This window comes from Phalacrocorax carbo, chromosome 2 (genome assembly GCF_963921805.1).
Source record: "Phalacrocorax carbo chromosome 2, bPhaCar2.1, whole genome shotgun sequence".
NCBI lineage: Eukaryota > Metazoa > Chordata > Aves > Suliformes > Phalacrocoracidae > Phalacrocorax > Phalacrocorax carbo.
The window spans coordinates 151,323,462-151,395,550 of NC_087514.1; the positions used below are offsets into that span (position 1 = coordinate 151,323,462).

The 72,089-nt window shown below is 38.2% G+C and overlaps 1 protein-coding gene across 12 annotated transcripts; it reads right to left on the reverse strand.

The window, feature by feature from the left end:
• Positions 1-660: 660 nt before the first annotated feature.
• Positions 661-56,682, reverse strand: ZNF438 (zinc finger protein 438). 12 transcript variants are annotated; one of them, XM_064444907.1, is made up of 9 exons: positions 56,553-56,682; positions 54,412-54,494; positions 53,908-53,961; positions 31,969-32,160; positions 29,134-29,260; positions 21,158-21,214; positions 11,216-11,320; positions 4,589-6,440; positions 661-2,954 (listed from the first exon to the last, which is right to left on the reverse strand). In XM_064444907.1, exons 6-9 carry the CDS (start codon positions 21,183-21,185, stop codon positions 2,342-2,344), a joined length of 2,598 nt encoding a protein of 865 aa, XP_064300977.1. In that variant the 5' UTR covers positions 21,186-21,214; positions 29,134-29,260; positions 31,969-32,160; positions 53,908-53,961; positions 54,412-54,494; positions 56,553-56,682; the 3' UTR covers positions 661-2,341. The 12 variants fall into 12 exon arrangements, with proteins under 12 accessions (XP_064300977.1, XP_064300978.1, XP_064300983.1 ...); XM_064444908.1 differs by lacking the exon at positions 29,134-29,260; XM_064444913.1 differs by lacking the exon at positions 11,216-11,320.
• Positions 56,683-72,089: the final 15,407 nt, after the last annotated feature.

Below are 72,089 nucleotides of genomic sequence, written 5' to 3' on the forward strand. Positions count from 1 at the left end.
ATGGTGATTTAATGTCTGTTCTGAATAATGTACATGAACAGATCTTTCTAATGTTGTGGTCCTCCCCCCAACTCTTAAAATGAGTGCTTTATGCTGGGAATTAACTTCCCTTTGATATATTATAACAATGTGAAGGAGGGATTGTTCTCACATTCCTGTTTCAGAGAAAACACCAAGCCGTTTGATTTTGAAAGTTAAAGGATTAAGATGGGGGAAAAAAACCGCTTCTAAATGCAAACACACTCTACTAAGTTAAATGTATGCTCAGTTTGATATGAAACGCTGACTTTAAAATTAACTATTCCTTTCCAAATACGCCATACATTCTCCTCCATCTACCCAGTGAAAATAAATCTGAATATATTGTACGCATTACAAGATGGGTGTGCCATAGCCAAAAGTACGAACAAGTAGTATTTTTGAAGTAGTTCAGCATACAAAAGTAATATATGAAAGCAAAGAAACAACCACAAATATGTATTTAAAGCAACAGAGAGTAGGAAGGAATTTTTGAAAATCCACAAATGATTATTCCTCCTTACCAGACACCTGTATGGTTCTATGAGCATTTTCCTTTTGTCTTTTATTTTTCTTGGCTCCAGTCTTATAGTTCAACTCCAGGACAAAGCACCATACGACAAGAAATTACATTCAAAACTATTTGCTCATCGAATCTGCCTTTATTGTTTAAAAACGAAAGAAATACATAAAATATTGCAACATCTTCTGGAAAATTACTCAGAAAACCCAACATTTTTACATCTCTCCTCATGTTCTCATCACCACAATTTTTTGCAAAACAAAGTGAGAAGCCACCCAGGACATTTTAGGAATGACTCCTTCATCACTGCAATCCCTCAATTACAGTTTGACCATGAGAAGAAATGGATACAGTGGTATTGTAAAGACAGTGTTGGTGTATTTTTCAGTTTGCCCTCTGAAGTGCTCTGACTTCTGTTGAACAGTGATACAGTGGTTTCTTATGCTGCCGCCATTATTGCTCCCAAAATAATTCAGAGGTCCGTAAGGCTTTAACAGCAGTTTAAGCACCAATTTCAAACTAAATTCAATGGTTCAATGACCTTTCCATCAAAACTGAGCTCCCAAACTGCATCTCCTTACAGCCTGAACTGACCTGCCCCCTTGCAGATGCGCTGAAACGGTCACTTACCATGCCGGCTCTGTAGCAGGGAACACAGCATGCACTATTCCTGCATGACAGGCTGCTACAGCTTTGCATCCTGGTAAGGCAACTGTTACTGGCTCCTGACATTAGAAGGTTAAGGTGCTGCATGCAATTTCTCTAGTACAGTAAATCTGGCAACACAAGTGAAAAAAACTTATTACCTGTACCTGTACTATAGACCTAGAAAAATTTCCCTTTAAAGCCACAGACTAGGTCAACTGCAGAGGTACAAAACCTATATACCAAGAGTGTTAAAGGCAGGGTGCTAATGGTGTTGGCAGCAGTAGTGCTGCTGCCACAGGAGGTGCAAGGAACATGCTAAAAGTTCACTGTGAAACATTCAGTCTGTTGCAGAATGTCAAATTTCCCAGGAGTAACCAACTCAGATTACTATTTTTAAAACAAACTAGTTTTATTTTTTCATAAAGCAGTCAGGCTTTGAGGGTTCCATCTTCCTGGGTGGCAACTAACTCATCTTCAACCCAAAGAGCTACAGGCAAAAAACCACATGTAGATTTTTCACTTTAAAAATCCAAAGATCCTTGCTATTACCAGGACAGAATATAGCACCTAAAAGACCTGCCAATAACAAACCTGCAAGCAGTGAACATGGTTGAAAACATTGAAATGAAGAAAACAGAAATTAAATGCTCTTAATTTATAGATTATAAAGCTCCTGAATGCCGGCTGCATGTATGCACATTCAAATGATTCAGAGAATTGCATGGAAATATATATTTATCATAAAATCTGGAAGCACAGTTGGGACTGAAATTACACTTTCAGTCTGGTTTGTTATTTAATTCAATAATTCGTATCAACTGATTTACTTCTGTGTCCAGTATAATTTGAGACTCTTTTTCCTTTATATTAACCATTAGCACTGAGTATTTGCTGCTGCTAAGTTCCTTAAGTGTGAATTTTAAGAACAGTGTTTCATAATTGGCTTGTGTGTTCCCATCTGGAATGATACTGGATAAATACATATTCTATTTAACAAAATAAACATTAGCATAACTTAAAAAAACGCCAACCAACCCACCAAACCAACCTCTTAAGTCATACATCTCTTGTGTTAGTTTAGCAACACAGCAAAAGACCATAAACAATTTGGTAAGGTAGCTGACGTTTTCCATAGCATTGTAGACTTGAGCTTCAATATTCACCATTATTAGAAAGTTCAGTAATTCCTTGTTTTGATAACAAACTAAAAATTGTCCATAAAGTAGAAGGGTCTTCACAGTTATGATGACTCTGCCAATGATTACAAAGATCCTCTTTTCTTCCAAATAACTGTTTGCATAAAATGCAGTTATAGCCCGCTTTAGACCAAATTTCTATTTTTTTGCTTGGTGTACCAAGACCTACATTTTGCGTCTGCTTGGCTGCTTCTCCGCTTCCTGACTGAGTCAGTTCACTTTTAGATAACGTATCAGTGTTATTTTGATGGTGAAAGTATATCTGTCTTTTCAGTTTTGGAAAAGTATAAAACTCCTCCTCACGGGCACTGCATTTCACTAAATGTCTTCTCTCATTACGCTGTTTCCAGAAGTGGCTTGCCTGTTTGATCAGTTCCCCCTTAGCTCCTCTATTTCCTTGCAGAACCCCTTCCTTTACTCTTCCCTGGATCTCTTCTCCATGAGAGCACAATAAGTGAAACTTCATTTCACCAAAAGACTGTGCAATAAACTGGCATCGACCACATTTGATCTGTAATTTCACTTCTCCTGGGTTATGGAATAGCTCCTCAAAATTGCACTTATTTTCCCTGTTAAAAAAAGGAAATACAAACTCTTTCAGTATCAGCCATGCACAGAACAGAGATGGCAATTTCTGTCCTTCTAAGTTCCAAGAAGAGATGACATTCATGAAACGTTCTTTTAATTAAAAACAGGCACTGTTGCTACAGTATCTAATTTATTTGGAACAGGAAAAAAAAAGAGAAAGAAAATAATAATAAGGCTGATTAGAAAACAACTGAAACCAAATGTTATTCAACACTGCTGTTTAAGAATTGCCTCCAAAATTAGCCTTCATAGAAATAATCTTTTAACAACACTAACCTTTTATTAAAAGGTTAAACATGGTTTTTTAAGGTCCTGATTTAGTGAGGTCAATCCAAATACTTTTGGCTCTGTGCTAGAAAACTGAAAATGAATACTAGGTGTAGCATACTACTAAGAGAAACTAACTTATTTACTCCGAGTGATCTAAGGTCAATTTAGGGCAAAACTACATGTCCCACCTCCCACTCAAAGGTGAAAACAATGAAACCTGAAAGTTTATCTTTTTTCTAGAAGTTTGTAACACAGTTTAAAAAGTTTAAATACCTAATTTACAATTGGACAGCCCCTTTCATTGATTTAGGACAGCTCTGCAGTATAAAGGAAGCAGATATACACAGAGCTAGCAAATCCCTGGTTTAAGTTACACCAATCAGAAGACGACCTCCACAGAAACCTTCTCACAATGGCTACGAAAAAGACCATGTAATACTCTGTATTTATACATGTTAGACACACCAACCAACAAAACAGTTAAACTAAATGATTAATTGTATGAAGGCTAGTAAGGCTGAAAGAAAAGTGCTGGTGTTTCTTAGGTTCAATACCTTAAAAATTTCTAACTGACACCCCAGAGAGTGGAGCTATGCAAAGCGTAAAATGCGTAAAACTGAACAATAGTGTCGTCGTGAGGCATCAGGTTAAAGCCCTGAGTTTACTGAAGTGTACTTCAACGGAAATCAATGCACACTGGAACAAACAGAAATGCCAACATTTATACTGTGTCAAGAAATTTCACATCACAAAATCATAATGCAGAGATAAAAGAACGTTCTATCCATCTTAATACAGTAAATGTTAACTTTTCTACTTGGCTAAGTGATCACAAGAGCAGCAATAATCAACACACAAGATGGATTAGCTCACAGCACTCCAGGGAAGGAAATGGGATAATGATATTTAATAGGGTAAACAATCTACAAGCTAATACTGAAATATGAATTGCTTTGCACTTATTGCAGTTGGTTCACTTATCTTCTGAGGAAAACCCAAAACGGGTAGAACTCAGAAGACTGCAGATTAACAGAAAAAGCATTAGCCATGACAAATCAGCTGATAAAAATGGTTCCCCTGGCAGTATACTGGGTATACTAGAGTATATGCAAAATTACTACAGATATTTAAGTGTCAGTAATAATTTATATTCAATAGATCAACTGAAATATATTGGATAGTCTAATGGATTGACTAGATTCCTTAGCAAAATATTTAAACCACTAGGAATCTCACCTTGGGGGAAAAAAAGATGAGGAAAAAGCAACAATTTTCATAATGGTGAGTTTATGAACTTTGACTGACAACCTGAAATCCCAAGTATTTAATTAGTGAAAACACTCACCTCTCCGTTACTTCTTCTGCTTCTTTTATATTTGTGTCTCTCTTCTTTAAAGCATCTTGCAGCTGTTGCTCACTAGTAGAGGACTCTGTGCTGATAACAACCCTGTGCACTTCTCTTAGGTGACCGAAATACACTTTTGCATGGCCAAAAACTTTAGCACAGAATTCACAACACACAAGTTTTTTAGGTTTGCCTTCGTTGTGATGAAGTTTCATATGTGTGCTCAGGCTTCCCGAGTGAATATATGCTTTCCGGCAAATTCGACAGCTGTAAGGCCGTTTGTTTGTATGTGTGTTCATGTGGTCCTGAAGATGGTGTTTAAACTGGAAGATATGGTTACAAACGTGACATTTATGTGACGGCTTAGGTACAGTTGAACATGCATTTCTACTTAAGTCACTTGATTTAGCTGATGCAGCATCACTATGCTTGTAACTTAAATATTTGTTGGGAAGTGAGCTATTTAAAAAAATATCTTCATCTGAACGGTCAGGAGATGGTGTCCCTACTATTGCTGCAGACGTCAGTGGTGCAAAAGCCTGCACAACTACCACTGGTTTTGGTCTAATGCTACGGTATTTTTTCACTGCCTCTGCTTTTTTGTCTTCAGGTGGCTGAAGATCAACTTTCATCCTCTCTCTTCCTTCTCTAAACTTATTAAGGATGCATTTCCTTCGCTTGGTCTGAAAAGCCAATAAATCATCTGGGGCTCTTCTTTTCCTGCCTTTTCTTTTAGAGACTGCACTGTTCAATTTTTTAAGATTGTCGATATCTACCTTATTGGATGGAGAGAAGGTATTTTCTTGAATGGTTTGTCTGGGGACATGTGTAAACGATATGGCTAATCGCTTATCAGATGATTTAGTAGGAGCATGAAAGGTTTTCGCCAAAGCTGGTATCTTTTCACATTCAGATCTTAGTGAAGGACCAGATACAGCTGTAACGTTAGTATTGTGCTTAGATTTACAGAATGCTGAATTTTTCATCCTTGAGTAAGGCAAAATAGGAAGTTTTCCTTTTGGTGCTGATGGAGTCATCTGTATTGTACTGGCAAAAACTGCTGGTGACAGGACAGCAACAGAATTTGCGGGTTTTTCCTTTAGTTTCTCAGATGTTATGAATGACTCTCTTGTGGTTTCAGATGCTCTCTTCACAGAGGGCAGACTTAGTTTCATGGGACTAATTGTACTTGCTGGCTTGGATAAAGAGTCTTTAACTAGAGATGGTCCAGACACATTACTGTTAGTGATTTCAGTTTTGTTCACTAAAGGTGAACAATCCACACAATTGCTTTTATTTACTAATGTGGCAACTGTAATTTTAGCTGAGTCACGGTCTGTTAGCATCACTCGCTCAGCTGAATCTGAACTGGAGTGAGTTTCAGGACAATCTTCAGCTAAGGTAGTCAAGGGGGAAGTCTGCGATGAGATCGATGCTTTGGTAGGAATCTTGTTATGTGCACCCAAAACAGAGATTTGTGCCGTTTTTTTGTCACTCAGCAGTTTATTTCTTACAGATTGGTACCTAGGGATAGGCAGCTTTAGGTTTTCAGAAGGGGCCATGCTTGACTGCTGGACTTGCTGTGCTAGGGCAGGAGCAACATACGGCAAGGCCAACAGAGAAAAAGTTCCCTCATGACCAGCCACCTGCATGACAGCATAGTTTTGAGTTGGTACCACCAGCGGTTTAGAACCTGCAGCTGAAATCGGTGTATTTTGATCAGGCAAAGATGACTGAAGACAAGAAACAACTCCAGATGTTAAAATTTTTGGTACCATTTTTGGAGCAATGGTTCTAAACTGACTTTTCTTCTGAAAACTTCGTATTATATCCGAAGGGGATTTGTGTTTATCTGTAATAACATAACAAAGATGTAATATAATAAATAGTATTTTTTAAAAAATTACTGTATCGAAAATAAAATTGCTTACAAAGGATATTATTACACACAAACTTATTAAAAATATTTAGGTATTTAAATGATGACTAAATTAAGTTTAGAATTGCAAAAGTTTCATGGACAGAACAAAAATACTCCCTGAAGCAAGGTGCTTGAATATAGATTGATTAGAGGAAAAAAAAAAAAAAAGAAAAACAAACACACACTCAAAAAACCCCCTCTTAATCTAATCTTAAATGGATGTTTCATTCTGTGTTAGAAACTACACAGTATTTCAGAACAAATATACTTTTAAGCCTCTTCTGTCCTAGAAAAGCTGCGCTAGCATGCTGGCAATAGTCAGCTGGAACCTTCAGCAGAAAAGTTCAGCTTAAACTCCATGATGCAGAACTTTTCTGAGTACCTGCTCTGATCACATCTCTCAACCAGAGTCATGCCATCTTTCAGAGGTTATGTAACATTTAGAATTTGTGGGTTTTACCAGATACAGACCAAAGCTTACTTGACGAAGTCTTTAAAAAATTACTGCTACAAAACATGCAAATAATGTGTAATAAAATCAAAGAGGACTTGAGAGATGTACTGCTGTCAAATACCCAATCACATACATCGCTTATGTGCCTTTAATGAACAATACAAAAACTGTAGCAAGATATTAAAATATCTTCTTGAAAGATGCAATTTATCAAGGTTGTATCACAGCTCCTTCCTGTTTCTACTTAGTTAATGTTGCAAACATTTTTAGTAAAGAAGAATGTGAAGATAATTAAAACACATAAAAGGAGAAAGGTAAAACGTGTAAGATATAATCTGCATTGAGCAGCAGAGATATATGATGAACTTTCAGACACTCCATAAAAAAGGACTTGTATACAGTTAATTACATCACTACCATTTCATATAACAGCCTCATTACCCACTCCCAAATTCAACTACTGATGCTTCCAGTTCTCAAAAACTGGGACAGGTTTCCTGAAAAAAAAAAATTCCCAACAACCTCAACCACTGGGAATTCAACTACAAAGATCCCAAGCAGAAAGGCAATTTGGGAAGGCAACAATTTAAGAAAAATTCATTTTGAGAGAGGAATCACATCTGAATTGAATATGTAAAAGTAAATGCTAGGACCTTGAAATACTGCAGTTAGAGTAATTCCATGGGAGAGTTTCCACTCCTTAACATTTTAAAGCCTTGTATTGCAAATGCATTTATACACTTAAAGAGGTAACTGTGAACTACCACCACACTGGAAACTCCAGTAAGTTTATCTTGATCCTGGATGTTCTCAGACATCACACATTTTGCAACATGCACTGTAAGTTACAGAGCTGTTGCATTTCATGACCAGCACTCCTGGACAGATGAACGTGCACACCCATGGTATGCACATGTGCAGTAAATCCACTGCCTTCAGGACATGTTAGATTCACTGAGCAATCGCATATAAAGTGTACAGTTTATACACAGTAGGTCTGATGCTTCTGAAAACTCTTTGACCTACAGCAGATTCATAAAGTAATAACTACACAGGGCATAAACCTTTGATCCTTTTATTGCCATCTACAGCATCAAACCCCAAGTCTATTATGCACCTTCTTGATCCTCCAACTAAGTGGAACTACTGGGCACCATCATAACTGTCTTTCTGCTCAATGTCTGTGGAGATGTCCAGAATTTCTAGATATTCTATGCAGGCTGGACTTATGTACATATGGAAATCCTGCACAAATATAGAGATCCCTATGCACAGGGATAAGTCCAGGCTGACAAGAGTTTGTGCAACCTGGAAAAAGAAGGAACGTGATAAGTTTAAAATTCTGTTTCTCTACAGCCCTTTTTATTCTCCAAAAGCTAGGAGCATGCACTATTTCTCACTAAGAACTTCAATTTTTGCCAATCTACAATCATTAAATACTTAGAAATCTTTATCTTTTCAACTGCTAAGATTAGTAATAATACTTAGATTATTTGTTTCCTGCAGGGTATCTTCCTGTTGCTGCTTTTGAGGAAACACTTTTAAGAGCTTCTGAGAAGTACAATAAAATGATGTGAAGTATTGTAATCATTAACCAATCTAGCCCTGAACTTCAATGCTAGTTGCAGGTCAAATCGTACAGCTTAAATACAGTAGATGACAGAACAAGTGTATTTTTCTTTCAGGGAACAGAGTCTGCGCTTATTTTTCCAGATTGTGCTTCCCATATACTCATATTAAAGACTTTTTCCAAATCAGCAGTTACTCAGCTTGCCACAATATTCAACACAAAGTAGTTTCCATTCCCTCTCATGTTTGGCTTGTACGTCTCCTTCCCCCCTCCCCCCCCCCCAAATCTCATTCACTGATTTGCATCAGCTTTTTATGAAGGCCAGGACTTCAGCAGACCACTACCTGTCCTGCTTTACACTCCAAGTTATAAGGCACCCGCTCTCCAACCAACGGTAGCAAACAATGAGAGTTCATGAAAAGATGAGAGTTCATGAAAAGGCAGAAGTTTTGCTGTGGACATGGCACATCTACAAAAGCGTGGAAATGGCAGCCAAAGCACCATAAAAGAAAGGTTAATTTCAGATTAGGAGGAAGTATTTGTAGAAATAATGCATGACACTAGCTTTAAAAATAAGCATATACTTCTCAAATACATTGGCTTGCCTACTGCAAAATTAGACAGTAAAATCACTTTTCTTTAAAGAAAGTATCTCCACATATTCTCGCAGCATTCCACAGGAAAGTACCATTCCAGAAGCCAAGACCTTCATGAATATCAACACATAATGCTCTCTGAAACAAGCTCCATTTAGATCAATATTCTTCTTATGTAGTTAACACAATACTAAGCACTGATATAACTGAGGGGGATTTTTATACAAATGCTTTTTTCCAACTAGCATAATTTTGTCACAAATATGTCTTTCAGGCAAGCTGTGTTTGGTATCAGCCTTCAGTACAATGTTGGTTTTGGTCCCCCCGTCCCCCCCCAGGTTTACATTAGAGTTTAGTGCAGAAACATTCACTGCAGTGCCTCTGGTAAGCAAAGGATACTCAACTCTCTATTTCCCTCTCATCCAACACAGCTGCTATAGTTAAGCAGCTTAGCCAGTGCCTAAATATAGAGATGGGCTAGATGCAGACTAGCTGTCTGATGATTCCTCAGACTCAGTTAAGATTTTGCTTGTGGTGGGAAAGCTAATTGGAAGAACTGTTGGAAGACTATTTAGCATCACAGATCAGGGAGAAGTAGCCAGTCAATTCACAGACTGGAGGTCCTACTGACCCCACCCTGAGTATGCAAATAGCATCAGTGACCAAAACTATTTTCTCCATTTATACTTGGTGAAAAGTTTCAACAATTTCCTTTGCACACAGTGATCAGTATAGTAATTCATGTCTTCGCCACCCTGGTACTGAAGGACTTGAATATGCTCTGGCTGTCTGTCTACCAGAAGGCCCCTTGGAAACTCACTATGCATCTTTCAGGGGCATTCCAATTCTATTCCACACCTTCTTCCAAATAATTTCTGTCTCTGATTCAAAGGACTCATTTTGACTGTCAGTTATGACCTGAGGAAAAGCCTTCATGCCTATACAAATCCATGAAGTCTTGCATGTAAGAAGGGCAACTTTCAGTTAAGGAAGGGAGGCTCTGAAATGGCATTTTTGAGGATGGCCCTTGGTTGTAGACAACATTCTACAAGTCACTCTACAGGTCCTTCACTGTAAGGCAATAATTTTTATACTTTCTCCAGAATTGTCATTAAGAATAAAGGAAATTAATGAAAATGTTAGATTTAATATCCAAATGACATGAAGCTCATTTTAAACTGCTGTGTTCTCAGTCTTTCAAACAGGCATGGAGTTGAGGCAACAGGTAGACACTTTTAAATAATTAAGCACAAGGTTTAATCAAATGCAATTCAATCCATTTACTTTAAAAGTCTCTAAAAGATTAATGGTTACCATGCTACTACCTGCAAGTATCAAATCACAGACACTTGCAGGATCTCATAAACTTTCACCCCTTCTAAATAACCTTAAAATTGTACAGGACTGGACAGTGATACAGCAATACAAAAAATAAATGGTGCATCAAAGTCTCTGATATAGCCATGCTGGGAAGCGTCCTCTGGAGGAAAGAACGTCTTCCTGCTGCTGTCCTGCTAACCATGCTGCTATCATGCATGGTTCCCCTTCCTTCCTAAGTCATTCAAGTCTGTTCTACTCTAGCCTGCTCTGCCTTCTTTTTGCACCTTCTTCAGTTTGTTCTCTATGTAAAGGACGTAACATCGGTGAACTCAGACACTGCAGAAAGCATCAGCAGAAATTTAATTTTCCCCACTAATCTGGTCTGTTTTGAACATTAAAATAAACTACCAAAATGCCAGAAACCACTGTGTAACAGTGTTAGTTTTTAAAATAATCCTTGTAGGACTACCTCACTTGTGTAGATATGTATTTAATTTTTGTATGACTGACAAGTGACAGGAAATAACACAATAAAAGAATCATCTTGTTTTGAAGGGACAGGCAGAATACAGATGAAAAAGATTAATGAACTATTTTATTAAATGCATGTTTACATTGCTGAGTCTTTTGCTGACTTTGAAAGGATATTCTTCCTTTCCTATGGGAAAGAAAAAAATGCACAACTTCCGGACAGACAATACTAGATTTATTTCTGTCAATGATAGTTAATAATTCATTTTGCTAAATCTCCATACATGCTAAATACCTGTGGATACCGTCTTTCCAGCACAAGTTTCTTGGTTTTGCTGACCCAGCATACTTTGTTGGACACAATGTTTCTCTGCAGGATTAGCATGCAAAAAAACACCACCTGCAAAAGTGCTTCAGTCAGTTATAAATAGATCCCATGACAAAAAAAAACAACGCCAAAAAAACAGACCGAAAAAACCCCAAACAACACCCAAACCCAACAAAACCTAGAAAAAGACAATATAAAACAACAATATAAAACATTAACTTCCAGTTAATGCATTAGGAAAGCTACTGCTTCTTGCTCTTTGCCATTTTCCTCTCCTCAAAAAAACGTTTCAAAATCTAATATATTACATGCCAAATACAAGGTGATAGCTTAATAATTGAGTAAAGCTGGTTAATGTGGTAAACAGATGGGATGCTTTAGCTTCAGTGTCATGGCAGACAGTCAACAGCACCAAAACAAAAAGCTCACAAAAATGAAGGTTCAGTAGCTTTAGTGAGGCTTTTAAATACAGGGGCTAAATTCCATGCTGACTTACACTTTCCATAATCCCATGTAAATCAATGGGACTGCAGATATTCTAGAAAATAGAATAAAATAGAATTTGGCCTTCTACGTTCAAAACTAGTTTTGCCACACACCTCTATGAAGTAAGGTTGAGAATAAAAATCCTAAAAATCAGGAGTGCCCAACTCTATACATTTTAACAATTAACTAGCAGTTGTTTCTATCTTTGCCTAATAAAAACTGTTTGGGTGGAATGTTCTGTTCTGGGTACTTGCCTCAGATAATTTTCTACAATTCATTTCAACAGCAAATGCCAGCCATCCCCACGTATGTCTGCATTAAAAAAAAATAATCTAGTAACACATCTGTGCATTAGACCAAGACCTTGATATTTGACACAGCAATGTCTCGTCTGAAAAGCTGCCCAAATTTGGCAAAGTTGTAAGCTCTTGGCATGTGCCCAACAGATACTTTAGGCAGCTAATTTTTCAAATTATTACATTCTATTGAACACGCTCCTGCTTCAGGCTGGGCTGGATTTTACCTAGAACTATTGCTTTAGGACCAAACACCCAAGTTGGAACAAGGAAATGGCCTCTCCTTATCTCTCAACTGCTGAGCTGACAGCACGGAAGATAAACTAGGATATATACAGGGCAAGCGGGAGAAGGACAAGAGAACTAGAAATGAGACTTGTAAAGTGTGTCTAGGCCAAAGAGTCAGGGTGGGATATGGGAACTGAATGAAGCCTTAAGATGGGTAACAAATATTACTATTTCATGTGATTTGGAAAGAAGCAGCATTTAACACACAAGGATAACCTCATATCTTATATTTCTTACCTTTTTAGTACTTGATTTCTTTAAGAGTAAAATTATTATGCCTATGTAGGAGTCCTTTTGTGCAATTCAAATTAGATTAGAAAAGTAAACACTATATTGAAGTATTCTAATGCAAGTTTGGAAAAATCACAGTACATCATTCACATAAACACTAAGATACAGAATGTACAAATATACTTAGAAATACGTGTTCTGGTATACCACAGGAGGAACAAGATCAGAAGCTTGTTAACAATCTGAAAGGAAGTATTAGACCTCTTTAAAGCTTTATATAACTAATTCTTACTGAAGCATCAATGCGATTTGCTAGTTCTGCACTAAGCATTTTATCATTTAGAGAGGTCGTCTTTACTTTAAAGTCTGTGCAAGTTTATTGTCTTAAGGGATTAGGATGATAGTGCGTTTCAAGAAATTCTGTGAGCAGTGGGATACTTCCTGGATTCCTTATACAGTCTCCAAAAGACTCTTCTTAGCAGAAGAGCGCATTACAACAACAAAGTTACAGAACAAAAATGGGGTTTTTTCTGACATTAACTGGACTCCATTAAAGCAGACGTTCAACCTTAAAATTTCTAGTGACATTTTTCAGTGTGCGAATATGCGAAAACGATTTTTGGCATAAACAGTCATTTTTGAGAGATAAGTCACAGTAATCCAAGATCATGGGTACACAGTTCATATTTAAGGAAGTTCTTCAGTTTCCTGTCTAATTCGGTCTTTTTTTTTTACCCAAAACATCCTTATTGCACTATCAACCATAGATTGATCTATGACAGAGTTTATACAGATCTACATTTCAGGAAATTGGTATCAAACATAACATAAAAAAAAAGGAATGGAGAAAAACATTAATAATCTCTACTGGTAGGTAACTCTACTTTCTCAATTTCCAGAACTGCCTTCCCCCGTTGCTTGAAAGTATACATAGGAGTTGCTTAATTATCGTGCTGTCATCTATTTGGATTTCTGTAAGGCCTTTGGCATGGCTCCCACAACATCCTTCTCTCTGAAGTGGAGAGATATAGATTTGATGGGTGGACTGTTCGGTGGACAAGGAATTGGTTGGATGGTTGCATCCAGAGAGTAGTGGTCAAAGGCTCAATGTCCAGGTGGAGGCCAGTGATGAGTTGTGTCCCTCTGGGGCCTGCACTGGGACCTGTTAAATATCCTAATGGCTCAGAAAGTGGAATAAAGTGCACCCTCAGCAAATTTGCAGACAACGCCAAGCTGAGTGGTGTTATTGACACACCTGAAGGATGCGATGCCATCCAGAGGGACCTGAACAAGCTCAAGAAGTGGGCCCATGTGGACCTCATGAAGTTCAACAAGGCCAAGTGCAAGGTCCTGCATCTGAGTCAGGGCAACCCCCAATATCAGTACAGACTAGGGAATTAAGGGATTGAGAGCAGCCCTGCCAAGAAGGATTCGGGAGTACTGGTGGATTAAAAGCTGGACATGAGCTGGCAGTGTGCGCTTGCAGCCCAGAAAGCCAGCTGTATCCTGGGCTGCATCAAAGGAAGTGTGGCCAGCAGGTTGAGGGAGGTGATTCTGCCCCCCTACTCCGCTGTAGTGAGAGCCCACCTGGAGTGCTGCGTCCAGCTCTGCGGCCCTCAGCACAAGAAGGACATGGACCTGTTGGAGTGGGTCCAGAGGAGGGCCACAAAAATCATCAGAGGGCTGGAGCACCTCTCCTATGAGGAAAGCCTGGGTGAGTTGGGGGTTGTTCAGCCTGCAGAAGAGAAGGCTCTGGGGAGACCTTATTGGGGCTTAAAGGGGTCATTAAAGGGGGCTTGTAAGAAAGATGGGGACAAACTTTTTAGTAGGGCCTGTTACGACAGGACAAGGGGTAATGGCTTTTCAACCAGAAGAGGGTAGATTTAGACTAGATATGAGGAAGAAATTTTTCACAACGAGGGTGGTGACACTGGCACAGGTTGTCCAGAGAGGTGGTAGATGCCCCAAGTGTGGAAACATTCAGGGCCAGGTTTGAAGGGGCTCTGAGCAATCTAGTTGAAGATGTCCCTGCTCACTGCAAGGAGGCTGGACTAGATGAGCTTTAAATGTCCCTTCTAACCCAAACTATTCTACAATTCTATGATTCTATTTAAGGTTTCTTTCTGCCAATACAATCCTGCCAGCATCTTGGCTCCAGTATCTCTGCCCTCAGAGAAAAGTGTAACAAAAACAATACCCATGCAAAAGCAGACCTGTTAAACAAAAGTTAGCACACCAAGAAATCAATGCATCTAGATGATATATCATCAGCATGAGCAACAATAATAATCTAAGACATCATTTTGAATTTCTCATAGATTTAGATTTCACATATCTCTGTATTGTCCCAGCACAAGTAACTCTTAAAATTTGTATGAAATCCTATTTCTATAGGGAATAACAAGTGGCCAGCAGCTTTGACGTAACTTTTTTGAGTTGTAATATCAAATGTTTTAGCCACATGTGGGTAAATCAATATTCGAAAGCAACATCTTATATAAAATGTGGGCAATGCAAGGCTTAACACAACCTCCTATAAAAAAAAACCCAAAACATTTGTGTGCTAATGTTTTTAAAGGAAGTGTGTTTAGGAATTCTTTCCTGAAAGTCAGAACATATATACGTATGAGATTTTTAAACACCCTTTTGCAATGATTTTAAAATACATTTACCAGCATGTCCACATGTTCTCTTAACATCTCTCATGCAGTGTTTGTGAACTTTAAAAGCCTTTCATTTTTTTGAAGGCACAGTCTTTCAAGTTTTAAGCTACTCATTTCATATTAAGGTTAACATAATTAATGGGTTTTAAGCAGATCAAAATATTTTCATATCAAGAAATGAAAACTAACTTAAAGAGAGCTAGATACAAAGCATATGTAATTATTGTCTTTTTCCACCTTTATAGCTGAAGAAATCACAAATATTTTTGTCATTATGGCAATAACAGAACTTTGGAATAAGGTTTATGCAGATAAATCTATGGGCTCAGGATGTGCCTGGCCTCTGCAACCACACAAATCACCATTAAAGATGGAAACAGTGGTTCTTTTCTGTTTAAGCATGGAACTTCTGTCTGAGAGAGACTGTTATGTACATCATCAAAGAGAGTGTGTTCCAGCTTCTATATGCCTCTACTAGTTTCAGCAACCAACCACATCAAGCTTCAAGTGGGCATTGTCTAGAAACCACACTGCTCCAACAGGACTTAGTTGAATAGAACGGAAATTATGTTGGTAGCATTGCAAATCCAGTAGTTTACCTTTGTCAGTTTTGCCCAGTCATTCTGTTCCACACATAATCCCATACCTGGAGATTTGCAAAGCATGGCTTCAGTGACACAGCCACTTGGGGGAACTAATTGTTCAGAGAATAGCTGAAGGGAGGTGATGCAAGCACTGGTCATAAACTCGTAACTCATGAACATTCAATTGCTTTGCGAATATGAATTAGGTTCTTTAGAAGGTGGGGAAAAACAGAAGATTCAAAAGAAAGGACTGTAATTGGATTTTTAAAAATTATTTTCTGGGAGAAGTGCCAGTTGAGATTTCTTCTAGCAAGCTTCAAGAAAGATATGGACCTAAATGCTAATTAATTCACTGTAAAGTTGATGTCAATGTAAAGTCCTCTTCAAAAGGCCTATCAAGATCACATCAACCTGGACAAAACCTTGATACGCCTAATGTAAGTGGTAATTAATAGATTTACTTTTTGCTTAAGTGCAGCAAACAATAATGACCAGGTCTGCTACAAAAATGAAGGCAGAATTCTTCAGAAACTATGCAGCACAAAAAGGTCAAGCAGAACAATTTTATTAATAAATCATGAAATATTTTCTGAGTAGACTCTTGCTTCCCTTTCAAACAAGCTGAGAATAGAATCTGCCTTCGTCTTACTGAGAGTTCAACCCTCCTCCCTTCCCTCTATGGGACAGAAAACATGTACATCTGATTGCAGTAAGGGAATTATGCCTCTTACTCCCAAAATTTATTTTTTGCAAGTACTGATGTGCAAATAGATAGCACAACAGAACAGCAAAATTGTTATTCCTTTTATAGCATCACTTTTTTTGTGACCACCAGAGCACCTCTTTCTGAACAGAGGCCATACACAAGAGAAAAAAAAACAATTAATACACTGCTTTGGCTCAATAGAACAAATGTCTTTTACTTGAGGCATTAAAAGCATCTGCATGGTGACTTCTGTACTACAAACTTTGGAAAGCACTCCCTCACTGAAGACGAACAGAAGACTACAAGACTGTCAGACTTGGCCTGGCCTATTTTGTGTCTTCATGTATTAACTATACACAGGGTTTATCATTCCCCAAAGAAAGGGCCAGAACACATTGTTAAACTTAGGTGGCAGTTAAAGAGTATTTTCTGAGGAATTCTGTAAATACCTCATTTCTTTTGAAAATGACCTAAGTGATTTAATTTTTGAATGGGGACTCTCTAATCAGGATTTTTGTTTGCGCTGTCTGTCCCTCCCTTTTCTTTCTTCACGACCCCAATTTCTTCAGAAAAAGACTCTACAGCTCTGGCTGAGATATGCAAAACATTGCCACCTGTAGTCAATTCCACTAAGGATTAAAACAAAAATAAAGACTGGAGGACCTCCACAGTACTTCTAATAGATATGTATATTTTTTTAAAGACACACACAGCCCTGTAAAGCACAGGAAAACTAAAACATCTTCAGAAAGACAATGGGCCTGACTAGGAAGATATTAGTTTTCGGAGCATATAAAATTATCACTTGCTGCTGAACCTGAACGTAGCTATGCATTTCTGGTAGTAGGACGTATAAAAAATTAATTTAAATTACAGTATCTGAATGCTTTTTTTCCCCCTGTGCATAATTACAAGTATTTGCAATGGTTATTGACATTGCTAAGCTTTCCCATATTGGCCACTGCATTGTTTAAAGGCAGCACCAGTTCTCACAAGAAGGTACTGGATGTGCTGTAAAGCAATTGACTGAAGACACCACGAAGTGACAATATATCAGCAAACACTTGTTAATGGGTGCCAGCATATGAGGGAACGAAAACAGGAATGCAGTCAACAGGAATGTAGGCCAAAGATGATATGCTTAACTTGCCACGTGCCGCAATACCAGTACATTTTTAATTAAATTCACGTGTATCTGGCACGCTCCGGCAGACAAAGGAGCCCCTTGGTACAGAGTCCAGCAGGGGGAGTCGGGCGCCCGTCACCGCGGCCTCCGGCCCCCGCCAGAGCCCGGCAAGCCAGGCTGCGGCCCGCAAGGCCACACTGGGCCGCTTCCTGTTCCGTCTTTTAAGTGCCAGCTCAGTCGAGATCTGCGACTCACGGCGACTCCCTACAGTAATTTTCAAACAACAGAACGGCTGAACTATTTGTCTAATAATTTTGTAACGCTACATACAGCTTCTGTTGAAAAATCCCCTAAGTCATGAAATCGTTTACAGTACCACACACCTCTGAACAACATGACGAGTTATTATTTCAAAGTATTCTACCTTTGCAAGCTTTTCATTCAATTCAAGGCTTTGTATAAAGTTGACAATTTCTTGAAGCAAAGCAGCTGAGCCTTCCTGTTAGAAGTAATTACTTATATTAAACTATTTAGTATCTTCTATAACTGCAGTACAGTTTTTGTGCAAGAGATCTTTAAAAAAAACCCTAGATTAATGCAAAATCAGTAATGGATTTAATGCCCCAAACAACACTTCCATGTTACTAAGAACATCAGTATTTCCAACAGATGTTCTTCTTTTGGTAGGCATCTGAAGATGAAGCACTGTTACCGATGTATTTTCCCATCCCAAGCAATACCCTGAAATCTTTGTCAAAGTTCCTTGCTTTCATCATTGCTCAGCTCATCACACAAACCATCTGCATAAATAAAGATGTAAGCATCTGCTGTATGGCAAATGGTCTCAGGGGCAGATGTTTTTATCCTTGCATTCATGTCACTGGCTTGGATACATTATTTGAACAGATGTACACAATCTGAAAGTGTCGTGTCCCACAGTGAAATGTCTCCAACTGCTTTCTATCAAAATACATAAATGCTGTTTGCACCTGCATTTATGTTAATGATATAAAGGCAGCAGGGGTTCCAGCAAAGTGAGAGTTGATGCTAAAACACATTTACATGGCTAATTGAAGTTTGACCATACTAACCTGGATACAAAATGTACTAAACTATACAATGACATTTTAAAAAAACCCTATATATATGAAAAAAAAAAAACCAACCCAAACATACCCAAGGAACAAAACTATGATTTCAGCCTGTGATGTACTTTTCCAAAGTACATTTTAAAAAGAAAAGTATTAAACACATTCCTAGATAAACAAGGACAACCTTATATTTTACACAATTGTGTAATATACACAATCTTTTTCATGTTAGACTCCTTCAACAAAAGCATTTTATAAATCTGACAGCGCCACTCATGCAAAGGTATTTCAGTTCTCTAAGGCACACTGGTATTTTATGTCATGGAACACTACAAAAACAATCCAGCACTTGCTGAACAGCAAATATTAACATGAGTGTGAATGATGGAATATGACGCTTCAATGATAGTTTCATAATTCCTAGGAAAAAAATTAAAATCTTAGAAGATAAATATTTATCATTATTTACAAAAGTACATCTGTTCAAACATGGAGTTACAATTGCTTGTTACATAAATAATAATCACCCTTCTAATATATATATTTTATATTGAGAAAAATATAGATGCCCTGAAGGAATACATATCAAATTACAGAACTTCTGCTATTACATGACAAACGGTAGCAGTGAAGGGTTTACTTTGTCAAAGAACTTGCACTATTACTTCCATACTCAACTGAAAAATATCAAGCACTTTCGAAGTATAGAAAGACTGACAAAAATGCTATACTGAATGTAACTCATGGATAGGTTCTACTTCTCACACAATTTATTTTCAAACCTTTTATTTGTAAGAAGTGTACCAATGTTGTTATAGTTGTACATCAATCCTTATAAATTGCTAATAGCGTCAATATTTTCAAAATGCCATAACACATTTAAGAAACAAAAATGGTGCTTGATACAAGGACAAAAAAGAGTGATCATAAAAGAATACAAAAAAATATTTTGAGACCAGTATATTTGCAGAATATCATGATTTCACACTGATATAGCTCTTGGTCAGGATCTGGTTATGATCTCTGACATGAACCCTCGCTTCCAAAGTTTACAACATGGCTCTCATAATTCACTCTGGGTGCAAGCTGATAACAGGATAGTGACTGGAATGGATTTTTGTTTAGGGGGGGTGGGGGGAAAGGTCTTCAAAAAATCTCAAAGCAAATGATTCATCAGTTTCAAGTTTGCAAACAGCTTCACAGTCTATATTCTCCTGTTATTCAGAAATGGCTTTAACAAAGATAACACATTCAATTTGACTACAACAGTGGTCAAATTCCTGTTATTTAAAGAAAAAAATAAACTGAGGCTTTTAAGTATTAGAATTAAGTACTTCAGTCATAAGCACATGGACATAGAGCACACTGCAGGGTGGATAGCTTTACCCAACAGTAAGTACTGTCTCCCTTGAAAGACTAGTCCCATTAGACACAGAACTCATCAACTAAGTTCAATTTGCATGACATCCTCATGGAATAGCTTCCTCAGAATTATTACAGCATGATAAAAATACTCAGTCTTCACAAAACAGGTAAAGTATAAACTTACATGACAGTAAAAGCTCAAGGCTTCAAGTTAAGTAATACATAGCGCTTTTCTTAATTAACATTAAGTACTAACGATGGAAACTTAACTGACAACCTGCAATGGTTCTGAAAGGTCCATTAGAGCTTATGTCATATCCATCAAACATTCACTCGCATTTAAGAAGTATCACTAAAAATGACATTCAAGTTAAAATTCGTATTTAAACATTAGCATTGTGACACAGATCAAAAGGTAAAGCATATTCAAGTACGGCTGCACATTTAGAGGCTTGGGAATACAGTTTCAGCACAAGCACCCTTCCTAATAATGGAGGGAAAAATTCAAGTCGCTAACCCTACTGAAAACTAAATCAACACAAAATGACTTCTGAAGAGACAAAACATAGAATAAATATAGTTAAACACAAAAAATGTTAGTAAGGATAGGAATGCTGAAGAAAAGGCACTTAAAATCTAAAATTACAAGTTTATATTTAGAAAATATTTATCTTCCCGTTTGTGCTAGCCTTGTGGCATTACTTGCAAATAGATTTGACCCCCGATTACATGGGGGTCAAATATGACAATGATTTTCAAATATATGAGGATAAAAAAATTGTAATAAACCGTTAACACTTAATTCTGCTAAGTCAAATAAGAAGCAGATTTATATATTTCAAGTTTCAACTATAAGTGGTAACAGTAATTAGCAATGTCCTAAAGAAAACAGTCTTAGCTACTGCAATTGTTTCAAGAGATAAATGTTGCAGTGTCTTTTTTTTTAACTGTACGAGGGTAGAATAGTAGACACGAGTTATACGGTGATTTATTGATGATGATGATTTTTTTTTCCCGCATTTTGAATCACAAGCATCTAATTTCTCAAAAAAAGTATAGAAAGTATACTATACCTGCAGAAAAAGTTAAAGGATTCTGCATTATGCCCTTTAATAGTTACGACAACGTTCCTGAAAAGAAGAAATACAGATACTTAGAAGCTCCGATAATTTTTCATAAACTAAAAAATAGAAAAAAAAGAGACAATTGCAATAGTTTTCTGAAAATATATTTCAGAATGGATCCTCATGCAAAACACCACCGGAGTTTTAAACCAAGTGTTTCTCTAGATCACACATACCCTTATATGCACTCTCCTTATTTCAACACCGGGCACAACCAACTTGGGCTTCTTGTAATTGAAAACCCCCATTAAAGCCAGAAAAGAGGACATGTCAAGAATTCCAATGTGACAATACATTCTTAAGAATCAGAGACAATGTAGGGTTAAGCAACTATTTTCCTTCAAACATCTCGCTGCACAGATCCCATGTAACTGACTCACAAGCTGAATCTTCCACGGATGCTACAATGAAGATATCAGCTTTCATTTGTGGAGCAAACATTACACTGCCAGCTCTCCTGAATTTGACGTTGGTACTCACCACAAAATTTGATGCAAAAATTCTGACATAATATAGCATTACATCAAGTGGCCACACAGGATCTTAAGAGTTGGCTATTTCTTCCCAGTGCAGTCAGTGTGGTGCTTAAGCTTTGGCCAAGTGTGACTCAACAGTCAAGCAAGAAAGACATAGTATAATATAATGACAATATAAAATTGTGTTATTGTCCACTTAGATTTTCTTTATTGTAAAATGGTCTATGGCTTTTGGAATGCTGCATAATAGTTTGGTTTGGCTGAACACCACTAAGACGTTGAAAGTCACACAGAGTATAGAACTCTTGTTCTCCTGATGCAGCTGGAGACTTTGGGAGGGTAACAGACAAGTCCATTGACCGACACAGATGGAACTCCCAACTACTTGGGGGTTTACTTGGATCTAGGCTTTCATACCAGTGCATATCTATAACATTTCCCATGAACAGAGCCAGCTGTGTGGATGTGGAGTTTGCTTACTTTCCTGGCCAATTTAACAGCTGGTAGGATCTTACATAAAGAACGTTCCAGCCATCCGCTCAAGAGCCCCCTTCTGAGCACATGAAGTACCGAAAGACTGTTTCTGGGTAAATACAAAAATAATTATGACAAATTCTGACACAATTGCCAAACACAAAGATAAGTCTTGAATATGTTTCTTTACTATCATGCAATTGACTCTAAAAAAGCAAGGTTCTAGGAAGGAGATGGTTCTGTGGGCAGCAGTGAAGTGTAAAAGAGGCAAAACAAATTCCATTTCCAACAAGTTAAATACCAAAGCATAGAAGAAAATTGAGCGTGGTTGCTGGGAGGAGACCTCTCACACAGCAAACAGGTAAGGCTCTTTGGTACCTGTATCTTCTGCACTGAGCCATATTGTAATAAGAAGCTCCTGTATGTCAAACAGCACCTCCTGGCACAGGTTTGCCGATGCGTATCAGCACATCACAGGCTGCCTCAAAGAGCCTCTGTCCGTGGTACTTAAGCAGTCAAGCTCTAATCTGTCAGACCCAGTATACAAACATATGTCGGCCCATCTAAATGTGGTTTCACATCGTGGTAACACATAGACAACTCCCTCTTAACCTACAATAATGGAATAGACCACACTGATGTCATTTTGGAATGGCAAAACACTTCTAGGAACCAGCATGGATTTTCAACTCGTCACCCACAGTGTACAAACAATACCCTTCTTTAAGGCCATATTGCTCAACAAGATCTTTTTACAGAACCAAAGCCAGAAGTTTTTCTTCCACTTTCGGATTTCCAACACTTGAAAACATACTGAAGTAATTACAGCAATGCATATTCTTGTAAAAAACAATGTAAGAAATTATGTTCAAATGAAAGTTCTCAAAATTATTATTATTATTCTGAAGTCCTGTTTTTATAGGTTTTCATGGTCCCTCCCAGTTGTAGAGAGCGTTAAATCATTTAAGAGGGTGCCCCAGTTATGATTACTAAATCCTCTTGGAATTACAGCAAGCACACCAGACTTCAGGCTACAGATCAATAATTCTTAGAATACCATGTGGAAATACAAGCTCACATCTTCCTCCAAGCATTCACAAACCCTAACATTAGGACAGAAAATCAGACCATACAAATCCAGATATTTTGTACAGGCATCTCTGATTTCAATTCAACCCTAACTGCAGTAAGATAATGGTCTTGATCTAGAAAATCCAGTGCTTTATTTGACAGCCTAGTACCTCGATCAGCTACTGTCAATAAAAAAAGTGTAATTTCTCAAATCAACTTTTCATCTTCTAGACATTCCTGAGTATTTTTTAATTGTTTTTAGACCAAAGAACCTTTCACTGCCCTTTAGTTTTGCAGATATTTAATCAAGTAACCTTTTTTTTTTTTTTTTTTTGAAAAACAGAACAGCTCAAGATTTTGAAGTCAGGGCAAGATTCTTCTTATCATCCTTTCAAATTTTCCTAACCATTGTTATACATATGACTATATTAAAGCATGTTTTCTTTGAATACAAACACCGTTTACAAAGCAAACCACGTAATTTAGTGTAAAATGCAGACAGGACAGTCACACAATTTTCAAGTTTATCAACAGTGATATTGTCTTTCTGATCACTGCCTAGTGCTAGTCTTTGAACCAGTCCCACCACAACTTTACTACAAGTATAATGATTCATGTTGCTTTCTCACTGACAGCTTCTGACATCTTTCAGCCAGGTTGTAACATGATTAAAAGATACTTAATACCTACATACATTTGATGCACTCCTAAACATAAACTGCAGCCTTATCCAAAAGTTCTGAAATTTTGAATCAATGTACAGTACAGAAATTGAAGGATATAACAGCTATACACCAACTATACTTCCTTCAGTGGTTTGCTTTTTTTTTTTTAACTATAAATCTGACTTGGCATGACTAATTCCCATAAAAAACATGTTCAAGTAAACCAAGACAACATTAGAAAAAAAATTAAGCTTTGTACCTGTTTTACACTCTCAACATCCAGAAGAGATTTTAGGTTGGACACCACTAATAATTCAGGATGCCTTGTTGTTTTTATTGAATACTGAGGAGGCAAACATTCTTACAGTATTCCTTGGTTATATTTGAGTCCAATACTGGTTCTTTCCAAATACAGAAGATTATATGGATTATTTCTATTATCACCAATTTTTCTCCATCTGAAAGCCTATCCCAATGATAAAACTTTTTAAATTCTATATAATCTTAAAATCTGTTTTGCTCTGTTTGTAACTCTACCACAGGGAATAAATAAAAACCATCCAAGTAGCATTACTCCAGAAATCAAAATAGTTCTCTTGAAATCTGCTGCTGAATACTCAGAAATGAGATCTATTACAAGCATTTTAAGTGAAGTGGAATCGAAGTTGGACAGAATTAAAAAGTAAAATTTATCTTAATGCCACAAAATAAGCTCTAGCATGCCTATACTACTTATGTTACCACAGAATGAAAGGATAAATGGATTTTCAACGAGAAGAAGTAAAAATATCAAATAAACCGGAAAAAACCTACTCTGTAAATTGGTCTTTAACAACCAAAGGAAGCAGAGCATATACATGTAATAATTTAAAAGTAATTTTCACAGAAAGATACCCACAGGTCTTTTGCATGAAAATGGTGTCCTGATAGACAGACTGAATCTGAGTATCAGGTGAACCCAATTAACCTAATTTGATGCTTGTCCATACGAAGACATTTATTTTAGATGTTACGCAAAATCTTTTAGGATACTACACAGAAAACGATAAATAGGCTGTAAAGGTTATGACATTAATTTTACTGTCATTCTCATGCTTTAAGCAGGCATCAAAACTAAAAATCTCATCCTCTGGGAAGGAAGAACTATCTGAAAGTAATTATAGTACTTATTATCATAACAGTATTAAACTAAACCACTATGACCCTAACTGAATTTATTTTTGGTACCATTTGTTAATAGAACAAAGCTTCTCAATGACAACTGCACCTTCTAATGCAATGAACATTAGTTCGGGTACTGGAAGAAAGCATTAAATCAAACCCTGTAATTTCATATTAAGCTTAATTATGAATTTTAATTTAAAACCCAGCATGTAAAGAAGTGTCAGTTAAATATTATTATGTGATTTTATTTCAGAAGGAAAACATTCAGCTAAAAAGAGAAATTAAATCCTTAGTATAGTTTAGAAGAGACGTTCTCCTAACAGAAGCCCATGAAACGTTCATTTATATTTCAAAAGCAATTTTATTCACTTCATTTTTCCACACCTGTTCTTTCACATACTGTGCCATCTCGTAAATGACAGTGCCATGCAACCATTATTTTCCAAAATTTAGAAACTTTTCAACCGAAACAAAGTCCCCAAAAAGCATGAATGAATCCCACCAGCATAAGTTCCAGGAAAGTTAGCAAAATTCATTGGTATTTAAAGGCCGAGTTAGACTTAAAATGAAAGATTAAAACACTGAAGCTACACAAAAATACTAAGGAAGGTAAAAGTGACAGATATAAAGATTGACTAGTATAACACAAGAAAGCATTTGTTCAAGCAAGTGTATTTGCCAAAAGCCTGCAGTGCTTGGCTACTTTATAAAATCAAGCACAAGGCATAAAGCCAATTTGTTTTAAAAATTAAAAAAAAAACCTCAAAACCCTAAACCCCAATAACCAAGCAACAGCTGATTTGCCTTTCTGAAAGCCTGCAAAAATATTCTACATTTCACTATCTAAATCTTCAGTTGCAGAAGTCTGATTTTTTTGGAGTTTTTTATTTTAAATCATATTTTCACATTAGGATTTCATCCTACATCAGTAGATCCTCATCTTCCTCTTCTATATCCAAAGAGATATCCATGTAGCCACAAACAACAGCTTTCTTACAAGAGAAATTAAAACACCGCTTATGCTTCCACACTTAGGTAATTAATCCGGGACAAATGTATGTTCACGGCAGAATTCTTTTGGCTGAGCCCATTAGGTGACTTCAGCAGACAGCTAAAAAGAAACAGAAGCCTCATTGCAACTGGTCACTCTTCCCAGTACAAACCTAGCAGAAACAAAAACCCAGGCTATTTTTAAATTTTTGGTCATCCTATGAGATGGACTGGTCCAAGCACATTTCCTGAACTTCAAGCCTTACATGCACTGAATGCCACGTGGCAATCCTGGACAAAAATTCTTCCCTTCATACTCTGTTAGGTGATGTATAGAATGGTTGGCTGGCATGCCTACACTATGCCCATCTGTCAGAGTGGAACTGTGCCTACACGACAGGTTCTATGCTACTTTCAGTAACATGTTGCTGATAATAAAAGCTTATTTATGAAACAACATAGGGCAACTTCAATGTTCAGCTTAAAATAAAAAGCAAATGAAAAGTAATTGCTTTTCTTGAGATAAATCTTTTGAAACCAACTTCTAAGGTTTTTCAATTGCATGAATAAAGACTAGCACATACACTGCAAGAAATAAGATGTTCCACACATTTTCTACTATTGCAGACAGGCAAGCATAGAGTCTCCATAATTCTTACTTTACAACTATAACTATCTTCAAAAAAGCAAACTCAAGGACCTGAGAAAAAAATTGATAAAAGCTAAATTTCTCAGAAGGATGCCAGGGAGAAGGCTGAAGAATGAGCAATATCAATTCTTGATTTTATGAGATGTATGTGTATTAAATAAATTGTAGTTGAACTGTTTTTACAACTTTAAATAACCCCAACTATCTTCCACTTGAGAAAACAACTCCATTCTGAAAAACTTGAAAAGAGCAAGGAACAGCACAGCTACTATTATGCCTAATATTAAACAATTCATAGAATGCCAAAACCACCACCTTTTTCCAAATTTCCAATTTAAAATGACAGATTATAATTTTATGTTTTCCTTAGTAAATACCTTCTCAGTAGTACTGCTTTGAAGGCTGCGAACTGAAGCCCTGTATAAGTTCCACATCTGTATTAGACACCTTTAACATTATTCTTATTACATGGTCAAAGCTTCCGATTTTAAACTAGTCTTGGATCTTACTGTGTGAAAGTAACTGTGAAATGATGAATCAGTACCAATTGCTACATTTTGGGTTTGTTCAGCCTTGAGAAAAGGAGGCTTAGAGGGGATCTCATCACCATGTATCAGTACTTAAGGGGTAGCTCCAAAGAAGATGAAGACTCCTTTTTTAGACAGAGTCACATGGAGAGGACAAGGGGGAATGGACACAAGTTGCTCTTGGGGAGATTCTGATTGGACACAAGAGGAAAATTTTTCACAGTGAGGACAGTCAACAATTGGAATAATCTCCCCAGGAAAGTGGTTCACTTGGCCACATTGGACACCTTCAAGAGTCGCCTGGACAGGGTGCTGGGCCATCTTGTCTAGACTGCGCTCTTCCTAGAAAGGTTGGACTAGATGATCCCTGAGGTCCCTTCCAACCTGGGATTCTGTGATTTTGTTCTTGATTCTGAGGGCACCCAGAAACAATAGTTCTGGAAAACACAAACTGCTAATTCCATTTTTATAAGATACTACATGAAATCTATGCCGTCGATAATTCTTACAATTTAAATTGAAACTAATTTAGGATTTTTCAAAAAATAAAGAAACAGAAACATCTAGCACTCATACTTGGCAATGACTACTCTAGAACTTAAAGATTCAAACTGTGCAATTCCTTCTACTCCTGTTATTTCTGTCCTCACCCACCCTCCCTCCCCAGTTATCCTAGTTGTAAACTAAGCACTAATTTATGGCTTGGGTCCAAACTGCTGAGAAATTTTGCCAGGATTCTTAAAAATGCAGTTTCATAAGACAGATCTATAAATCTTACAATTCTGCTAGCAATTTTATACAATTGTAGAATAGTTTGGGTTAGAAGGGACATTTAAAGCTCATCTAGTCCAGCCTCCTTGCAGTGAGCAGGGACATCTTCAACTAGATTGCTCAGAGCCCCTTCAAACCTGGCCCTGAATGTTTCCACACTTGGGGCATCTACCACCTCTCTGGGCAACCTGTGCCAGTGTCACCACCCTCGTTGTGAAAAATTTCTTCCTCATATCTAGTCTAAATCTACCCTCTTCTGGTTGAAAAGCCATTACCCCTTGTCCTGTCGTAACAGGCCCTACTAAAAAGTTTGTCCCCATCTTTCTTACAAGCCCCCTTTAATGACCCCTTTAAGCCCCAATAAGGTCTCCCCAGAGCCTTCTCTTCTGCAGGCTGAACAACCCCCAACTCACCCAGGCTTTCCTCATAGGAGAGGTGCTCCAGCCCTCTGATGATTTTTGTGGCCCTCCTCTGGACCCGCTCCAACAGGTCCATGTCCTTCTTGTGCTGAGGGCCGCAGAGCTGGACGCAGCACTCCAGGTGGGCTCTCACTACAGCGGAGTAGGGGGGCAGAATCACCTCCCTCAACCTGCTGGCCACACTTCCTTTGATGCAGCCCAGGATACAGCTGGCTTTCTGGGCTGCAAGCGCACACTGCCAGCTCATGTCCAGCTTTTAATCCACCAGTACTCCCAAATCCTTCTTGGCAGGGCTGCTCTCAATCCCTTAATTCCCTAGTCTGTACTGATATTGGGGGTTGCCCTGACTCAGATGCAGGACCTTGCACTTGGCCTTGTTGAACTTCATGAGGTCCACATGGGCCCACTTCTCAAGTTTGTCCAGGTCAGTATGTAATGCCATATGTAGTGGAATTGGAGTACACCATTATGGTTTTCAACTTTCAATGCCTGATTAAATTGTGAAATTTTTGACTTTTCTGTAGTTCATAATTAATGACTGTTTTTGTCTAATAATGACAGAATATATAATTTATCTCTCACTTCCTACCTGCTGCAGTACATTTGCTTTCTTTTCAGCTAAACGATATCACAAATGCTGAAGAGTAATTTCATTGCAGTTATAATAAAACTTACATAGCTTTAGACAAACATCTGCTATTGTGTACGCAGGTACTCACATAATCATACAGGTTGGCAGGGTCTGTGGTAGGTCATCTCATCCAACTTAAGTGCTTAAAGCAGGGTCAACACTGGGCTCAGGGCTTTGTCCAGATGAGTCTTGAAAACCTCCAACCTCAACAAATGCTTTTCAGAGATGAAAATATATTTACCACTGGACAAGAAAGGATTGCCTGAAATTCACAGTAACAGTGGGTCTATGGACATAGGACAGATTGTTCCAGCAATGCCTGCTGCAATGCTCTTACCACAATTCAGAATTAGCCAGAAAGGTAGTAAAAAAAAAACCCTTCCTATATTTCATGCTATGCCGAAGGATTACAGAGAAGTGGAGTGAGTGGCACAGACAAAGATATTTCATAATAAACTGCTATATACACTTTTTATTTACTTGCTCTTACCCTACAGGCAAAAGGTTATTTCAAGGATTAGAATGAGGTTAACGTATGACAAAGGTACCAACCAAAATAATTAAAGATAACTAATGGAAAGACTAAAAAACATTACTTGTATATTAGCTGCTTTTTCCATCTTCCTCAACTTTGACATTTAATGAATACGCTATTACTGGTAGCGTAAGAAAAATTTTCTGGTGAAAATAAAGTTTTAGGATCCTTTTAATTATCAGTTTTAGACTATGGAAATAACCAGCCAGAACTGCAATGCTGAAAGGAGAGCAAGTGTTCTGCTTTCTTAATTTAGTTTTCCTAACATATTTTAGAGATATTTGATACCTCAGAACTTACACATAGTCAAAATATATTTGAATGTCTCAGATAACACAGCCCTAAAAATTCCATTAATAATTTAAGGATTAAGACAAGAGTACAACACATTTACCTGGACAGTCTGACTGACTGAAGATTGAAACGTGGCACTAAAGTCTTCACAGAATCATATCTGGCCCTTAAATGACGTAAAGACTAAACAAGAAACAATCAATCCCTAATCACTTTTTCCATTTTGACTATGGTATTTTGGGTTATTTGGACACTAACATGAAATCCTCAGGGGACGAAAGGAAGATAAAACTTTCTGTGTCATTCAGGAAGGACTTTGTACAGGGTTTTTATTATTTTAATAAAGTCTGGGCATGTTGTTAATGTTCTACCTAGAAGAAAGGAAACCAACAGCTGACAAAGAGCAAAAATCCACTCCAAACTTTGCAAAGTGAATTGCCTTTGCAATTCTGACTCAATGGAATTATTTCTGACTTTACAGCTGCAAACTTGAGCATAGTACTAAATAAGTAAAGTGAGCATCATCTACAGTTGTTTCTATAAGAACTTCCTTTACAGAACTTTTAAAAAAGTCAGCTAGAGAGTTTTCAGTCAGAAAACTACGTTCTGACATTTATAATGTTTGTGCAGCAATATCCCCCATACAAAGAATACACTGCACTTTAAAAGTAACTTCGATGTGTCTTATTTGCAGTCTGAAGCAAAACAAGCGTTCAAGAACTGAAAAAAAAAAAACCCCAACCCCAAAACAAAAAAAAAAATCCCTTACTATTACATAGCATAGAAGACAAAGTGAGAAGGCAAACTATAACTGTGTGTATCAGATTAAGCAATAAGTGAGCTAGGCCAAGATGGTATGGATTTCCAGGATGTTAAAATTCAAATCTCCTATCAACCAATGTCTTTTAAGAGAAAGACCCCTACCAAAAGGGCTCACCTAAGGCAGAAGCTAAAGAAACAAAGAAAAGAAAAAGGGTATTAATGACAAAAAAACAAAACCCAAAACAAAAAGTAACACTGCCCAATGCCCAAGACCAATCAAAGCATACGAGATTCTGATGCCTAATTTCTCTCAACCAAAAAAAACTCGTAAGATTTATACATTGAAATATTTAGTTTCTTATGTTGAAGGAAAAGACCTATTTTCTTCAGCTGAACTCAGAAATAAACTCTGAATTCTAGAGAAGAAAGAAGAATTCACTTGAGAATATGTAACTGTTGTGATGCACAGCTGGTCCTTGCAGTTTGCTATGCACTGAAAAATATACCAGATAATTAATCAGATGGTGTACTAAGAAGTGTTTTGACTGATTTTGTGCTACACTGATTCTACCCCCAAACTTTGGCTCTAACATTGCTAACCTAGACTGTACTTCAGGGCTAAGGACCTTGGTGGGTTGGTTTTTTTTTTTTGGATAGCTGATTGCTCACTACCCTTTAAGAACACACATACTTTTAAACCCAGCAATGTAAATGTAATAGTTGGATTTTCTTAATGACGTTGAACATTAAATACATTGCCCAACTATGAATTATATCCTGTTTCCCAAACATGATCCTTCTCACCAGAAAAAAATATGTACTTAACAAATCGGACTTAAAAAACCAATAAAAATCTAATGACTGGCGTAAGCAACCTAAATCCTAGATATGACTTTTACCTTTACTGACGCCTAAGCATACAATAAAGTGTTCTACATCAAAGAAACATCAAATATTAAGTATACAAATTAGAACATAACCTCACTGAAACACGCACAAAACTCAGAGTTCCAGATTTAGTGCAAAAATTAAAAGGTCACATTTGATGTAAGTTCTGTGACAGTGAGCACCTTAAGTGTTAAAGAAAATTACTGCATAAATTTCATACTTGTAGATAAAAAGAATTCCCAACACACAACCAGGGTAGTCAAAATTATCTTGCAAAATTTAGGGCAGTTCAACTTTCACAGCTAAACAAGTGGACTACAGCTGGAGAACCCTTATGAAAACTGCAGCAAGAGAATAAATTGCCCAGCTGTGTGCTGAGCACATGCAGAGGATGCAGCATCCTCCCTCCCTGCTGCTGCTGTGCCCAAACTATTTCATACATACCCCAGCAGAGAAGTTCAGCTGCTTGCCTGCATTCTTTGCTCAAACAGTCACATCTCTCATCTTCTGGGAAAGGACTGTCACCACTTTGATGGATTCTCCTGCACAGAATGCCCCACTTCCCTGGCTGGGAGCTCCCGAAGGTCTGACCCAACTGACAGAAAAACTGCTGGGCCAAAGTAGCTGATACATCATCTATTTTAAGAACAATCAGAAAGTGAGAGATACATTCTAGTCAACCTTATATAAACACATTTCTTAAAACAAATCGTAAAATTTAGATATAGAAAAATTTTCCACAGGTTTGTCTGGATTTGGTGGTATGGCTTGATTGATTAGCATCCAGAAGCAACATAAAATAGCGGCTGTTGTTCAAACTGGTAAGCCATTTGCCATGCAGTATACAGGACATTTGCAAGACAAAGTGTATATCCATATTCCACTACTTACTTAAATGATATCTTTTTTGCAGGATTTATTACTGTCTGTCATCACAGTGTTACTGATGAAACATACCTTATTACAAAAACAATCACACAGATAAACATACAAAAAGGAATAAATCAAAGTCTAACCTGTCCTAGTTCACTGCCTTCACTCACTTATCTTGTATTGTTTTTACTGTCCAAATAGTCCTTGCCAATATAATTTTCATTTTTGTATCCACAACCCTGTTTGTTGTTTGAAAAATGTTAACAGCATAGAGCTTCAAAGACCATTGGACATACTTAATGAAGTGTCCTCAAAACATGTTCATAGAGAAAAATGTGAAATAAACATGTCAAAATTATTCCTGGCCACTGTCCAGCAACCAGCTGTGGTGCACAGACTATGCTAACCCTGGGAACATTCTTCTTCCTCTATCAGCCTCCAGCTTTGCCTTCTGTTCCTAAGGATATTTGTATTCCTAATTCATTCAGTTAAATCTCAAACTAAGCAAGACCAAACTGAATTAGTACTTCAAGAGAAAAACAATTAAGCATGACCAAGCTTTTAAAGCAACTGGGCTTTTGTGGTTTGATACACAGCACCTTTTCTTTATTTTCCCATAAAAATCATGCTGTCGGACACCTATACTGCTTGAGTCATGTCAAGTCTTCAAATTCTAACACTGAAGTTCTTCTCACTTAGGGTCATTAAATAACCAAGCATCTATCTTTTGATTAGTGGCACTAATTCCTATGTTATGGCCAAATTCAAACTTTGGTAGTCATATTCAGTGTCTCCAAATTTCAGTAGAGTTTTAACTATTTGAGACACTGCTCAAGCATACACAGAGAGAGTTAGGCAAGGCAAAGATCACCTGGAGTTGCAGCTAGCAAGGGATGGGAAAGGTGACAAGACTTCTGCAAGTTCACTGACAAAAGAAAAGGAAAATGTGGGCCTAATGCTCAGTGGAAAAGGGGACCAGGTGACAGAATGCATGGAAAAGGCTGAGGTACAAACATCACGTTACCAACAGTAGATGAAGATGAGGTTCAGTAAGAGAATACAACTGGACATGTACAAATCCATAGGTTCAAAAGGATGTATCCAAAAGTACTGAGGGAGCTGGTCAGTGTCACTGCAAGGATGCACTCTATCGTCTTTAGTAAGTCATGGCGTCAAGGGAGATTCCCAAAGACTAGAAAATGGCACACAGCACACCCACCTTCAAGACAGGCAAGAAAAGAGGATCCAGGCCAGTCAGCCTAATATCAGTCCACAGAAAGTTTATGGAGTAAAACCTCCTTGAAGCCATTTTCAACCACGTGAGGGACAGGGAGGAGGCTGGGAACAGCCAGCAGACATGTATTGAAGGTAAAATCATACCCTACTAACCTAACTACCTCTGTGATGAGATGAATAGCCCTGTGGATAAAGTGACGGGCAGCTGGTGTTGTTCATCTTTACTTTATGAAGGTCTTTGACATGGTCTCCCACAGTATCCTTCACAGCCAAATTGGTGAGATATGTATTGGAAAGTGGATGATAAGGTGCATGGAAAACCAGCTAGACTGTCAGGCTAAAGGGTGGTGGTGACCAGTGGTATAAAGTTCAACTGGCAACCAGTTACAAGCAGTATGCCTTTGGGATCGATCTTGGGGCCAACCCTAACATCTTTATTAAGTACCTGGATAATGCAACAGAGTGCACTCCTACCATGTGTGCAACTGATACAAAATTGGGAGCTGGAGGGCAGGGCCGTTATTGTGAAGGACCTAGGCAGGTCAGAAGAAAGAGCTATCAGGAACCTGTGAAATTCAACAAGGGTGAAGGCAAATGTAAATGCCTTCTCATGGAGTAACCCCATGCAGCAGTACAAGGTAGGGGCTGACTTGCCCATTCTGATCAACATTAATTATGCAATTCTTCTTTGAATCTTCACTCATGGCATACTACTACCTGCCTTTTCAAAGTGCTCGTATTATAATTTCTAAATTTGGGCACGTTAGTTCCCCTTCCCCTCCAGCTGTCTCAAATTTCTCCACCGTTCCATGATTTGTTAAAACTCAAAATTAATAATTCATATAGCTTCTAAGCTATTTTTTTAAAGTATCTGTAGGTGTCAGTGCAGCAGATTTAAAAACATTTAACATTAATAGTTGCTGGTACAGTGATAATATGTTCTTTCCATCCCTAATGATGGAGGAGGTGAGATGTAAAAGCATAATCCAGCCTCTTTCTGAATACAGAACATAATATTTATTGAATATTTATGCCTTTTTCTGCAGAGCAGAAATTTATCATCTTTGCCAGATATTGGACTTCTATCATTACTAAGCTTTTATATCCTTCAAGAACACCCTCTATATTTAAAGAACTCTATTGTACTCTGCTGCCCACAGATTTTTATTAATATCTTTACCTCCTTAACCAACTGTCTTGAGCCACGTAATGCTCCCTATTCTTCCAAATGTACTGCTAACTTCACTCCTCTTCTTATCTTGTTTTAACCAAACAGATCATGTTTCCGAAGAGAATTGCTCTGGGAGTATGTAAATGAGCATGCAATCGTCAAGCTAGTCAGATTCTTGTGCTCAAGTATTCCTTGCTTTTTGAAGTTTACTCGATTTAAAGTAGGAGATATGTGCACGCAGAACTTGTTCTTGGCTCCTAACATGCAAAGTTAGGTCACAGTTCCTAAAACATCTGCACTCTTTATTCTACATGCATCAGAAAGAAAAGCTGTACAGAATTAACCAGAATAATGTGGCTTTTATCTGTCTGGAAACTGTCATATATAGATACATATATATGCATGAGTAAGCACTTTAGAAGTTTCAGAAATTGATCAGTGGCCACTTGATTTACGAGCACAAACTCCCCATACATGCAAACAGCTGAATTCTCCTAATTTTCCTTTATACAATACAGAAGGAGTTTTAAGGAAGTATTCACTTTTCTAAGATCTGAATTATATTTACAAAAAGCCTCCGATACATTTTGTCAGTTAAAGCGCTGGCACAGTACCACTCTACTTGTCTTCTGAATTGTGAGAACTGTTAAAAGTAGGCAACAGAATGTTCAATATACAAGACCACAGAAGAGTTTATAAGGTTTTGTTGTGACATTTAGTTCTCGCAGAGGTTGTCCAGTAAACTCTCATTCAAAATGTTTTAACATCCAAGTTAGTTGAGTCCACTATCATTTTCATTACAAAGTTGTGATTTGTTTTGGGTTTTTTGTTGTTTGTGGTTTGTTTGTGGTTTTTTTAATTTATCATTTTGCTTTATCTCAAAAAATTAGCACTAAGTAGCAGAAATATACAAGTCTGGAGAAAGAACATGATATCCTGTAAAGGTTTAGATAAGAGTTTTAGCATGGAAAGAACATTAGTGAATGTATTTCTGTAAAAATAAAAATCAATGCTTCCCCTGCAGCAAAGCAGAAAACCCCGTATATAATTTCTAGCACATTCACTTTCTCATTTGCCTTCCACTAACAGCGCAACAACCTAAGATCCGTGTTGTAAACTTCATATTTTCTACACGCGGACTGGGCACATGCTAACAACATGCATCTTTTTCTGCATCAAACATTCATTCATCCAGCCCAACTACTTTTTTTTTTGAGAGCACTGGAAGGAAAGAAGGGAGAGAAAAAATAATGGTGATAACTGCCAAAGACATTTCCCGCTTTTCTTGTACAGGTATTTCTGATCTGTGTAAATTCACTTACTGCATACAGGCCTCATGATCCATAGCGCGTAAATGTCAATGATCATACTACAAGTTTCAACTGAATTAACCTTAAAAAAGAAACATGCAATGGCAATGACAAAGAGTTCCATTCAAGCCCACAGTCCTTTGATTAATTAAAAAAAAAAAAAAAAAAAGTATTTCCACTGATGACAGTTATCTTCAAAAAGATGAATAGGTAACTCATTTTTTCAATATTTCAGGCTACATAAATACATAATTTGTAAGTATTTATGAAACTGTCCACCACAATAGCTGTAACACCTGCTGTGTTTAGAAACTATGAAAATCCACAGATTGGAAACCAAATTCATTTTATACAGATGGTAGAATGAGCCTGAAGTTTCTGAAATGCAGTTTTGGATAGGATTTTGAAAAGAAGCCTGCAATAAGTAACAAATTTAGGCAATATATACACATTTAGCAGATCACATAGAAATCATAAAATGACTTTGGGCATCAGACCAGATGGCAAGAATAGAATTCTTTCTACACAGGAAAAACATATGTATTATAAAGATTAAATGTATTCCTGTTTCCTAACCCCTTTCAAATTGTAAAATATCTGTTAAAGTTCTCTATTTTAATGACTGTTCATCTAAAAACATACGATTAGAGAGCCTTAAAAATATAGACAGAACTTCAAACAATTCCATGGGGTATTTAATCTCAAACATTAAAGATGTCATGATGCTTCATTTTCTCTTGGCACAGAAAAAATGCCGGCATGCCTATCACTATACTTAATCCACTTTTCTTCATTTGCTAAATGGTAGTCTCTAAATCTGGTAAACTGGGCAGTAAAACTTAATATTAGCTAAGCCTATCAAGCATCTTTTGTTCCTATATTTATCTATTGGAGACAGAAAATGTTTTAACTAATCAGTAAGAGCTGCAAGTAAGCTATTTCCACCACTGAACTTGGATACTCTCTGTAAATGGTCAGAAATGACAGCGACCTGGGATCTAGCTTGTTACACTACAGTAAACAAATAAACTGCAGAAAGCAAGGGTGTTTACAGGGTTTTTCCCCCCTTCAAAAATCACTGGCTATTTTATTTAGTAAAAATCCACTGAATAAGGATAAGCTGAATGCATGCTTTGTGAACTTTGAAAAGAGGTACTTTCAAAGAGAGACGAATCGTCCAGAAATAAAAAATACAACTGCTAAATATTAGGTGTAAGTGAGAAAATTATCACCCCAGTACCCCAATCTTTTATTTCCCACTCAAGAACAAAAAAAAAGCCACCTGAAATTCATTAACAAATATGAACACATGCATTAGTGTCAATTATTTCAGATAAATTTTTTTTTTCCTCCGTGGGTATGATTCAGAAACATAAAGAGCTGGTGCAGAGGTCTGCATCAGATCACTAGGTCCAAGATGAGTCCACCAACTAACTTATTACAGTGGTTGAGATTCTCATCTAACCTGAATTTACTATTTTCAGTGAAAAGTCTTAATACACAGTTGCTTTTGTCAGCTAAGTATTATCTAATTTTAAGCTACAGAAATCATGCCCATTTCAGTTTTTAAACGAAAGATGGCAGTTTTACCCAGGATACCTGTTTCTTCCCCTTCAAGCAGTGCTCAAACCAAGAAATTCTGAGTGGGCAGTATAACAGAAGAGAGAATTTTGTCTCAAGTAGCAACTATACAATTTGACAAACTGTTCTATTCCTCTTTTCTTCCTCATACACATTTTTGACAAATGAAGAAATTTGTTTCCATTAACATTTCATAACATTTTCAAGTTTTTAGGCCAAACACTTTCATTTTCAGGCAACAACAGGCAGGAGAGTATTTAATTCTTCTAACATTTGGGTCATAAAAACCTTATTTCCCACCAAGAATAGGAAACTGTAGATGCACTGCCTAATTTTTCAACATTCTATCCTACTATATGTTGCCAGTGTATTATAATAAGGCTTAAATGTTTTCAGAGGGGAAATATGGTGATGATTTAACAGTGCCTTCTGAAGTGACAGGGGAAAGCTAAAGAATATTAGGAAAACAATAATATTGGATATTAGGAAAAATGTCTTTACTGAAAGAGTGGTCAGGCATTGGAACAGGCTGCCCAAGAGAGGTGCTGGAGTCACCCTCCCTGGACGTATTTGAAAGACGTGCCACTTTAGGGCATGGTTTAAGAGACATAGTGGTGTTGGGTTGACGGTTGGACTTGATGATCCTAGAGGTCTTTTCCAACCTTTATGACTCTATGAAAGAACTGGTCAGGAATCTGAAAGTCAACAGCTGCTTTAGCTGTACGAGATGGTGAATCTTAAGATCCTGAGAAAAGCAATCAAGACTAACAGCAAAATTACAGTCCTGGACTTGAGGAAACATTTCTGTTTGTTCAGAAAGCTAGTTGGTGTGACCCCACTGAAAGGGCCACCCCAAAACATAGGGAGTCCTGGAGAACTGGTTCATATTAAAGGTCAGCCTATTCAAAGTACAAGAATGGTCCAGCATTTTGACACGCAGCAGGTGTTTAAGAAGCCAACACAGATGAACAGACTACTCCTAACTGAGCTCCAAGACAAAAGAAGCATACACAAGGTAGAAGAGGAAGAAGCTAACAGGAAGGATACAGAAACCTTGCTAGAGGCACATGCACAGAATTAGCAAGCCAAACATGATTTGGAATTGCAACTAGCCAAGGATGTGAAAGGCCAAGAAAGGCTTCCATAGACATACAAGAGCAAGCTGAGGGAACTGAATACTCCTACATATTCTGCACTTCCAGGGCTGTGCTCATGTTTGCGTTCCCCACAGACATACCTGAGTTCAGCTGTAGGAGGAGAAAGCTAAGGTGGGAATCCTATCTGGTCTTCACCTACCTGAAATAGGAGGGTGTATGGAAGATGATGGCAGACTGTCCTCGGGCTGCACAAGAGAAGGACAGGAGGCTACAGACAAGTTGCCATGTGGGAAATCAAGATATTAGAAAACAATTCACAGTGAAAGGGTCAAACCCTGGAAAAGGTTGTCCAGAGGCTGTGTAGTATCCATCCATGGAGGTGATCAGACTCAACTAAACAAGACCTTGGACAACCTTCACCTAACTATGAAGGCAGCCCTGTTCTGAGCTGGGCATTTGAGGGAACGACCACCAGTGGTCCTTTCCAAAATAAATCTTTCTATGATTCCGTAGTATGTACCCACGAGAGCAAATTACTTTTGGCACATCCTTTTTCAACTTACTGATTTTGCTTTCCAGCATATGTGTCTGTTAAATAATGAACCTTTCAAAATAAATGATGATTCATATTAACCTTGGTATTACCGATTTCTAAAACCCCTTACTGTGCTATCACAATATCCTCACACCTTCTCCCCCTTCATCACTGGGATCTCTGCTCCATGTTTCACCTCTCTTTCTCCCTTAAGCATCAACATAGAACTCTAGGAATGAAAATATGTAAAAAAAAAAATATATATAAAATAATAGCAAATATATGTGCATCAAGCCAGTAAGCATTACTAAATACATGGGAAGCAGACAGATAGAATTAAAATGCAGTACATACATAGTCTGTGTACAAAAGACTGCCACATCTTAAAGGTCTTATGCATGCTTAATACATATCTAAGAACGAAGACTATAGCCAATTCCTATAAAAACATCAGTGTTAATATGTATGTATTTATATGTGAATATACGTAATGTGTGTACAAATACAAAGAACCAAAGATGAAATGTAGACCACAAAAAAGCTGATGTGCAACACAAATCTACTTTGAAGTCAATGTTGTGGAACTCTCATGTAAGCAGCCCACCAAATTCAGTATCTAGAAAAAAGATCCTGAAAGACAGTCGCACAAAGAGGATGTGTTCTGAGATTTTTTTTCCATCAGTGTATAATATAGTATAGTATCTTTTGAACCGGGGCAAATCCAAGAAAGCTCAGAGAGTCAATCATTCTTTTTGCACACCAGTGGTAAATAACAGTTCTATCAGAGTGATAATTAGCATTTTAGCAGTACTTAATACTTGGTTACATACAGTTCAAGTCACTCAAGAAAGCCAGGGACACAAAAATTGCCCTTAAAAATCTTAGTCAAGAGGCATTCTGCGACTCAGTTTGTGAACTTTTAAAGTGAGAAACCACTGCATTTAAAAACCAAGTGTTTGCAGTTCTACAAAATGTGCTATTACACCTGATGTGTGTTAAATTTGTTTACATGTTACTTTTTATAGCCAGTTTCAAACTGAGGCGCTTAATCTTGCCTTAGATAAGTGAAATGAATTAATTACTATCAAATCCTAGACATATTTATGCATTTTGTCATAACAGTAATTTACATGTCTTCTCAAGGACAGAACTTGTAGAATATAAAAATACAGTTGACTACATTGTCTGAAAGCTTAAAAGCTCACCTAATTCAAATTATTCTTTAATTCTATAGTAGCTTGTTAAAACCAAACATCATCTTTCTCTGCACTAAATACACTTAGGATTAGGCCCAGTCCTTCCCTGCATCACAGCTACACACATCACCTTGCCTCCAGTACATTAGAGACATCTAAATCGCTATAAGATCAACACACACACACACACACACACACACACACACACACAAAGACCAACAGCACCAGCATACATCCTGTAACATGCCTTCTACACAAAAAGCAGGAGGTAATTTGCATAGGACTCTGAAACCACATATTTTTCATAGAAGAAAAATCGTTACCGCTCAGGGTATTTTCCACTGCAAAGATGAACTGTATAATGGAGGGTCAGGTCAGTTACATTCTAAGCACTTTAAAAGTAAATTCAAAACAGGTTACCTTTAATTACAGTATAATGTGTAATTCCTCACTGTCTTCATCTGAGCTGGAGCAAAATTAAACAGGAAAAGAGAAAGGAAAGACGATCTATACTTCCTATTAGGCAGAAAGTAGGCTTCAACAGAGTGGAACACAGTTTTAGCTAGCTCTAAATTCATCGGTGTTTTCATTATATAAAGTCAAAAGTAAACCGTTTTGAAAAAAAGCTTTAACCAAAGCACTACCCTGCTGCACTTCGTTGCACAGAAACCTAGAATGCTTGCAACATATTTAATGCACACCCAAGTGGATGTGCATATGAAGTTTCATACAAAATCTCAGGTATGTCAAGATCATATGCAGGCCATAATAAAATGACAAAGAAACAGTCTAATTTCAAGATATCAGCAGTATCTTCTTCTGTCTGTTCAGTTATACTCACTTGGTGCTTTGTGGTTTTTTATCACGTGACTACTATATAAATACTTTATGCCAGAACCAGTTTTCTGTGTGTTGAATAATATGCCAGTAAGAGTTCAACAGTAAGGGTTCAACAACAAACACTAGGCATATCTGACAGCCACATTCCCAATTATATGATAGAGTATGCAATTAAGAACTGGGCAGCGTACTGATTGCATTCCAATTATAACTAAGCCATCAAATTCAAGACGACTTCCTGATAAAAATTAAAAAGATATTTTCATTAAAATATATTATTATCCTTCACTAGCATAGCAGCACAGTTAACAACATGCACACCAACTGCTCTAAATTCTATTTATATAGTAAAGCACAGGCATCGGCATGCATGAGAATTAAACTAAAAAAAGGGCTCGAACTGCTACAATTTATTACCTACATAACACTTTCTTCCAAGTATAATCCCACTGAGCTCAAACGCCATAATGCATTCACAAGACTTCAGTCAGTTACTGGGAAGACTTCCGAGTATCTGAGTCACAAGCACAATACCACAGCTAAACAAAATAGAATTACTTGCTGCCTGAGAAGTTGACACAGCAGCTAATTAAATGCACAAAGTAATAACACTAGGATTATGACAAAAAATTATCTGTAACAGAATAATAAGCTAATGAGATCACTCTTGAATGAAGTATCAAAACTTGAGCTACTTCTTGAACCAATGGTGTACAGAACCTCAGCTACTTTCTCTGACATTGTCAGTAACAAAAAACCCCACCCACTGATGTCAATATATCAGCTACATTACAACTCCTCACACCCTAAAAAAACCCTGCCATCACCATCTTGCATCTTTCTTGGCACTGTGAGAAAACAGCATAAAAGGTCATGGAAAGCAAACTTCACTCGCATTCTTACAGGTGGCTCCTCCAGATTAAAGCTGAAGAGCAGCTGAGCAGTGGCACGAAGGACCTTTCAGTGCCTTTGCAGAACAGCACAGTTCAGTTCCCACACCTCTGAAGCCAACATTTTTCAACAGCATGCAGTCACCTCTATTTAAAAGCAAAATAATACCTTGTGTTTACTGCTTACATGCCACAAACTGAAAATCAGAAGATATACAGGATAACTGAACTATGTGGGAATTGAGTAATATCCTCTCATTTTTTGTAAGATATGCAGCTACTGCAAAGAATTCAAAAGAAAAAAAAATCCTGAATACTCAGCTAAGTAGTTCTACATTCAAGCAAGCTTAAAATGATTTGCCAATTATATGGTCAAAAGTAAGAAGCTACAGTCAAAATCTGCCTTTTTTGTATCATAACCTATTTTCCAAATGTATTAAGAAAAAATAATCTTTAAACTTGCAGTCATTCAACCAAGATTCAGCAAATTCTAAACCCACACACTGGATTTGTCATCTATTTGGCTGCTAAACCTGACTCTGAAAGAGTGATGTTACCTTATTATTATTTTTAAAAAGATTGCTCTCGGGATTGCACAGCAAAGGAATGAGTATGTAGCCTATTTTACACAGGAAGGAGAGATTTTTATCCTTAAAAACAGGAGGTTCGCCCACATGATCACCTGGGACAAACTTGGCCAGTGCAAGCAGGCTAGAAGGTTATAGGAGCCTGGGAATGTTTAACATCAAGAAAGTAATTACAGCCCAGCAAGATCAGAAGGAATTACACAGGAAATGTGAACAGTAACCCTTTCATGCCAAAAAAATCATGAAAAAGTGAGCTCTCGGCTGCCAAACTATGAGGCTGTACAAACCAATTGCAAAATGCAGGAATGGAAAAAACACTATATATTACTAGGCTATAAATTCCCAACGATGTGATAAAGCTATACTTCCAAGAAAAGAACAAAACCTCTGGTCTTTCTTCTTGCCATGTATATGCAGTATAATTAAAGCCCAGAAGAAACATGAAAACATTTCAAACACCACCTAAGAATGGTCAGTTGTCTCTTTTTCTTTTAATTTTATGCTGACCAAACAGTCTCCTCCCTAGAAGGTGGTCAAACATCTTGTTCTTATTTAGTCATGGGAAACTTCCTTCCAAAATAAATAGTACATTATCCAAGCAAGAATGCTAACTCTCTCAGTTATCTATTCCATAAAAATGAATCTCCCTAATTCTGAAATAAACCCCATAGCTCAACAGAATGGGCTCAAGCTACCCTATGTATTTGCTGGTGAAACAGCTTCTATTCTCGAGGGACAGGAGGGAATTGAGTAATCTGACTGTAGTTCAGTCTAGTTACTAAGCCCTCAAGTGCCATTTTGGAAAGCAAACAGTGATCATATGTGCATGCTCTTCACACAGGCTTGGGAACCATTTTAATGAAGCAAGAGACTTTTTTTAAGCTACCCACTAAGAAAAACTGTATTCTTTTACATCTACCAACAGATAATGCTGCAAAGTACTAGCACATAACTCTGATCAGACAAGAGACAAGCAATAAAGCAACCAAACACTAGTGTTTTTATTAATTTGATTAGAACTATTAAGAATATCTTCTTATTATAGTAAACAAAAATAAGCTCCCCTGACTATTAGTATATATCTGGTCCACACAAAAATGAAATAGAAATATACTTTTATGATTAAAAAATTCAATAAATTATCTTATTTATTTAAGGAACATGCTTCTTTAGGTGTTCTTAAAATTACAAATCAGAACACTGTCATCACACATTGCGGTTGCAGTGCATCTCCATACCAGCACTTCAGATTCTTTTCTTCCCCTTTGTCACTCAGGTGTTCCTCTCTACCCTCCTTTGCTACCAGTGCCTTCCTTTTCTCAACTGATCTGTTGGATTCTATTCTATTCTAAGGCAGGCCTTTGCCACCACTAATGCTGCATGCACAACCAACTCCTGCATGACTGAAGTCTACTCAGCTACCTTATCAGTGGAATTGCTAAATAAATACAACTGAGAGGAAAAAACCAAAGTAAAATACAAAAGCAGCACATGAGAATTTCAAGCATGGGCATGCAAACAGGGCAGGCAGGGTGCAGTAAAGCTACAATCAAGGCGACCAAAAAGTCATTGCTGACATTACGGCCTGCACAAGTAGCTCTAACTCCCATTCTTCAAGAGATAAAACTGAAATATGAAACAATTATATTTTCTATTATTTTACTGAGATGGAGGCTGAAGAGAGACAAGCACCATGACCTCATTCTGGAAACAAAGGGAAAGTTCCATTTTCTCCTGCACTAAACTTAATCCCACTTCTAACCATTGGTGATTTGCAAAAACAAACAGAACTAACTCTCCCAGTCAATACACATTTTTCTGAGATTAAAGTTACTTCTCCTAAATTTGTCTGTCTCCACAGCAGATTAAATATTCAGCAGTACAATATCCATACAAGATATTAGCCAAAAAACCTGCCATAGCAGATGAGCCACTAAATTTTCGATGGCTATAAACTCAACGCGAATGCATCCACAGGACATAACACTGTCGATCAGTCAGAAAAATATTCTGTCTTCAAAGCATTTGTACACATAAAGCAAAAATACTTCCAGTGGTACTGCTATTACTTTTTCAGTGAGTTGATGGCAATGGCACTGGGAAGTGTTTCCTGAACCTCCCATGTGTAGGCAACACATCAGAAGCTGAGCATTCAATACGTACATTTGTAACTGATTCATCTGCTGGACCCTGAAGCAGCACTGTGGCTCACAGTAGTGCGCACCACTAATATAACATTCCTTCACAAACCAACAAGATTTTCCACCTGACCAGATCTGCTCTTTACAGAACCTCTTTAGAATTTGTATCTGAAAACTAGTAATGTACCAATACTAGAAACAGTTTTTAATTGAGAGGCTACTAGCATTCATCTTATTTCCGGAAACAAATATAATTAACTTTAAATCCTGAAAGTAAAGAATGTCATATTCTGGGCCTGTGAACCCACTTTGGAATTCACATTTTCATGATAAAGTTACTAGTTTTGAAAATTATTAAGCCTCTAAATACAATTATTAGTAATACAACTAGATTTCAACAGAAGTTTAAAACTTCCCATTTCGGGGTATCTACAGTCAGTCAACTTAACACATGCATTAAGATTCCCACCCAGTCTCTTCCTAACCGCAAGTATATACGCTAAACATTTTCTCCTTCCTAATATAAAGCAGTTTTCTAAATATAATTGCCAAAGACTGAATTATCAGATAATTGCACCATTCACTGAAGAACGCTGGAAAGAGAGGCTGCTAATGAAAACCTGAAACTCTTCTTTGTAAATATGTTCCAAGAAAGCATGCATGGCTATTCTGTGCCAGCCAGCACTAACCTATACACATTTTTGAGGCTTTTCTATTAACTTTTAATGATTAATAAACATTTTGGAAATCGTCTTTCTAGTGTTTCGTGTATGAAATGTGATAAAGTGATAATTCAAGTAAACTGCTTTCATTATTGAACAGTACACACTTTAAAACATAATTCCAAGTGGGTTTGGTTTTTTTTTTTTTGCTTTTTTCCAAAATGAACAGGTTCCTGAAGCAGGAAGAGACATATGCAGAACAATCCAATTCCATAGTCAGGAGTTTCCATCAACTTAGTTAGCAGTATTCTTAGTCTAAGAAATTTTTCTGCTTCTCAGAAGTTAATCAGCTAAATCTTTCAGACACCTGCATTTCACCAAGTGCAGTTTGATTTTAAAATCAGAAAAATAAAAGAGTTTGCTCTACTTCAATCTTGAACATGAAAAATAAGCTTTTGTGTCTCAAAATTGGAAAAAATAACTTTCCAATAAACATCAATACTATATACCAAGTGTTTGAAGATTTTTAGATACAAAAACACCTTCAAAAGGTTTCAAGACTTTTACAGTGAATTAGATCAATCATACCTTAATAACACCTCAAAGCAGCTCTCCTTGCAATACACAGCTATCTTCACAGCATGCATAAATGTAGATGAAATTATAAAAAAAAAAAAAACCCACAACAAAAAAACACACAACCAAAAAACCAGCTATGATCCTTGCAGGTCTTAATCTAGCGTAAATGGAATCTACAGTTTCATGCTCCTTTTAAAGTGAAATGTTACCATGTAAAAGAAACCTTACAAATACTTATGACTAAATGATGGAGAATAAAGTCTTTAAGTATGGAATCCATGATTTATCAATTTTTCTAACATTTTTAATGTGGTCACAAAGTCTTTCAGACACTGCAGTAAACAAAGGAGTTTGACAGCCAGGTGAAAAATACCTGGAAGAAATTAAGTACAGGAGAGACATGAACTATGCTAATCAAACACATCAAACTGTTACAGTTTCAGCATCTCACCTGACGCAAAAGAACCCTAAACTGGTCAGAAGTGCAAAACCCTGCACTGGACTGCACTTAACTCACTGTCTGAATAACCCTCACAGCAGCTGTTGATCAAACCTGGCTTCCTTTACATTTAGGAAATCAAAAAGGCTTCACTCAGTCCTCTTTGAGCAGCTCTGACCACAATTATTTCCAGGCTTGTCACTTTGAAGACACTGAAATTAGCTACCTAACCAAGAAACTCAACATGCTACAGCTAACAGGCAAGCTAGTTTGTCCTGTTTTCTTTTAGCAGTGCATCTACATTGTTCATCAGCAAAAAATATGGCAAGATTTGTTCTCAAATCTGAAGAGCATACTCCAATTATGACTTTGTAAACCCTAAGAACAGAGCACGTACAATACATATCTTACACATATGATGCTTTTGACAACCCACCCCGCTATACTAACTGCTTTTTTAAAAACAACCAGATCTTTTCCTTATATTTTGATTAAGCACACAACAAGATACATTCCTTCTATTTCAAATCCATCTCTCCAGAAAATGATATGAGCTACTACTATCACCACTAGAATATGAAGACCCAAAGCAGGAGGCAACATGGTTTTCTAAAACACTAGCACAAGACAAAGGAACATCATCTCAAAGAAAACCAGAAGATTTATTACTATCCTCCCCTCCAGATTATTGCATAAGTAACACTTTCTTGCCACAGGGAAAAAAAAATTCCTCAGGCTCCACAAAGCATTAAATACATCGTTATACATATAAGACAATAGAGAATTGGCACAACTTTCAAATATAGCAACCTGCAATCAAAATTACTGCAAATCACATCACATTTATGTTTTTATAATCTATAAACTATACTACGGCAATACATACTCTGGAAGTACAGGTAGATAAGTATTTTTAAAAAAAGGTGAAAGATAAACAAGTAATCATTCTACTTACTAACAAATTACACAATGTGTTTTCAAAAATGGACCTTTAATCAAGGCAAAGACAAAATACTTCCAGCCTTTAAAAAAGAAAAAAGCAGCCACTAACTTTTGAAGCATTCTGCTCATTACAAAAGTGAAAAGAAATAAAGCAAAGCAACAGACTTCTCCAGGATCCCACATACATCTGGCACCCACCTGCTTATGCAAAGGCTGGCAACACGTAGCAGTGGCTTTTAAATGCATATTTTTGAAATAGCAACAATCCCCAAATAACAAAGCATACTATTTGGATGTTCCAACGCTAAATGATATTTAGTAGTTGACCATTATTTTAGGCTTATCATCCCTGACAGAGTACCTCTCAGTTATTGAAGTTTTTCTGCCTTGACAGGGAAATTCAATTTTTAAGATTCATACAGAGAAAATGTTTCAGTATAAACTGTGGCTATTCTAAGCCAGGAAAATGTCCCACAGGTCACTAAGCTACCATCTTTCGGGCAAGTTCTCCATAATTAAGGTATCGATTATAATTTCGCAGGCATATTTTATTTTATAAATAAACTCTGTTTCCACAATTTGAGCTGTGGGAAAGAATGCCTGCGTCAATACACCAACCCTTGCAGCATAGCAAGTTTTGAACTGAATGCCAACTCTAAATGTTATAATATGGATTCTAGCAGGGGAAAAAATAGGAGGAAGATTTCCCCCTCATCCCCCAAATTCCCACAAGCCTTCTGAATCTTTTTATTCCTGTCACAGCACCTCCCTGACATCTGCTCTTTGTTGCTCTAGAGCCAAATACAACAAATTTAAGACAATCTGTTGCTAAACACACCAAAAGTAAAAACTGCAGCCTCTATTAAATGGAGTGAAAAGGACATTTCAGTGGGAATGAGCAAAAGCTGATTCTGTAGTCTTTTCCTGCTGAATACTGCTTTTGATGCTTTTATCAGTTTTATATTTGAGTTTGATAGAGACTGAAAGCAAACACAGTTTCTAGGACCTGAACCATGCCAAGAGAAGACTGGCAGAGCAACAAGCATGCTCATTTAATTAAGATACCCCCACTGCTGTTTTTTATGACTTTTTATATACTTGCTGGAAGTTGGCTGGATGACACAGAAGGCCAGGATTAGCTCATCTCACCCTCCCTAAATATTCCATTGCTCTAGGTACAGAACAAACTTGTGTCCTGAATTGGATTAAATTAGCGCAGGAACACCTATTTCATGCACGAGCCCAGGCAACAGAAAAAAATCAAAGCTGGACAGAAGTCTCTCAAGAGCAGCAAGTCACAAGAACAACTGCCCTACCTTATTTCTCTCCAAGTTGATAAGGGCCCCGATGTAACTCCCCAAAACTTCTTCCTCAATGTCCCCATTTACAAGAAAAACAAAGTAGTTTGGTGGATGCTACCACGAGAACTAGACATAGTACCTAATGGGTATTTAATCCTAACACAGGGACAGAAAGCAAACAAATTAGTGACACACTATAACCATTTCTCCTGTAAACAAACACTAGAGGCAAACTTAATTCTTTCACTCCCACCACCAATACATAGTTTTCAGATGAACTTTAGAAAAAATCATAATGGTAAAAATAATCTTATAAATGACAAAATGCTGAGGGGTTATATTCTTTCAGGAAAAAAGGTAACCTGAGTCTGTGGAAATATTCTTGCACTCTAAATTATCCAATTTCTATCAGAGTTTTTCTAAATTAAAATTATCCCTAGACTGCAGACCTGATTATCTTATCTATTTATTGAGAAATATATCCTTTCCCACATTTCCCTTCTCAGTTTGCCACCCTAATTTCACAGAATCTTCACTTACTTTTATAGCATGAACCAACAGAACAGAAGCTTTTGATTTACTTTTCTCAAACGATTCATCATTCAGTGTACTTGTGTTATACTTCATCATATTCATTGCCTTTCAAAGGCTGAACAATCTTTTTTTTTCTATTTCTCTTCATACAAGCAAATTTCCATCCCCGTAGTCACTCTTTTAGCCTTTTCTCTGAATCTCCTCTCCTCTATACCTTTCTTTTCAGAGGAGGCACCCAGCACCACATGTGATGGCATGCTACATGACAGTAAGATATTGATTTTTTACCACAGCATTTTATTCCCCATCTCACTTTGTTTATTCTGATTGCAAGTACAAACACAGATATCATAAGTTAACAAAGCTCTCAGAAACAAGATTCTTAACACATAGTGCTCTACTTTGAATATGTGACACAAGAACATGTGAAGACTTATCATTTTAGACCAGGTGGTCTTTGCTTTTTTGACCTTCAGCATAATTTCGTCCTCATATCTCACCCATTACAGTCCACAAATCTTTGTCATATGCCCATCATGGTATCTTCCCAGAAAGAAGATCATGGTTTTACAGGAGAACATAAACATAGACTAAGCAAGGTAACTGCCCTGCACTGCAGATATGTGGGCTTTTTACCTTTGGGCTTTCAATGAGGCACCAAGTACGCTTTGGCATAAGAACAAGTCGGTAATGTAATACAGCAGACTTGCCCTTTGAAAAATTAGGACTTTAATAGAAAACATAACACATGTATATATGGAAGACAAAAACATTCTACATGCACTTACCCTACCAGAACTACAGAAAACACATAACACTCCTGAATTAACTTACTAAAATATCATGAAATATGATAGATACTATAGAGACCCTTAAGGGGTACATATGCAGCCAAAACAAGGCAAAAGTTTCCAAGAAAAAGGTGTATTTGAAGATCTGAAATCACATCTGCCTTCTGGAAGTGAAAAAACCCAAGAGAATAAAGATTCTAAGTTGGTTTTTTTTTTCCCCCCCTCAATCACGAACAGTATTGTAAAGTTCATTTAATATTGCCATTTGGGGAAAAACATAATAGAGTGATTGACCCAACTCTGTTCTTAAATGCTCTGCTAAAAGAACAAACTATTTGGGAAAATAACAAAAAACAGCTGAAGGCATTTGGGTGGTCTCAGTCTCAGTCCTGTAATACAGAACAGTCCCTTCTTTCTAAATCCAATACCAATTGGTTTTCCTTCTTCAGTAAAGCCTCAAAATGTGTTGATGGCAAAAGCAATAAAACCCACTGAACATCCATACTATTAATTTAGTAAAATTACTAGTAGACTGACACCTTAAAAGTGCTTGATCCATCATATACAGAGCACTCATACACACAACAGAACTATGCAGGTTTTTGCAGACTGATCCTTTCTGATTCCTAGCAGTATTTTGAGGGGTTCACATACTTTTATTTTTAGGACAGTGCATATCATTAGCATTGACTGAGGTTGAATGCCAATATTTAAACCTAACCCTATTTCCTCACCACCTGTTCTGACAGAGCTGAGCAAGACCAAGAACTGTCAGCAGCTCATGTCTTGATGTATGTATCACTACTTCCTTCATTCAAACAGCAGCCTGATATAAATCCGACATTACAGGCACTCACAGACCGTAACCTCACTTAGGAAGACTAGCCAGTCAGTCAAGGATGGCCGAAAACCCCACCAAATTAAGTTTTGTGTCATTACTATTTAAAATCAATGACATGCAGAAGACTGAAGTGTGCTCAAAACTACACAGATCAGTAACGTGAACATCCCTATTCTCTATGGTTCATCAAAAAGAACCACAAACATATATGTGAAGTAGCAAAGAAGCACTGATGCAACAGAAATGACATTGGTCTAAGCTGTAATTTGTCACCATGCATTATTTCCAGAACACTGTCCTTAGAAAAAAAGAAAGATTCCCTTGCAATTGTCCCTTACAACAGATGAAAAATGTACCGAAAAGTAAAACAACACACCTTTAAGGGTTTGTTTGGTTTGGTTTGGTTTCTGCTTTTGCGTCAGGTAAAACCATTAAATACTTCCTGCAAACATTTCAACCTTCAGTTACTGATAACACAGGGCTTCATGTGGAAGACTGAGAATAGAAATGTTACTCTGACTGATCTGCCAGCCAAACTCAAAGAAAGAGCAAAAGTTTTCCATGAAACTATAACTTAGAAACCGCCGAATATCCCAAACCATTTTGACTGATAGGTCCTAGTAAATCTGCCAGGAGTGGTTTCTTTCCCCCACAACTCCTACACCTATCAAACAAATTTTCCGAGCTGCTTTTCCATCTCTTCTGCACCTGCTTCTCCTGGCAAATACCCAAGCACACCACAAGAATACTCCTACTTCCCTGACTCCCCAGTGACTTGCTGTGACAGAGTCATTTCAGCAGGGTTGGGATAGTCTGAAGCTCATCTCAGCACATGACCCCTCTGGCATCAAGCATGATACTTTTTCTAAACCAACAATCTTGGGCTTAGACTTTCTGAAAAACATTAAAGGTCTAAGCCACAGAATGAAACTACGGGACGGGCAAATAAACAGAAATTAATATCCTATAGCAGCCTCTAAAAGTAAAAGCCCCACTTTAAAAAAATACATATGTTCATTACTCAATACTCCATAATTTTACTCTTTATATGATCCCATGAAGAAAACAACTCATCATTCTGGAAAAAAGAAAAACCCCTTTTTCTAAAAAAAAAAAAAAAACCAAACCAAAAAAGCCCATAACCACAAATGAAGTGACCACAATGCATTACAACTCTGAAAAATGCATTGAACTACATATTATATTGCTTCCTTTCACTTGTGCAATAGTTTAAAGTATACTGACAGCTCAATACTAAGCCTGTTCTGGTATGAGGACATCAGCTAGCCTCCCTTCAGGCAAGGCTTTCAGTACCGTATGCCCTTCAAAAAACATGCAAGAAAAAAACAATGATACAAAGAATAGTTCACAGTTTAGGTGGGGAAACAGTTCTTTCCTAAAATAGTAAAATATTGAAGCAACAAACAAAAGATAGTCTCTCCTCAAATTAGGCACTTTCATATCTGTGTTTAATACACAGTACAGTTCTACCACAGTAAGGTGGTATGGTGTTTTGATTACATTTTTTATTTTCATTAGGAAGAATTACCAGTTTAAGATGTATTGCTCCACAAACCATGATAACATTTCCTACAATACTTATTTCACTAAAAATACCCATGGAATCAGTCCTTTTTAAAATATAATGTTTGAATACTACTTACACTAGGTTTAATCAGCTTATTAAGGACAAACCAATACCTGCAAACGTAGTACTATAGTAAGTCAAAGACACACTTAATTAAAAAAATATCACTGACGAACAGGATCGTTTCTACCCAGCTGTTCTGTGTGTTTTTGTGAAAGGTGACAAGACCAATACAGAACAAATATAATGCAAAGACAGCAGCATTCTCCAAATGCCATTTTAAGCTGACAGTAAGAACCTGTTTATAACACCAGCAAGAGAAAACATGGAATCAAAAACTTATCACAAGTTTCTATTTTCAAAACTAAAAAAAAAAAAAAAAATCATTAAAGACCTATACCATATATATTCTTAATTGTTACACTGTGAAGAAGTTTGCATTTCATTCAACAGCATGCCAATACACTTCATGAGAAAGTGCTCGACTATTATTCAAGCATCGCTGTTCTCTTATTTGCCAACGTCTGTCTTGTAAAAATGTATGCTCATGTTTTAAATTTTGTTTTAAAAAAAAATCTTTTTAAGTAAAAACATGTTCTGGATCTCTGTACGCAAATTATAATGATAAACATGAAGCATTAAGTCTAAGCAAGTAAGGACAAAATCTTGACTGCGGATGAGGATGAGCATCAAAACATCTTTTACTGCTGCTAAACCACTAATATTTTTAATGGAAATTCTGAAAATAGTTTAATTGGAGTACACTCCCACTGGAGTACACCCTCAGTGACTTTTAAGAATTTTTTAAAAACCCCAACAAAGAGCATCTCAAACATAGAAACAAAAACTGTCTACATAAGAAGGAAAGTACATAGATGGCAACACACTCTTTTTCTTTGATCACATTTAACCAGAACACCGAAAAGAAGATTCCAAAACGCTCTGTAGTATTTTCTCAGTCCAGTTTTACAAAAGCAGCAGCACATAAACCCTAGGGAAGGGACACATTGAAAAATTTCCATTAAAGGATGTAAAATTAAAATGCATCAGCTACATAAGGCTATCTGCATCTACTTGTGTAACCTGTGCTAAACACGTGGCAGCTTACCACAGTTGAAAGCAGCCACCTACATCTACCACTGGTAAGAATGAGAGCTTACCATGTCATTTCTTGGTGTTCAGACAGACATAGAATCAAAATTTAAAATATTCTGCAAGGATATTAACCATATTCTTCCAACATACCCACCTTATACATCCTGCTGCTGCTATGGTCAATAAAAGATTTCATCCATCTTAATTCCTGTTTCATGGAAAACAAAAACCAGAAAGTCCCAATATCTCAGGAAATGTATTTAGCAAAGGACAAAAAATCATATTAAATAAAAAACAGTCATACTTTTTAGAAAGTGGTAAATAAACAAGAATTCTACTAAAACATGTTTGCTCTCAACAGATCAAATACAATTGCACCTCCCCTGAGGATCACTGCACATTAACAGTACTTCAGATCAGAAACCGCTAAAAGTTCACACATTTCCAATTTGACCACGTACTTTTAAAAGCCTGTAAGTTTCTATAATTGTAACTGCAGTAATATTTTCAGCTAACTTCAGATCAAAGTTGTACTTTCACCATTTGATCATTTCACTTTGACCTGACATCTACCTCATTAGGTGCAAATACATGAAACCATCACCAGTTTCATACAGACATTTAAAACATTAAACCACTTCCATAAATAACATATTACCTCTGCACATAAAAATCCTCGAAACACCGCAAGTCAACAGATGAAGAACACTCCTTCCATCTAATGCAGCATAATCATTGAACCTGTACATCAAAAAACATATATGTATGACAATCACTACATATGTCTAAAGTTTCATGTGAGAAAATCAGGAATACCTCACCATATGTTACTATCATTGCTAGTTCTGATATTCTCACAACTGAGATGTAGAGGATAAATAGGAAACTAGTATTTCCTTCATGAATGCTCTGAAAACTTTTTCATTACAATATTTAGTTACCCCCAAAATCTATTACTTTAACAATGTGCCCCAAAGTTAAAAACATTTGAACTACACCATAGTGCTATTTTTGTTATCATTACCCGAGAATATTTTTAATTAAGCACTAAGAACATTATACTAGATGATCACAAAAAGTATTTTAAATATATACCATAACTGTCATCAGCTTTATCCCTTCTTTTTCCTGATTTTTGACAAGCTTCAAGTTTTGAAAAAATCCTACTCTTCCAGCTACTGAAGCAGAAGAAAACTTGCATCCCTGAAATATATACTTTGCTTTGCATAAAAATAAGTTTCTTAAAAAATTAACTTAAACTAGTATTAAAAATAACCAGCTACAATAAGGTTATACAAATAAAAAAAAGCAGCGGCTCAGTGTTTTGGTTGCTGTATGGTCCTGCGAAAAAAACCAAAAACCTGCATACAAAACCTGCTGTGATCCAAGGGAGCAGCGCTTTTACCTTATGCTATCCTCCTCTTTCCTTTTTTTTTGTGGAATAATAAAAGACCGTTTTTAATGGCATACAACAGGTTCAAATAAATCAGCACAAGTAAATTCTAGACTGTAATTTCTAAACTAAATCAGCTAAATTGCACACCATTTAAGGGCCAGACTGTTGACTGAGACTTCAATACACATTAAAAAGCTTCAATGAGATATAGCTCATGTGGCGAGAAAGGAACTGAACACAAGGCAGTATGAATTGAAGAGCAAAAGACTGCCAATAGAAGGCAAAATCTAGCACATCAGTGTTAATTCGGGTATACAACTAGGTAAATCTTTTAACAAAGCATGACTTTTGAACATAACAGATTTAAACAAGCCAATCTCTCGCATTGTTTCAAGCCCGCCACACTGCGGACATTACTGCAGTCCTTCCAAAAATCTCTGTGCTGCTTTCGAACACTTCCCTCCTTATTTTGCTAATGCCAGCTTAGAACTTAAGATACACTTAGAACTTGGGATACATCCTTTATTTCATTAATACAAAAATTCTAACGGATTCATAGGCTGGCAGGCCTCAGTTATGCACAAACACTACGCCCACTTATTGCGTTAATTTCTGCGGCCACAGAACAAACGAAAACCCTTCGGCTCTCAGGTTCCTTCCAAAACCGACGGAGCCCGAGCAGACCGCGTGTAGGATTTGTACTTTTATGGAAGCAGGAGCAAGGTTTAGGGAACAACGCTCAGGTCTCCAGTCGAGAGCTCGGCTCGGTGCACAGCTCTGACTCACGCTGGCAGGGGGATTCCACACGAGCCAAGCGCTTCACATGATTTGATTTGAATTTGAATCAACTGAAACTATCCACACGACCCAGGGGCTTCCACAGCTCAGCATCACAAAACCTGCGGGCACTGGCTGCCGTCCCTCACGTACGCGACGCTGCGTGGCCACGCGTGATAAAAAGAGCGTACGCGAGCCGCAGAAGTAACTTTCGTGACTTGCAAAAGCCTTTCTGCGGATCTTTATTGTAACGCCGCACGGGATAACCGCGCTCACGCCCGCCCGCTCGCTCCTCCCGCCGTCGCAGGGGCGGGCGCCGCCCGAACGAGGAGCCGCAGGTGGCCGCGCTCCCCGCGCCGCCGCCTCGGGCTCCCCCGGGCCGGGCGCCCCGCAGGCCGCGCCCCGCCGCCCTCCGCTGCCGGGACCCGCTTTCCCGTGACCGGGGTGGCCGAGGGGGCGCGGAGCCCAGCGGCGGGGCCTGGCCAGGGACCCCAGGGCTGGCCAGAGGCGAGGCCGGGGAGGGCGCCCGGCTCGGCTCGGCGCTGCCGCCGGGCGCCGCTACCCCATCACCTCCCACCCCCACCCCAGGCCGCGGCCCCCGCTGCTGCGGGGGGAAGGGAACTTACAAACGCGCCCCTCTGCGTGCCTGCGTCACGCCGCCGTCACGTCACAGCGACGGCGCGCTGTGGCGTCACACCCCGCGGGACGGCCGTCTACGTGTGGGAGGCCTGCTTCCCCCCCCCCCCCGTTCCCTCCGCCCGCGGCGCAGGCGCACTGCCGCAACGGCCGGGGGTGTTGGCGGGAAAGCGGGGGTCGCGGGCCGCTACCTGCGCTTGCTGCAGCGCCCGGGCGTCAGCCCCGCCGTCCCCGCGATCGGGGTTACACGGTTGGCTCCCTAGTGCTTGGAGCGAGGCCTCCCCTTCCCAACCAGCCCTTGGTGTGGGGGGAGCCGGGCTTCCCCCCGGCCCCAAAGCGGGCTGTTGTTGTACTGCGAGTCAGGGGCGGTGGGAGCAGGGATTTCAGAGAGGCAGGTTGGAAAAAAGGAGTCTCTGGAAAGGACAGGAGTTGTTCTGGGAAATGGGCATGAGGAACCTGCCAGCACTGGGTCAGAGCAGGGCACAGCCAGCTGAACATGAGCCAGCAGTGTGCCCAGGTAGCCAAGGCAGCCAACAGCATCCTGGTTTGTATCAGGAATAGCATGGCCAGCAGGAGCAGGGCAATGATTGTGCCCCTGTACTTGGCACTGGTGAGGCTGCACCTCAAGTACTGTGTGCAGTTTTGGGCCCCTCAGTACAGGAAGGACATCAAGTTGCTGGACCATGTGCAAAGAAAGGCAATGATGTTGGTGAAGGGTCTGGAGAACAAGTTTTAGGAGTGGCTGAGGGAACTGGGATGTTTAGCCTGGGGAAGAGGAGGCTGAGGGGAGACCTTATTGCTCTCTACAACTACTTCAAAGGAGATTGTAGTGTGGTGGGTGTTTGTCCCTTCTCCCAAGCTGCAAGTGATAGGATAAGAGGAAACAGCCTCAATTTGTACCAGGGGAGGTTTAGATTGCATATTATGGAGATCATCCTGAGTACCATCACACATCACATACTGGACAACCAGGGGATCAGGCACAGCCAGCATGGGTTTAGGAAAGGCAAGTCCTGCTTGACTAACCTGATCTCCTATGTCAAGGTGACCTGCCTAGTGGATGAGGGAAAGGCTGTGAATGTTGTCTACCTAGACTTTAGTAAAGCCTTTGACACCACTTCCCACAGCATTCTCCTGGAGAAATGGGCTGCTCATGGCTTGGTTGCACATACTTTTTGCTGGGTAAAAAACTGGCTGGATGTCTGGGCGCAAAGAGTGGTGGAGAATGGAGTTAAACCTAGTTGGTGGCCATCACAAGTGGTATTCCCCAGGGCTCAGTGTTGGGGCTGGTTCCATTTAATGTCTATCAGTGATCTGAACAAAGGGATCGAGTGCACCCTCAGTAAGTTTAGAGATGACACCAAATTGGGCAGGAGTGTTGGATCTGCTTGAGGGTAGGAAGGCTCTGCAGAGGGACCTGGACAGGCTGGATCGATGGGCCAAGGTGAACTGTATGGGATTTACACAAGGCCAAGTGCCGAGTCCTGCACTTGGGTCACAACAACCCCATGCAACGCTTCAGGCTTGGGGTGGAGTGGCTGGAAAGCTGCCCTGTGGAAAAGAGCCTGGGGGTGTTGGTCGACAGCCAGCTGAACATGAGCCAGCAGTATGCCCAGGTGGGTGTTGGTCTCTTTCCCCCAGTAGCAAGTGATAGGATGAGAGGAAACAGCCTCAAGTTGCGTCAGGGGAGGTTTAGATTTGATATTAGGAAAAATTTCTTCACCAAAAGGGTTGTCAACCCCTGGAACAGGCTGCCCAGGCAAGTGGTTAAGTCACCATCACCATCCCTGGGAGTATTAAAAAGATGTGTAGATGTGGTGATTAGAGACACAGCTTAGTGGTGGACTTGGCCATGATATGTTAATGGTTGGACTTGATGATCTTAAAGGTCTTTTCCAACCTGAATGATTCTTTTGTTCTATGAAAGAAGAAAAATGAAGGTGTGACAGAAACAGGGTAATACAGGATTTAAGGGAAGGCTGAAGGGAGAAGCGAGTGGGACAGGAGGGAGAAGAGAAGGTGTGGAAGAAAGAAGGGAAGCGTATAATACGTAGGTGAGAAAAGAGAAGGGAATCAACATTCGGGGGTGGGGGGAAGGGGGTTGGTTTTTGCTTCTAACCATCTGTTTTTCAACAAAGCTGATCCTTGTGGGAAGAAAAGATCTTCTGCCTGCAGGACTTGAAAGATCAGTGGGCACTGGTGCCACCTCCTTTACCCGTATCATACTGTGATGCAGGACTGTCTCCATCTTCACAACCTCCTTTCTCGCGTGTGCTTGGCAAGGACACCCCCATCTCCTGTAAGCCCTCACTCAGCACAGCTGTTCTGTTGTGCCATAGCCCTTTGCTGGAAAAAGGGGATGACAGGGACCCCCCAGCCACTGCAGGAAAAAATAATCTGCGCAGTACCATTGGCACGGTTCCTAGGGAGTGGGAGGAAGGAAAAGGGGGGGAAATGGAGTTAGGCTAAGCATGTAATTCTTTTTTTTTTTTTTTCTTCTCTCATGTGCTTAGAAGCATGCTGCTGCTGTGGTATTAAGTCCAAAAGCACCAAAAATGGCAAAAATAGGGGTTAGTGTGGGAAAGGACTGTGGAATGCGTTCCAAATATCCACATTTCTCTACATGTACCTAGGGCTGAAATTTGAACTGTGTAGGTTTACATGGCATGCTAACAATCCAAAATATATTTAAAATATATGTGCAGTTTTCTGAAAAGCTGTTTCCGTAGCTCACAGTAATGTGACAGCTAAGGAAGCAGCTATCCTGAGTCTCTGGCCCTGATAAATGTTTTTCCAGTGTAGCCAAACAATAAAAAGAAACTAAAAGTTTAGGCTCTTTTTGAACTCAGATTTCATGGAAGTCTATGTGAATTAGAATTGGGTATTTTGAACATAAACAGAATTTTATGAATACAGTAACTTCATCTTGGCACATGAAATGTGAGGTGATAAAAGAGGCAGACTGACTCGAAGTCATTGCAGAACCAAGGGACATCTATGATACGATACTGTCCTTCAGTGGCGTGTTCCATTTGGAGGCTCTGTAGCTGAAATAACTGCTCCTGTGCTTCAGAATACTTCATTTAAAAGTCATGTACAATTTCAGCAGCAACTAGAGTTTAAAAATAAACATTCTTCACCTTCTTGTGCCTACTAAGCTGAAGTGTTTTGCAGTTACAGAACCTATAAAATACAGTGAATCTGAAGGTGAATCCTCCAAGTGGTCTTAAATAATAGTAATTCCTTTTGAAGTCATACAAGTCTTAACTGTTGCTTACGCAAAAGCATTACTATATTCAGTATGTGTGCTGCCTTTCCGAACCACAAATGAGGCATAATTAGCATACAATGGTTCTTGATATATTACATGCCACTTGGAGAGACACAAAGTATTCATTCTGATGTGCAAATGTGTTTGTGCCTTTACCAGCTATTAGTTTTAATTTTAAAATATGATAAAATGCTATGATGGATTTATCTGTTGCTGGTGAAAAAGAAGAGATCTGATGACAGTATAAACTTCCATTATAAACTGTTTTCTGTATTCACCGGAAAGATCAGTTATTTCTAATAGTACATTAATTTTCGTCAAACTTTACTTCATGATAAACTATAGAAACTTTGTTGCAGCAGTAATTAATGTTGATCTGGGATATCAAGTTTTAAAACAATATTGGGAAAAATAGCTGATTGTAACTGGTTGGAGATATTTTGTGTGGAGTAGCGCCTCAACGTCCTAGGTTATAGTATTCTGAAGTACTGTTTCTTGAATATTTTATGGAAAAGTGTATCAGTGATCTCAATTCTATTTTATAGGCTTTTGTGAATGAGTTTTTCTTAAAAGCAAAGTAATAGAACGAGTTTATACTTGGAATTGAAAGTAAACAGAATTTAGTAACCAATGAACAATCACTACAATAGGAAAAAATGAAAGCTATGATAACTGATGAAGATGTTACTCTCTCTTCTTACAACCTACAATGGACAAAGAGGTACTGTTTTAAAGATTTCATTGGTAATGATTTAGAATTAATATTATGTAGACAACATTCTTCCTCCAGCACCTGTAAAGTATAAGAGTGGTAGTGGACTATCACATAGAATAAACCGAAGAGTATACCTACATGAATAAGAATTTTATGATGTATGGTATTAACATGCACTACTTAGAAGAATATTAGTAATTTAGGGTAATAAACTCCCTAAAAAGATTCTTAGGATTAAAGTCCAGCTTAATTTTTTCATATTTAGCAATGTAGTATATTTTCCAAAATAAATCAATAGAGATATTTCCACAGTAATGCTTTTGCCATACACCAGCACAAGTGGAAATACCAATTCACTGTAATAAAGGGGTGTAACACTGTCTTCTGTAGTACTTTGGACTGAAGCCCTCTTGGGGAAAGCAGCTTGAACACACAACTGTAGTACTTCCCTCCCTCCCATAATCCATGAAGTTTAATCGTAAGTCTGCTATTCTCTCTTGCACTTCAGTGTACGGGAATTTTATATTATGTTTAGAGAGAACCCACCTACACGCAGTAGGTAGTACTGCATATACTAGTTCGGTTTAGACCAGGTAGAGAATGGGTTGGGTTAGGTTTTGGTTTAGATAGTTAAGTATGGAATACTGCAGCAGCCTTTGAGAATACTATGTTTTTTTTTTTAAAAGGTGATTAGGATATTTAAATTCACTGCACTAGACCACAGACTCAAAGAGTTTGGGGAACTTGGACAACACCAAACAGAAGCTTTGAAAAACCTCAGTACCAGATTCTGCTTTTCACAGATTAGGCCTCCTGCTGGCTATTTGTATCTGGTAGGTATATAAGATGGTTAAGCTTTAATGTCCCTACCTCAGTTCCCCTAGCTCTGAAAAAGCAGTGATAATTCTGCCTTAAATATTGTGAAGATGCATTAATAAATAGGAGGGAAACTCCGCAAAGTTGAAAAATATAATGAGGTTTAAGTATACTCCTTTTTGTCATCATTACCCTGACAAACCTTTAAATGCCGAAACGCTGCTCTTGGGAACAAAAAAAAGGAGATATGCCAGTTAAGATAATAAAGAAGCCAAGATCCAGATCAACTAAACAGAAGAAGAAAGTAATATAAATACAGGGGGAAAATCCAAGGAACAGAGCAGATCTAAAAAGATACAACTCGGAAAAATTAGAAAATCTGAAACAAATGCTGCCAGCAATTGGAAGGGCAGTTAGTACGTTAATAAGAAACACCTTTGCATAAAATTCAGAGTGAATGGGTGTTAAGACAATATGCAGCAATCTATCTCCTAAAGTCTCAAATGGATCAGTGGTACCCTGAAAGTTCGTGTTTTTTCTTCTCTGACTGTAAGAGGAACCTATGGCAACTACCTCAAATAGGTGAATCCCAGCTCTCTAGAGTTCAGGTACCTCCTGTGTTAGGGGATGGCCAACCAGAGGTTGTCAGGTAATGATTTTGATCTTATCCTAAAACCAACTGCACAAGAAGAATGAGTCTGGGTGGAAGTCCATAAGTGAAGTAGCTGGTAGAATTCAGTCTGCTGAAGCAGGAGAATATAGTCTTGCAGGAGTAGGTAGAAGGAGGAAGGATCAAATTTAGGGACAACAAGCAGAACAGTCTTGCACATGAGAACACATCCCGTTCCAGATCCTGGAATGGATCCAAGATGCTTAATTTTCATATTTCCCCTTACAACAACATGTGTTTGCAGCCTAAAGGTCAAAAAATACAACTATTTGCACAGAAGGTGAGAATCCATCACCACTAGCAGTCAGCCCAGCAGACAAGAGAGGTCTGTATGGTGGATCACCCACCTCACAGAAAGAGAAAGCAAATACACAGTAATTGCTCGCTTAGTGAACCTTTTGTTTTGTTTTAACAAACCAGATGGATGCACATAACTAAACTGTATCATCATGCATAAGTGCACAAAAGCCAAAATAATGCTGGTTGGCGTTTCCTAACTTCTCAGGATGTGATTTCTCAACCTCTTAGTATTCCTTCAACATAGCTTTTGTGTTGTGATACGCAGAAAGCCAGAATTTATATCCATTATTATTACTCCATAGAAGAAAGCAGGAACTTATTTTAAGAATTTGTTATTGTTCTTTTGAGGTGGCACTTTCAAAAGCTTCTAAGAAATCATAAAGTAAGAAAAATCTCTCTTTGAACTGATTTTGTACCAGCTTAGGATGACTGATTTTTCAAAGACTGCAATAGATTTCAGCAACATGAAAGGCTTGACTGGCGATGCCAAATAAAAATTATTTTAAAAAAGAAACAAACAAGCTGCTTGTTCTGAAGTTTTTGTTGTATGCCCAACAAGTTGATCTCTGTCCTTCAAGGTAATACAATAATGTGACAAGCCAAGAACACATAGTTCTTGTCTCTTGTTTTTCTTAATGAGCAGCCAAGGAAACCTGCATGACTGAGAGGAAACCTGCAGGCTTGCAAGCAGGAAGAAGTAAACTCACTTCTGTCAGCATCACAAAGTATTTTTTACTACTGCTGTGGACTAAAAAGCCTCTACAAAGAACTAAAGCAATGGGAAGCAAAAAAAAAAAAAAAGGAAAGTTAAGAGATGTAAGTCCATAAATAAAAATATTTAAATATGGGAGGATAGAAAAATATGAAATTATACTTTATAGCAAAAATAAGCTTTTGCGAACAGAATAAAGATGGGGAAAGGGAAACTGAAAATAAGTGCAAGGTTGAATGGGAAGGACAGAAATGAATGATGCAGAAGTAGCAAAGAGATTGTTTTGTATTCTTTTGGAAAAAAAAATTTGATAAAGGTTGAACAACTTAAAAGTAACAAAAGGTCTATAAAAATAGCTGTTCCTAAAAAGCAGTTAAGGAAACATTTGAAAAATGTGCAGAGTTGCAAGTCCGTCAGCCAGCCCAGCTGCTACGCATCCTAGGGGATAAAAGGTATTTGCTACGAAACTTCCTGTAGGACTGTCAGTGAAGCCTGAAAAGAGGGACAAATAATAGAAGACTGAAAAAAATCAAATATGGCCTCTTCCCAAGGAAAGTGTAGACTGCCCTGTGTAACTGCAATCCAGGAATAATACTTATCTTATTCTAGAGATGCTGTATAGCAAGCGGTGATGCAGTACTTCAGAGGAGACTGAAGGATTAAATGATTTTTGCTTAGAATTTTGAGTTAGTTCATGAAGTTGTTAGGCTGATGATGAAGAGATGCTTCATAAAAATAAACCTTTGAATGAAGATTACAGCTCACAGAAAGACCCTTCAAGGCAGCGACTAGAGCAGGAATCCTGCGCAGATACCCCTCCTTTTAACACCTGATGATCCATGCAAGGATACACTATCTGCCTTCTAGCTGGTTTATTACATGTTCTGATAAAAATCTTCTGCGTGTGTTTTTGCAATATGTCTGTGCTGTCATACAAGCATATGTATCTCTGTTTCAGTGTTATAATCCAGAAGACTTGCTCATTGGGTCTTCTTGCAGATCGTTGCTCCAGGATGCAGTTTGCACGGGACTTACTGGGAGTGCAAAGGTGGCATACATGCAGCACTGTCGGGCAGAGCTGCGGAGTTCAGGGTGAGAGAACGGCTCTTGAATCACAAGATGGTGATGAAATGGTTTTAATGAAAATTGCAATCTCCTGTGTTGCTTCCAGACTTCACATCATCCTATAGGTCTCTGCGAAGTGTATGGGAATAGGATGTGTGGGAGATGGGACTGCAAAGAATTTTCTTCATTTAACTTCAAGAAATTTAAAATAGTTCTTTAATAGCTCTTAAATCAGTTCTTATTTAGTATTTCCTTTCTTTGATTTTAAAGAAATAATTCGAATACTTTCTCTGTACGATACCCAGTGAGCAAGAAAACGATATTCTCCTTTTCCGGTTAGGCGCTGAGGCGAGGAAGCCTTAATGTTATTGCAAGGTTTCTCAGAGGACCCCAGCCAATCTGTTCTGCCCAGACTGTTAAATAAGATGAGGCTCCTCTTAGAGGCAAACCAGCTAGGAAAAGAATCCTGGTATGGAAAAGCTGTGTGTCACCGAGCTATTGGCAGTCTTCTCTGGAAAGTTTTTTTTTTTTCCTTGTCTGCCCTATATAATATATATTTAAAGTTGTGTTTTTGTTGTTGTTTTCTTTTCCCATTACTGGCAATCTGTAATTTCTACATCCCTTGTCTTCAGTGCACTTCACTACACAAGGGACCTATAAATACATCTAAATTTATTTGGTCGACTTCTGTGTTTATACAGTTCCCACTGAAGTGAGGTCACTGAACTAGAGAACTGACTCTCCAACTGGTTCTCAAACCCCTGTAGCATCACGCTGTCATTCTTGGCACATGAAGCGTGACCTCTTGTCCCACAGTGGCCAGGCGTACTACCAAGAGGTTTTATCATAGTCACTTAGTCCACATTTAGTTAGTAATATTTTTTTCACAGCAGTGCATCTATATGGCAGTTTTATTTTTCGTTTCCATTAGTAACTCTATGGCCTACAGACAGAAGTGGGAAATCAAAGGTCCTCATAAGTGCTTGCAATTCTGGAAAAACATAACATGGAATAAAAACACAAAAATTGTATTCAGATTTTACATACTCCTATTTCCCAACTGAATTAAAAAATCATGGGAACCAGCTTTGGTCACTATGAAGTATTGTGTGCTAAAACCTCATCACATTGACACATCACCAGCTAAGTTTAGAGTAAACTTCTGGGTGCAATCAAGTGACCCATGGCTTTGGCAAAGATCTAACTTGAAGTCTTGTGGGGAAATAATTTCTGGCTCTTAATTTAAAACAAGGCCAAAGGAACTGAGCCCTGCAAGTCCTACAGTTAAAACCCAGAAATCCCATTTTGATTTGAATAGTGATCTTCTCTTGCTAGCAGGCATGTGTGTAAGAGTTAGTGAGGCACAGATCTCCTGCTATTTTGCCCTTAATGTGGAAAAATCAATCACCCTTTCTAAATGGCAGACTTCAGATAAAACATGCAGTGCCTTGGTGGTCGTGAAAAGGCTCCTTTTTCCAAGATTTTGATAAGAAGAGGAAGTTAAACAGAATTTTAACCTTTTTTGTGAGTACTTTCGAAGTGACTGAGGACTTGATTTTCTTTTGCAGCAAGGCTTCTGCATTAAGCTTAAAGAACCTTAAATGGGCATCAGCTGTAATTAGGACCTAGTCCCGTCTCTCCTAGCTTAAGGTATGTAATGACTCTTAATCTTTAATGTCTATAGATGCAGCTCCAGGGGAGAACCTCTGATGTCCAGAGATTCAGCTCTAGAGAATAGTGACAGCCTGGCAACAGCCCAGAAATATGATTAAACAAAAGTCTGTCCTCTGAAACCCCCAGAAAATCAGCATGTCTAAAAGCATTCCAAATTTATTCTTTATACTTGCTCTTCTCAGGGTTAATGCCATACATATATATGAAATCAACTATTATAGTTTTTAATCAGTGGTGAAGAAGCCAAATAATTTTCGTAGTTTATTATCTGAGCATTTTACATAGTCGACACATTTACTATTATTTTATTTTTCGTATGTATTATTTGTGCATAGGTATATTTAAAAGGTATTGATGAGTAAGTTCACCAAGAAGAAGCTTGAGCTGTACTTTAATCAGCAAAGCCAATTTACGTGTGTTACTTACTAATACAGCGAGTGCCTAATTTCAGAAGGGGTGCGCGTGTGAAAATAACCTAGTGCTTATGTAGTACATTGTGATGCTCAAATAGAAAAGTTATACAAACACCAAGCCTGATTTTAGTTTTAAAACCATAAACAGTACATTCTTAAAAGTATAGCATAAGGCAAGAAAAGAAGTTGTTCCAGTGGTCTTAAAATTCCTGAACCTTGATTTCCAATACATTTGTCCACCTTAGTCTCATTTAGGACCATCCTGATGCTCCCAGTTTAGCAAGGGACACCAGTATTAAGGCTAGCACGCTTCGAGCTTGCTGGATCATCAGCCAGCTGCTGCCACCTAAAATATGTCACAGTTTATGTCCAGTAATCCCCCAGAACGACACTATTTTAGCTGCTGTTCTCCCCTACCTGCTTATTGCCGCAAAACTGGTAAGAACATTTTTTATTTTTTTTTGAGACTCTGCCTCTTTCAAATATAGACGAAGTTTCTCAGTGGATTCTTACGTTACTACCATGGCACTGACAGGCAGAAAAAAACCAGATGAAAAGCAGTATTGCAAATGTCTCATTTCCTTCAGCAGACAGGTTAAGAAAAGAAGCTTATAAGGCCTGTGACAGTCTAGCTCTTGGCCATGAGCAGTCTAGCAGTGAGAGGAAGGAAAAGACCGGTAATACTGAGCTGTGATTCTTCAGTGCAAATCCTGTGCCAAGACATCTGTGTCCTGGATAGAAAGAAATGGAACCATTTTGGTAATTTGTCTCCTGGGTTAAGGGCAAAATATGTCACAAGAAGGATGCAGGATATCCTAGGGAATTCCTACAAATTATAGTCCACATAGTAATGAGAACACAAGTGAAGGGAGATTTAATGTACTCACTGAATTGCTTAGCAGATGTAAGGGAGACGAAAGGAGATGCCTGGTCTCAGGAACCTCATGATATCTCTGGTACAGAGGACAGCAAGACAGATCCTGGTCCTTCTGCCATAGATGCACCAGAGGTGTGAGAAGGATCCATTCAGTTTGAAAGCTACTGGGATTGTTTCCATGCTGAGGGTTTGTTGGGACCTGAAGTCTCCCATGGCTGCTTCCCCCCACGCCAGGTTCCAGAGCAGCATGTCCAGTCATGAAATGAGTGAGAAGGGTGTTTTTGCTGGACACGAGCAATCTGGCTAGGATTTCCAGCTCGAGGAGTAAAGCTAAAGAAAGGTGTTAGCCTAATAATGGCAAGTATACATATATAATATATATTATATACATTATATTATAGTGTTACATTTTATGATAATATAGCTTATTCTAATAATAAGTTATATATCATGAATGTATACAATTATAATAACATATTAAAAAGCATTAACTGAAGCTAAATTTCTCTGTAGAAACATAATGAGTATGAGAAACAGACAAGAGTGGAGTACTGAGCAGATCCGAAAGCTGATTTTTTCAATCATAAGGTGTACAGAAGCAACTTTCTTTCCGTTAACGTGCAAGGAAGGAGCACAAAAAAGCAGCATCAGTTAAGAACTACAAGTGACAAGTCAAGCAATCTTACCAACAGCATTCAATGGGCTGCCGGTTCATTTGGCTCCCTGTATGTTTTCTATTGATTATACTTTCAGATGCATTCAGATGTCTACCTGGCTTCAAAGACCAAGTGGAAAAATGCTTGGCAGAAAAATCCATGGAGGGCTAGTACATGCAAGAAAATGAGCTGTGGGTTAGGTAGCCCCAGGGCTGCAAATAATGGAAGGTAGGAGAGTATTCCAAAAAAGTACTGAAACATGCTTTTATTGTAATACTCTTACCTATGTATCTGCTAGGAGACAAATTAGTCCATTTGTTCATACTTGGGTTACTGAGATTTCAAGTCGGATGTTTCATACTATAGTCAAAGGAATAATTCAGTGAAGCTGTCTTTGATTACGATGATAACGCACACCCTGCTGTTTATTTCCTTTAAAAAAAGCAACAGCTATCTTTTAATTCATGTGCATGCATATTACATAATTTAAGTCACACGAAACAGAGTCAGAGCATCATTTAGTGATGCAATGTGATGGGTATAAGTTATACATCTGAAAGACAGGCCGAGTGTGAGGGAGTTGAAGTTTGATTTACACCTGGAAGGAACAAGGAGAAAGTATAAGTTTTGCTATCACCAGGTTTTTCCCAAATGTCACACAAAAAGGTTATTTAAAGCAACACTAATTAATTGATATTGACATGCAGTACAAGATTTTCAAGCCTTTAAGACATAAGTGTAGTCCTAGATAGATGAAGTGGGTGAATCTGAGAAGAAAACAAAGGTTTTAATGTATGTGAATGTCTGTTTAATATTTTTATTAATTGTATACTTTAGACTTGAAAATGTAGTCAGAATTATGTTGAAATAAAAAAAAAACTCAGGAGCAGGAGGTAAAAACTGAAGTTTATAAACTGTCACTAATGATTCTAGATCTGATGCTTTCATGCATAGCATACTAAGCCAACTGAAGGTGCATAATGAAAAATGTCACTGAATTGAGAATGTTAATTTTTCAGGAGATGTTGTTGAGTTGGTAGTTGCCTTTTTTATATATTTATCTAGGAACACATACGGAAGCATGTTATATGTTATGTATAAATAACTACCTTTCCCCCATGCAGAGAGATCATGTCTCTGAATTTGCATTGGTAAAATTCAGGATGCCAGAATATACCCAACACAAAACCAGAATTTGGGAGAAGGGCTGTTTTGATTTTTAACGTAAAAGTTTTTTTCTCTACAGAAAAGAGAATGAAACACAATTATTGTCAGGGCACTCTTAATTGGAGCAGGCTGAAGAATAAAGTGTACAAAATTAGAAGTCCTTTTTACTAAGCAATAGACAGGAAAGATGCAAAGAGTGGGTTTGCTGTGGGGGACATCAGTGGGAAATTCCTGGATGTGTCTACTTGGGGTTTTCCCATTGGATTAGTTAATTCATTCATTGAAAGAGCAGTAATTAAACTGTGTTAAACAGAAGTGCACCCATACCACCTTTTTTTTTTTTCCACAGTCAAAGTGCTTTTCTTGTTATTCATGCAGTCTCTACAACCCTGCATCTATATGAATAAGTCCTTTAGCATTCCATGAAGCTATTGCATCATGGTTTTTCTACCAGTGAATTCTAGGATGCCTACCAGAAACTGTAGGAATTTGGAGATGGGACTTAAAACTAACAACTCCCATGGTTCTTCTGCTGGCATCTAATGATTTTGCCAGTGCCACTTTTGACCTGCTGACAGGCAGCGTAGAGGATGCTGCTGAGTGCCACGAGCGTGTCTGTCAGAGTATGCATGCATTGGCAGGCATGCAGGCAGACAGATTTGGCAGTGTAGTTTCGTAGGGCTTCTGAGGACATGGGAATATGCTTAATGGAGAAGGATCAGGAAGATGAAGACTGAAGAGCTATTCTTCTGGAATCACTACACACGATATGAGACATGCTTGTGGACTCAGCCAGCTAGCAGGGCTCCTGGGATGGGTGGACAAGCAAAACTCGGATGAGTGGGCCTCCTAACAGATTGTCAGAAAGACAAAGGACACTTCGTAGAAATCTGTGTCCTAGAAGTCACCCACGAGTTGCAGCACCAGAGCAGCAGTGTGAAAGTTGCCCACAATGCAGAGGAAATAAGTTGCTCTTGCTCCTTGGGAAGCAGGCTACCCCCACTTACTGCCTGCTAGCAGATAACCAGGCTGGGGCTGGCAGATCAGCTTCTGGGCTTGTTGCCATAGAAGATTGAGATGTTTCTTTGAGCAGTGCTGCTCTACCAGGTGTATACACAGGAGGAACTGGCATCCCTTCAGAAAGCAGGGGGGAGATATTTGTGTCCACTGATTTTTGGGAGCACCTTTTCTGCTTAATTTGCTGACAGTGCCTTCTAGATGTTTGTGTTCAGTTACTCCTAGATGGAACTAAATGTACGGCTTCTGAAGGACAGGACTGAGCCCAGGACCTCTGCAGCAGTCCATACACATGTGTAGCAGGCCATTAATGATTACTGCCTGGCACCTATGGCTAAATTTGCCTCAAACAGCAGTAGAGGTTAAAAAAAAAACAGGAGTTCCCATCTAGCTGTCCTATGCAGATGCCACTTACAAACAAATGCTGCCAACCCTTTCAAGAGCTAAAAAGGAGTAGAAGACCTGCTTGGTGATATTCTAGGTGAGCAACGTAATGTAAGAAAAGGCAGAAACTTCCTCAATGAGACTTTTAGAAAAGAAACATAAGGATGCCATGTGACTATACAGGCTGGCAGAGGCAGTGGCAACAGAAGCTGCTGCCTGGTAGGCTGGACACTTCAGAGAAGTTCTCTGAAATCCTCCTTTCTTGCCACATCTGTTCTTGTTTTTACATCCTTATTCAACTGTAAATAAGAACCCATGGTTTCACTTCTTCCACTTAAATGAATGAAAAAAAAGTCTTTAGACAAACCCTGATCCCAATCACACGTGTAAAACAAGATTAACTTGGTTGACTTTAATGGCATCAGTTGGGACGTACTTTACTGAAATTCATCAACAATTAGATCACTTAGCTTAAGTCAAATGTATAAATAACAAAGGTATTTCCAGTGCTTTCTCTGTAAGGTGATTTCATTTGGCCATTCTTGGAGTCAGTCTTTGCCCTGAGTTCAAAAAGACCTGGATTTCACCCAGAGGTGTACCATCAGCATAAATCTGGCTTAAATGATACAAAAATAACCTCTAACACCTTCTAGCAAACCATGCAAGCATCCCTTGAATTGCAATTTTGAGGCTTTTGGTACACCTGTCCATTACTCTGCGAAGATTGAAAATGAACGTTTTTCACCAGTGATGGGACAACAAGAGAAGAGGCAAATATTTGCAATCCAAAAAGAAAAAAAATAAGGAAAGCCATTGCTTAGAAGAACCCCCCCACACATTCTTGCATAAATATCCTTTGTCTGTGGGTCAGGGCTAACTTGTACCGTACTCTTTGATGTGGGATTTTATTTTCATACCACTGCAGACAGGCTTTTTCAAAGCAAAAACTGTACTATTTACTGCACACCACAGCCATTTTTAGAAAGTATCGCCACACAATGTAATTTTAAAGAAATCTCATGTAAGACCCACAAACATCTAAATAAGTAGTACAGATTTCTATCAAAAATTGAGCTATATTTCATTTTTCTTGATAATATCAAGTTATTACATAATTCTTTACCTCAGGAGACATTAGTGCTCCATCCTTTTCCTGTATGTTATGGAGGGGAACAAGAAGATGCTTTGATTCTGCACTGCCTTGTCTTTAGGTATTATAGATGCAGACTACTATCAGGTACTTGAGCACAGTTTCTATGCACAGTTTGCAGCTGGTTTGCCCAGAGAGCTGCATACGAAGCAATGTGTGGGAGAATCAGGGCCCCACACGCAACTGAAGACGTATCTGGGCTGAGGGCCATAACCCTATATGATATGTCAGCATCGTTCTATTCTTAATGGAGCCAAATTTCAGTAGATAAGGATGTGGCCACATGGGTCCTCAAGCTGGTAAAGATGAGAAATTGTAGATGGAAACTAGGACGGGAAAAAGAGTCTAATGTCCAACTTTTCATTTGATTATACTGAAAATTAATTGTCTCCATGAAATGTGATTCTAAAAGGTAGAAGGCAGCTAATATAAAATAATAATTGCTGCGTTCCTTTTCCCTACCCATGAGCATCACTCTCTCCTGAATTCTGGACTAGAAATCTGTCTTTCCATAGGAAGTTCCGCATAAGACATTCTTACCCAGTCTCGTAGCAAATCTGCCCTAGCCTCTGCACATGTACAAAATATACTTCTTAGTCTTTGTTTTGGCCATAAAGAAAAAAAGAAATTATGCACAACA

What these genes read in the sequence shown, in the direction of transcription:
- ZNF438 (XM_064444909.1), bottom strand. Translation starts at nt 21,185, where the DNA reads ATGCAGAATCCTTTAACTTTTTCTGCAG. An exon ending in TGGAAAGACGGTATCCACAG is followed by an intron (nt 6,441 to 11,215) that starts GTATTTAGCATG and finishes ATGTTATTACAG; the next exon opens with ATAAACACAAATCCCCTTCG. An exon ending in GCAGAAGAAGTAACGGAGAG is followed by an intron (nt 2,955 to 4,588) that starts GTGAGTGTTTTC and finishes TTTTTTTAACAG; the next exon opens with GGAAAATAAGTGCAATTTTG.